The sequence below is a fragment of the Chiloscyllium plagiosum genome, unplaced genomic scaffold (assembly GCF_037043375.1).
Source record: "Chiloscyllium plagiosum isolate Xiang-an unplaced genomic scaffold, Cpla_swu_hap1 HiC_scaffold_18, whole genome shotgun sequence".
In the NCBI taxonomy this organism is placed as follows: Eukaryota; Metazoa; Chordata; class Chondrichthyes; order Orectolobiformes; family Hemiscylliidae; genus Chiloscyllium; species Chiloscyllium plagiosum.
In genome coordinates, this window is record NW_028270156.1 from 30640305 (window position 1) to 30712393 (window position 72089).

The window sequence follows — 72089 nt, forward strand, 5'->3', positions numbered from 1 at the left end:
CTCCAATCTAATTTTCCTTGATCTCCTTAGATATCAAGCAAGGCTACACCTCAAGGTGCTGCAGAGATCCTGTGTGTTAATGTTTTTATGTCAATAGTGTCTCCTCCACACCTACAACCCAGTGGTGAAGGCCTCGTGATATTCCCGCTTGACCATTAATTCAGAAACTCAGGTAATGTTCTCAGGACCAGGTTTGAGTCTCATCACTAGAGGTGGTAGAATTTGAATTCAATAACTATCTGAAATTAAAATTGTAATGAAGACCATGAAACTGTTGCCGACGGTCAGGAAAAACCCATGTGTTACACAAATGTCCTTTATGGAAGGAAGCTGTCATTCTTACCTGGTGTGGCCCTTTGTAAGGATCAGGTTTTGTTAATGCACATTCTAGAGGCTGCATACCTAAGTCTTGCCATTAGCTAGCCAATGGGAAACCTCAATCCAGGAAATTCAGAGTACTTCCAAGCTCCTGGTCCACAGCAATGTGGCTGACTCTCATCTGCCCTCTGGGAAATTACAGATGAGCAATGAATGCTGGCCTAGCCAGAAACACTCACATCCTCTGAACATCTTTTTTTTTAAATCCTTACTTATACAAAACAGAAATTTCAGGAGCAACTCAGCAGGTCTAGCAGTATTTGTGGAGAGAAAGCAGAACCAATGTTTTGGGTCCACTGACTCTTCATCAAGCTGAGTTTCTCCAGCTAAATCTGTTTACATTTGAAATTTCCAGCGTCTATGGTTCTTGGTTTTATTTTAATGTCCTAATTAGATCAGATGCCTGCTGATGACCTCGCAGAAGGTCCACCTTCTTCAGGTTTCAGTGATGATATCTAAGAGCATGTGAATCCCTGGGATCGTCCACAATCTCCTACACTCCATAGTACTGGAGCTTCCTTGTCATACACAATACAGTGTTCGTGGTTGCATAGCGGCCCTTACATACACTATGGATCAGCCAATCCTTCATGAGGATCCGGTTTTGTTAATGCACGTTCTAGTGGATGCACGCCTAAGTCTTGCCAACGGGAAACCTACATCCAGGAACCACAGAGAATGGAGTACTTCCATGCTCCTGAACTTGGACAAACTATCCTCTTACCTACTGCAGCAGACATGTCCATACACTGGTTTGGGCCAATACAGAGTATCCTGTCCACCATCCTTCCTTGCTCCCATAAAGTTGTTATTTCCCCATGGTCATTCCTATGACAGAGAATGCGGGAAATTCAGACGCTCCATTTCACAAAGTGGGCATTGAAGTTTCTACTTACGATACAGAGACACGTGTGAAATGGACGCAAATTACACCCTATCCTCTTTTAGTTTTTCCATCTCTAGGTGCTGACAGTTTGTCTTCTCAGACTACCTTTCGTTGATCACTTTTCAATGCTGCTAATTCAAGTTGTTGTAAAGGATACATCACTGATAATAACACTATCCATCACCTTCCTGCTAAAAGGATACATCACTGATGTATCCTTTTAGCAGGAAGGTGATGGATAGTGTTATTATCACCAGACTATTAATTCAGAAACTCACATAATGTCCTGGGGTCCCAGATTCAAATCCTGCCACGGCGCATGGTGGAATTTCAATTCAATAAAAATCTGAAATTAAAAGTCCAATAATGACCATAAAACCACTGTCAGTTTTCAGGAAAAACCCATTCGGTCCACTAATGTCCTTTAGGGAAGGAAACTGCTGTCCTTAAATGGTCTGGCCTGAATATGACTCCAGACCCAGAATAATGTGGCTCACTCTCAACCTCACAAGCCACTCAGTTGTATAAATCTCAAGAAAGCAGCTCATCAGCAACTTATCAATGTAAACAATGGATGGATGATAATGGCTGACACAGCCCAGTGATGTCCATATTTCATGAGTGACTTGAAAAAAATGTTGTTGCAGATTTCATGTCCAGATGCTCATGATTCTGTCTTCCAACCAATAGAAAGTCAATTACTAATATCCCATCTTGTCCCAGGAATGGGCTGAGAACAGAATCAGAAAGAGATTTGGAGAATGGAAGTGAGGAAAATATTAATGGTCAAACATCAGGAAAAATGTTAGTCGTTGAATGACAATGATTTAAAAGGAGACTTTGGGGAGATGCATGGAGTAAATGTAATCCCCATTGTGCTAATGTTTGATATCAGTGATGTCTTCTGCTGTCGGGATTCACTGTGATTTGATTTGAATTGGTTTTATTATCACTTGTACTGAAGTACAGAAGTACATAGAAAAGTGTAGAATGTCACCAAACTAGGTGCTATCTTACGTACAAGTACCTAGGTATAGGAACTTAAGAACAAAGTAGAAAGAAAGAACAAAGTTAAATATGGTAGTAATTATAGTATAGTCTAAAACATACAAAATAAGTTAAAAGTTATGCATTGCAGACTTTCTTAATTTTAAGTAGAAAATAAAGAAATAAAGCTGAAAGTTCAAAAATTACAGTCCTTATTATGCACTTAGCCACAGTGGGACCGCACTTCAAGGAGTCACATTAAGACCGGAAATCTAAGGCCACATCGGGCTGAGAGACTGTCATGTACCACCGAAAGACCACCATGCTGGGCTCATGGACCAGCATACTGCACCACTGAGAGACTTGGAATTCGGACTGCAAGGTTCTATGAATGCATTCTCCTATTCACTCACGTAAATAGTGTAAATGGTTAATTAAAATTTCTGCTCACCAGTATGAAAACAAACATTCTTCAAATGAGCTGCATTACCTGGTGCCAATCTCCTGCTTTACCCCATACACTTACACTCCATGTCCATCCAAACAATCATCCAATACTCTCTTGAATGCCTCATTTGAACCTACTTGCACCAAACATCCAGGCATTGCAGATTATATCCTAGCTACTCGCTGTGTGAAAACGTTTTCTCATCACCCTTCATTTTTTTGCATATCATTTTAGATCTACTCATTCTTGTTCCTTCTCCAACTGGGAACAGCTTCTCCCTATCTATCCTATCCAGCCCACTCATGATTTTAAAATCCTCTGTCAAATCTCTTCTCACTCTTCTTCTCTTTAAGGAGGACTGTCCTAATTTCTTTCATCTATCCTCATAATTCAAGTTTCTCATTCCTGGAACCTATTCTTGTAAATCACTTCTTCATTCTCTCCAATACATTCACAAGTTTCCTCTAATGCTGCATCCACAACTGTATGCAATACTCCAGCTGAACTCTTAACATGTAGTTACATGATATATGTGAGACAATCATCTCCAGACTCATGAAGCAAGAAGCAAACAAGATAATTGATCAGTATTGTACATGATTGAGGCATCTAACAGTCAAATTAGACTTTCATGATGTGGGACAGATCATAGAGTCATGGAGTCATCGAGATGTACAGCACAGAAACAGATCTTTCAGTCCAACTTGAATATGCCAACCAGATATCATAAATTAATTCCAGTCCCATATCCCTCTAAACCCTTCCTATTCATATTCCTTTTCTTTTAAATGTTGTATTTGTACCAGCGTCCACCCCCGTCTCCACTGACAGCCCTTAGGTCCCTTTTATATCTATCCCTTTTCACCTCTAGTTCTGGACTCCCTCCGTCCCAGGAAAAAGAGCTTGTCTATTTACACCATCCATGCCCCTCATGATTTTGTGAACCTCTATAAGGTCACCCCTCAGTCTCTGATGCTCCAGGGAAATCAGCCCCAGACTATTCTGCCTCTGCCTATAGCTCAAATTCTCCAACCCTGGCAACATCCTTGTAAGTTTTTTCTGAACCTTTTCAAGTTTCACAACATCCTTCCTATAGCAGGGAGTCCAGAATTGCATAGTTCTAAAGGGAATTTAGAATACAGATAATCGAAACTTGTCTCTCTAGCGAATTATGCCAAAATGTGTCATGTTTATCTCACAATAGATATGTGATATGACTTTCACATTCATGATCACGATGTCATGACTATATCATTGTATGTAACCTAATGGTATAGAGAAGTCAGTCTCTGTCTTACTGGGGCTCTGTGCACTTACAGCATGAGATGCTGAGGGAAACATACAACAGTACATCTAATTGCTTCGCTTCAGCCCAGATATGTAAGTGCTTGAGATTAAAGTGTACATTTGTAAATACCAGAAGAAGCAATAAAAGTTAATTAAATTCATCAGTGCTATTTGACCCACATATCCTCCTATTGATATAGGAGTTAACTTCAGTATCACAGTGTGATGTTTACAGATCATCAGCTACCATGCCATTTCATTTCATGGTGACAATGCAGTGCTAAAGAAATACTTGTAAAAGAATCCTCACTAGAGATTAAAAGCCCTGGACAGTGAAATGTTCAGACGACCAACGACAATAAGTTTATGTGTGGACAGATATCTGACTTGATTAGCATGGAGGAAGACCAACTTTCTTTCTATTTAAAGTTCATGATTTATCACGTTGGAATCTCTCCCTCACTTTTAGGAATATTAAAAACTGATGCTTCAGCCTGTTTTCCAATTTAAACTATAAGAAATCTCTTAACTGCTGTACCTTAATTTTAAGAAGCAAAATACACAACGAAAGGTTTCTTACACACTTAAAATTAACGTTGACCATTAAACATTAGAAACCTGGACATAGAAACACAGAAAATAAGAGCAGGAGTAGGCCATTTGGCTCTTAAAGCCTGCTCCACCATTCTATATGATCATAGCTGATCATGCAATTTCAGTATCCCATTCCCATTTTCTTTCCATACCCCTTGATCCCTTTAGCTGCAAGGGCCATGTCCAGCTCCCTGCTGAATATATCTAATGAACTTTGCTTTTTGTGGGAGAGAATTCCACAGGTTCACAATTCTCGAAGTGAAGAAATTCTTCATCATCTCAGTCCTGAATGGCTTACCCATTATTCTTAGACTGTGAGCCCTAGTTCTGGATTTACCCAACATAGGGAACATTATTCCCGCATCTAGCCTGCCCAGGCTCACCTGGATTTTACATGCTGCTATGAGATCCCCCTCATTCTTCTAAATTCTAGTGAATATAAGTCAATTTCTTTATACGTCAGTACTGCCATCCTGAGAATCAGTCGGGTGAACCTTCATTGGAATCCTTCACTTGTCCTTCCTTAGACTAGTGGACCAAAACTGCACACAATACCCAAACTGCAATCTCACCAAGGTACTGTATGACTACAGTAAGAAAATGATCATTTTATTTAACTACACAGGCTTCCTGTTTGACAGAGCAATGCTTAGGCATTTAAAAAAAACGTATCAGTGTTTAATAATCAGTTGGTTCTGCCTTTTTGTATCCTTCAATTCGTACCAAAGCTGGTGTGACATTGTCACTCTGTAGAATTCTGCCTAATGCTTGAAACCTGCTATCACAAACCTTCATCTCTTAAAGGCACATGACCATGCTCAATAAAACTTCTTAAAGAGGCTGTAGCCATGAAAAATAAAGTAAAATAGAAACAAAAGCATGCTATGACCAGATCTTATGTGAGATTCCCATAATTCATTATGGTTCCATGTAGGATACTCTAAAGCTGTTAAGCTCCTAGGTAACGAGAGATGAACTGGCTCCCCTTCTTTATTCATCCAACTGGTTGGTTCATGGAAACATGGTTAATTTAGAAACCATCCCTTCCCTTACGGATACCTTTCTCCCATACACACAAATGAGCTTCTGTTATAAAAGGAGCCTATTAAACCAGGCTTTCTTGAATTAACCTAAAGGGAGTTTATTAATTATTAAACACAAGAACAATAAGTAATGTAACATGTGTGCACATAAATTAGAAATAAAAGGCGAGTCAAAAGGATAAATCTTTTTTTAAATGTTATATAGATCTGTTTCTGATTTGTTTACAAAGGGCAAATAGTTGAAAGTTGCAGCCATTGTGGTGGAGATTTCCAGTAGTATTGACGTGGATAGGCCAACATCAAGAACATGCTCAAACAGTTTAGCAGCATGTGCAGTGTGTACCATCAAATGCAATCAACTGCCATCAACTTTAAGGGCATAAAACAAGATTTTCAGATTGCACTGCTACATTTTTGGGCAACATTAATGGATACTATCTCCAGCATAAATTATCCAGGAAGGCAAGTGTGAATGACCTTCCCTCTCAATCAATTGTCTAACATTTTGAGACACAGGACATTCTTCTTCAATGACAGAGGAGAATGAAGGACACGTATGATCAGACAGCAAGTAAACAATGACCACAACTACCCACCAGTTGCAGAGTGCAAATCAGAAATTTATGGATACCAGAAAAGTCTTCTAAGATATCCAATTAGCCAGGTCACATGAAATCATTTGAGATCATGGTGCTACATTGCAAAAGCAGAGACGCCAGTCCAGAACAATGTACAACATGCCAACCATTTATGTAGTCATGACTTGGAGATGCTGGTGTTGGACTGGGGTGTACAAAATTAAAAATTACACAACATGAGGTTATCGTCCAACAGGTTTATTTGGAAGCACTAGCTTTCAGAGCACTGCTTCTTCATCAGGTGGTTTAAGTGCCTGGATTGTAATATATCTATGTAAATTCCAGGAGGTGTAATAAAAGTTCACTGAATTCTTCAGCACTCCATGACCATGTCTTGTCCTTATGTTATGGGAGTCAACACAACTATCACTGCATGATTTTTGCAGATCATCAGCTATTGCACCTTACTATCACATCAAAAAATAGTTGAGAAGGAAAGAAAACTTTTGAAACTACTGGAACTAGCAAGTCCACTATCATTTCCAGAGTCTAGAGCTACTAAGGTTGAGACTTCTAACAGTAACTTCCACAATCCAAGTTCAACCTCTGTGAACATCATTCATTGCTTGCTGACCAGAAGACCATCAGCAACAATCTCAAACTCTGACGTGTTCAAACAATGTTTCTACTGTTGTAGTACTTACCCAAAGCAGATAGAGTATGTGTGAGTAAGAAAAGGAAATCTTGAGAAAACTCAGCTATTTTTCTGGTCTTTATCCAATACCAGCATAATCAACTACTAAGACCAATGCTACATATGCCAGGAACATCAAAAAGGTGAGTGAATTCAACCAAAATGGAGACAGATAATCCGGATCTTTTCTTTTGCTCTCTTTTAGACATAGCACCCGGCCACATGACAGTGCCAATTTGTTGCTTGCACATAGATACATCATAGATACATCAACATCTTTCAGTGTTATGGTATACAAAATGTTCAAGAGGCTTCAGGTTTGCTTCATTCACCTTAAAGCAGTGAACACAGAAGTTTTCCATTGCAACAGTAATAAAGGACTGAACATTCTCAGGGCTGCCAAAATGCCAATCTCATTCAAAGGCATCAGAACAAATGGTGTATTTCAAGTTCCAGAGTCATAGAGATGTACAGCATGGAAACAGACCCTTCGGTCCAACTTGTCCATTCCGACCAGAAATCCCAACCAATCTAGTCCCATCTGCCAGCACCCGATCCATATCCCTCCAAACCCATCCTTTCATATACCCGTCCAAATGCCTTTTAAATGTTGCAATTGGACTAGCCTCCACCACTTCCTCTGGCAACTCATTCCATACGCGTACCACACTCTGCGTGAAAAAGTTGCCCCTTAGGTCTCTTTTATATCATTCCTGCTCACCCTAAACCTATGCTCTCTAGTTCTGGACTCCCCCACCCCAAGGAAAAGACTTTGTCTATTTATCCTATCCATACCCCTCATGATTTTATAAACCTCTATAAGGTCGCCCCTCAGCCTTCAACGCTCGAGGGAAAACACCCCTAGCCTATTCAATGTCTCCCCATAGCTCAAATCCTCCAACCTTGTCAACGTCCTTGTAAATCTTTTCTGAACACTTTCAAGCTGATCAGTTTGTGCCACATGCTGAGTGTCACATGCATGCCAATAACATTATCGAATAGCATGCTGACCTCTTACTGGAATCAGCAAACAGAAATGTGTCACATGTAAGTTATGTGTAGATCCTAAAAGAACATGAACAGTGTTGAATAATATTTAATGTCAGAAAGCAGATTGAGAAGGAACTTCCAAGTCTATTTGACCTTGACATGATTGAGAAACTGAAGGATGAGCTTTGCCTTTGCATCTCACCCATACAAGGAACACAAGAAACAATCCAATTATCCATTGATATGCAGTCACTGAACCAAGCCATATAACAAGAAAAAACACTCAATACTGCAAACTGATGATATCATAAAGTGCATGATTCTAAACACTTCATTGAACTTGACTTCGATATGGGCTCTAATCAAGTCAAGCAGAAGAACTGAAATATCTTGTAGTATTCTACATGCACAGTGGACTTTTTCTTAATGCAACAGCACCAACCTTGGCGTCAATTCAGCAGCTAAACTATTTCAGCACATGGTTCAGTCTGTACTTCAAGAACGTGAAGGCATTATGGACACCAGTGATTACATTCTCATCTACAGTCACACTGAAAGTGAGCTTGAGACCTGCCTACAATATTTTCGAGAATGTAACCTGACCTTGAACAAAGATAAATGTTTGTACAGTAAGAAGTAGAATCTAATTCTTCAATTGTATGTACAGTGGTGAAGAAGCATCGTCTGATCCATTTAAAGTTGAAGTCATTGCGAATGTTGCAAATCCAGCAAATATGCAGAAAGGCCAATGTCCACTCATAAGTTAATAAGAAATAGGAACAGAATTAGGCCAATCGGCCCATCGAGTCTACTCTGGCATTCGATCGTAACTAATATACTCCTGATACCTGTTTTCCTGCCTTCTCCCCATTACCCTTCAACCCAATATCACTCGGACTCAGCAAGTACTGTAATGATTTGTTACACTATCTGCTTCTGTATGCGATCTAATGAAAAGGACACCACATAGTGGGAGTGTATCACAGAACAGGATGTACAGCAGTTTAAATAAAGGTTGCTAGCAAGTTTTCCCAAATGCCTATAGCAATGCTGAGAAAATCATCCAACTAGTCGGGCGGCATGGTGGCACAGTGGTTAGCACTGCTGCCTCACAGTGCCAGAGACCCGAGTTCAATTCCCGCCTCAGGCAACTGACTGTGTGGAGTTTGCACGTTCTCCCCGTGTCTGCGTGGGTTTCCTCCGGGTGTTCCGGTTTCCTCCCACACTCCAAAGATGTGCAGGTCAGGTGAATTGGCCATGCTAAATTGCCCGTAGTGTTAGGTAAGGGGTAAATGTAGGGGTATGGGTGGGTTTCGCTTCGGCGGGTCGGTGTGGACTTGTTGGGCCGAAGGGCCTGTTTCCACACTGTAATGTAATCTAATCTAATCTAATCTAATCTAGTCATGGATGCACAACAAGGCAGAAAAACCTTCAATTGTTGCAATGGCAAGAAAATCACAATTATCTATGCAGCAAAGTTATTTACAAACAGAGATAGAAGTAGTCAGAATCATATGGGATCCCCTGCAGTTCCATTTCTATTTTTACAGAAACCAGTTAAAGTTTAAGTTTGATTATAAACCACTCATAGGCTTGTCCAATAATAACCCATCTACTTGAATAGTGCAGTGTGTTGTATATTCAACTTCAAAAGTATGAGATTGGTGATGAATATCAGCCAAAAAAGCTCAACCTTATGGATGGTCTTTCATGACATACATTGCCAACAGTCAGTCCTTGTGGTCAGAAAACTCGCTGCAAAACAACATCTTAACAATGTAAGCTGGTGTCAAAGTGGCCCAAACTAACTGGTTTCCAAGTGGCAACACAAGACGAAGTATTACACAATGTATAGTAGCTATGGAATCATAAGATGTGATTTAGAAAATAAGAACAGGTGTAGGCCATTCAGCCCCTGCTCTGCTGTTCAGTAAGATCATTGTTATTCTGTTGTCTAACTCCATATGTTAGCCTTGTTAATGGCAGATCTAAATTTAATAGTTGACTGAGTATAGACTTCCACTTGAGGAAGAGAGTTCCAACCCTCCAGTAGTCTTGTAGAGGTGCTTCTAAAATCTCTACTGAATAACCTGGCCTAAATTCTTATACTATGCAATCTGCTTCTAAAATCCCCAACCAGTGGAAATAATTTATCCAACCCTGTCTTTCCTTGTCAAATTTCTGAAGACCATGATTAATTCACCCCTTAATCTTCTAAATTCTACAGGATAAAGAACTAATTTATCTAAACTCACTTCATAACTTAATCGTTGAAATCCAAATCTCATCCTTGTAAAACGCTACATGAAGCTCGATCACATTATGATCGCTTTTTGACAAGTGCTCACAAACTATTAGATCACTCATTAAATCAGGCTCATTGAAAGAGCAATTTTTGACACAACAATGATTTGGATGCGAGCATAAGAGGTATAGTTAGTAAGTTTGCAGATGACACCAAAATTGGAGGTGTAGTGGACAGCGAAGAGGGTTACCTCAGATTACAACAGGATCTTGACCAGATGGGCGAATGGGCTGAGAAGTGGCAGATGGAGTTTAATTCAGATAAATGTGAGGTGCTGCATTTTGGGAAAGCAAATTTTAGCAGGACTTTTACACTTAATGGTAAGGTCCTAGGGAGTGTTGCTGAACAAAGAGACCTTGGAGTGCAGGTTCAAAGCTCCTTGAAAGTGGAGTCGCAGGTAGATAGGTTAGTGAAGAAGGCGTTTGGTATGCTTTCCTTTATTGTTCAGAGTATTGAGTACAGGAGTTGGGAGGTCATGTTGCAGCTGTACAGGACATTGGTTAGGCCACTGTTGGATTATTGCATGCAATTCTGGTCTCCTTCCTATTGGAAAGACGTTGTGAAACTTGAAAGGGTTCAGAAAAGATTTACAAGGATGTTGCCAGGGTTGGAGGATCTGAGCTACAGGGAGAAGCTGAACAGGCTGGGGCTGTTTTCCCTGGAGCGTTGGAGGCTGAGGGGTGACCTTATAGAGATTTACAAAATTATGAGGGGTATGGATAGGATAAATAGGCAAAGTCTTTTCCCTGGGGTCGGGGAGTCCAGAACTAGAGGGCATAGGTTTAGGGTGAGAGGGGAAAGATATAAAAGAGACCTAAGGGGCAACTTTTTCACGCAGAGGGTGTTACGTGTATGGAATGAGCTGCCAGAGGATGTGGTGGAGACTGGTACAATTGCAACATTTAAGAGGCATTTGGATGGGTATATGAATAGGAAGGGTTTGGAGGGATATGGGCCGGGTGCTGGCAGGTGGGACTAGATTGGGTTGGGATATCTGGTCGGCTTGGACATATTGGACCGAAGGGTCTGTTCCCATGCTGTACATCTCTATGACTCTATGAAAATAAGCAAATCGTTACAACTACATCTGATCTATATTATGTAAAAACTGCCTTGTCGTACCACAATTACTGAAGCAAAATGGTGTTCATTTAGTATGTCCACAGTACCTGGAAGTTTCTAAAGTAAACCATCCCTTAGAGAAAGGTTATGAAAATCAAATGTATGGTACAGCACAAAGTCAATCAGTGTGTGTCATGTCAAACAACCACAACGTTAAATTTTCATGATCCTGTCAAGATGTCTGAACAGGAAACCAGGACCATGGACTGGAGTTAGCACTTATTTAGTAGATTTGCACAGTCATGAATACTTGTTTGCTTTTACTGATGACAACAATCTTGGAAATAATTGTGTCTACTTCAATGAAGATCATCATTCCAAAATTTGACCAGAGCTTTGCTTTTTGGGGTGAAAAGTGACAATAGACACCAATCAACAGCAGTTGGTTCAACAAATGTGTGAACTAACCATGTTGCACTTGCCAAAAAAAACACACCTCCTTAAACTAGAACTAATTGAGAAGTCAAAAAGATTTATGGATACTTTGGACAAGTGTTATGTACAACTCTACAGTTGAGATCAAGTCATGGAAGCAAGAGTTGTATTATTTTCTTCACTACTACAGAGCAAGCAAATTTCCAGCTACATTCATCAGGAACATCCTGTGCATACACAGTTTTCTGAGCTGCCCACCAGAGCTAAGTATCAGCAAATACAATTGAGGACAGAATGACTAAATTAGAGTGAATGCAAAGCAAGCAATTAAATTTAAAGGTAGACCATCAAAATGATGAAATAATTAATTGTGGAATGTGATGGTCATATTAGAAAGCAAACAACCCCTTATAACATATAACTTGTTGTGACCGCCAAAAAGAATCAATGATCAATCTTGAACTCTGAAAACAATTATTATGTCGAAGTCTCAGTGAAAAGCATGAATTAAATGAGACCAGACCTGATGTTAAATGATGTGCAATTTGAGAGTGAATTATCCATCACACTTAAATGAGTATGGTTCAGACTTTCTGATGGCTAGATCAGGGTGGCACACTGGCCAGTAGCTAATACTACTGCCTCACAGTGCCAAGGACCCAGGTTCCATTCCAACCTTGGGTGACTGTATGAATCAATAGCTAATCTAATTTCTGAGTAGCTATACATCTTACCTCACACATCTGCAACTACAGCACCTCCAGATCACTTATACCACACAAACCCTAGCCTGACAACCTCCAGAAGCTGACTCACGTATTAGTGCCAGATATGACACAATACACTCTCCCATCTGACATCCCCTCCTCACTGAAGCTGATTCAAGCCCAAACTTTGCCACACCTGACTCAATCATCTCCCATTCCAGAATCAACAACCTCCCCGCTCTGCTGTCAGGTCCGACTCACCCCCAAACAAACCTGATATCTCCACTAAACCAGGTCTACCCTAAACACTCCATCATTTGACTGGGCCCCTTGAGCCCTTGCATTCTATATCCTGATACCCTAGTATCCTACCCACCTGGCATTCTATTTACCTGGCACCTTGTGTAACCAACTCCCTACCACCCTTTCCACCTGGCAACCCACTCTGCTGGCATCCCAACCTCACACTTCTCTTATGTGCTTACCCATTCACAAGAGCTCTCATAGTCACTGTCTGTGAACTGGACTTTTTAATTGTAGCAACTGACTACAGTGATAGAATGGGCATGATTTGCCTTTCCCTGACTGTTTTACACTGTTAGGGATCTGTCAGATTAGAAGGATGGGTCCACGTGTCTGAATGAGCCTTGAGCAGTGTCTCTTGTCAGAAATGTGGAACTTACTGATTTCATAAAACATAAGGAGCAGAGTGGTAATCTGAGTGCGATTGACACTCGTCCGGAAATCCGGCCCTCTTTTGCAAAGTGAACTGTTTTTGGTCGGTGAAGAAATATTTCACTTCATTGTAAATAACAGAGTGCAATGTTAAAAAATACGAAAGTTAAAAATGTGATAAATTGAATATTAGACCATAAGACCATAAGATATAGGAGCAGAAATTAAGCCATTCAGCCCATTGAGTCTGCTCCATTATTCAATCATGGCTGATAATACTTTCAAGGAGAAAGTGAGGACTGCAGATGCTGGAGATCAGAGCTGAAAATGTGTTGCTGGAAAAGCACAGCAGGTCAGGAAGCATCCAAGGAGCAGGAGAATCGACATTTCAGGCATGAGCCTGAAGAAAGGCTCATGCCCGAAACATCGATTCTCCTGCTCCTTGGATGCTGCCTGACCTGCTGCACTTTTCTAGCAACACATTTTCAGCTCTGATAATACTTTCAACCCCATTGTCCCACTTTCTCCCCATAACCTTTGATCCCCTTGATAATCAAGAAATTATCTATTCCCGTTTTAACCAATGACCTCGACTCCACAGCCTTCTGTGGCAATGAATTCCATAGATTCACACTCTCCGGCTGAAGAAGTTTCTCTTTACCTCCGTTCTAAAGGATCTTCCCTTTGTTCTAAGGCTGTGCCCTGGGGTCCTAGTCTCTCCTGCCAAAGGCAACATCTTCCCAACATCCATGTCTGTTCAGGCGTTCTGTATTCCAGTGATGCTGAAGTTTATTATTTGCCGTTTAGAAACATATCAATTAAACATGCTATATTCTTTTACAGAGGAGAAATGGAGAGTATAATTTTTTGAGCAGTGTCACATTATTCATTTTATTCACTTGAAGCTGCCACACAGAATTGTACCAGCAGAGGGAAGCAGAAGAGAGAATGTTTGAATAAAGAAACCATTTTGAATACTTTAATTCTGGTCAGTGTCTAACTGTTGCTATTCCCAAGGACCTCATAGGTTTGCTGGATTGAATAGTCTGTTTCTGTGCCATATGTCCTATGTTTTTCCACAAGCAGCAAGCTCATCAGTATTGTCACAGTTCACTCGCTCAGACACTGACTGAGAAACACCAAGAGAAATTAAAGAAAAATGAAATGCATACGGCACAGCATTGATATTCTGCTCAATGTAAATGTTCAGTTCAGTGACATTCAGACTGAAGTCATCATATAATCCCTGCTGTGTGGTAACAGACCATTCAGCCTAACAAGTCCACACCAGCCCTCCAAAGAGCATCTCAACCTACCCTATCACCCCACATTTCCCATAACCCGACAAACCTCCACATCCCTGGACAATTTAGCATGGCCAATCCAACTAATCTGCACATATTTAGACTGTGGGAGGAAACCGGAGGAAACCCACGCAGACACAGGGAGGACATGCAATCAAACCCAGCTCCCTGGCGTTATAAGGCAGCAGTGCTAACCACTGAGCCACTGCCACCCAAACATCGCTTGATAAGGAAAAGAAATGTCATAGACGAGCCCCTTGGCCAATAATTGAGTGTAGCCTTCAATCCCATCAGTCAACAATAGGAACACAAGAGGAGGCCATTCATCTCCTCCAGCCTGTTCCACCATTCAATTAAAACATAACTAAAAGCTGCACCTAAAATCCATTTATTCACTTCAGTTTTCAATACTCCTGTCTAACAAAGACCTATCAACTCCAGTTTTGAAATTTTTCACTTACATCTAACAGTTAACAGCTATGAGGAGACAGTTCCAAATTGCCACCACAATTCATATGTAGAAATTCTTCCTGATATCACCCTGAACTGCCTTGCTCTGATTTCAAGGTTCTTGACACAAACTGTACTACTCCCAGACAAATTGTTCCTAACTATCCCATCAAGTCCTTAAATTAGATTGCATTAGATTAGATTAAATTAATCTTTGCTAGTTAAGGGAATACAAACATTGAGCATACTATAAGATTAAATACACCTTATTTTGGTATCCCAGAAAATGACCGAAAGCAGGACTGATTTTCAAAGCAATTACCTACCATTGATTGCTGACTCCATTTTGAGATTTACTTTGTGCCATGTTTAATAATTTTGCCAACAGTTTCCTCACTATGTAATAATAGGTTTGCAGTCTAATTAAAATAGCTCTATTTCTTTCCATTGCTTTTTGCTGTTTTATTTGGCTGGATCTGAGTCTGCATGAGTCATTTCAATGCACATGGAAACAATTAGGATCTGGGAAAAAATATCCTGACTCCACAGACAAATGCACCCTTCAGACACAGCCGGAGACTTCTCTCCGTGTAAGCTATCAAGTACTGACCTACCAGCTCTTGGCATAGTTTTAATTGCATGCTTTTTCTTAACGTCTTCATAGAAATTTCAAACGATTGCTTGCTATTACCTGTTTTCAGGACAAGTGAAACTGAAAACCTCAAACAAAAATTACAAGCGGGGCTTGGTATTTCATTCTGTTCCATTGAACCTCTGGAATAAAACTCCCAATCATGGTCGATCGGATCCAGTTACCAAGGCTGTTGATGTTTCTCTTTTTAACCCAAAGCTTTGGAGAAGCCCAACGGATGACTCAAGATGCTTTACTCATGCAATATATTGAGAGACGAATCATGTTGCTTGAGGTAAGTGATATAGTCAACACCATGTCTTTCTCATTTACCCTCAAAATTAGACTGAAAGAAAAGCTATCTAATTGCGAACATCAACAGCTTGCATCTATATTGTACTGTGCCTGAAACATTTCTTTATGAGTTATTTAATTGTGATATTCAATACTGTTTGAGCGATGACATTGATTATAGTCTACCAAGCAGGACAATAGCCTTTTTAAAAAATACAAGTTAAATTGATAGAAGAAGTAGGGTGAATTTGGCATTCCAGTAGTCAGAGTGTCAACAACCAGAGAGCAAAGATTTCAGGTGATTGGAGAAATAACTGCAGCCTGGAAAATGAGAAATAACTTTATTCAGTACAATGTTATGCCCTGAATTCCTGAAAAGGTGGTAGAAGCAGATTGAATAATAATTTTGAAAGTAATTTTTTTAAAACGTCTGTAGAGAAAGAATTGGAGATCTGGGATTAATTGTATAACTCTAACCTGCACAGTAACAATGGACTGAATGGTCTTCTGCTATGAAAATTTAATTCAGTCTTTCTATTCCTCCACATTTGGTCTTTTACTATTCATTGTGTGTTTCTTCATTATGTTTGTCCTCTCCAAATGCAACACTTCTCACTACTCTGGACTGTGTTCCATTTGCCACTTCTCTGCCCACTTGACCAGTCCACCACAAGACCACATTGTATCATTTGAGAACTTGTCAATCACACCTTATAATTGAGTATATGAATGGATTCAGGTTGCAGTAATTAGAAACATAGAAAGATTTATGGCACAGAAAGAGTCCATTTGGTCCATTATATCTATGCTGGTTGATAGAGTTATCCAGCTTACCCCTATTTTCCAGCTCCTTGCCTGAAGCTATATACATCATGACATCGCAACTGCATTTCTACACGTGATTAGGGCTTCCAATAAACCGTGAGATCCAGACCACTACCTCTAGGTGGTTAAAAAAACTGTTCTAAGAAGGCCACCTCCTTCTTAGGGCAACAGTAGATAAGCAATAACTGCAACATTCTGAGAATGGACAATGATTAGAAAATAAATTTATCCTCAGTAGACATTCAGTGTAACAGATCCAGGTTGGGTGTTTCTTCTTCATGTGAGTTTCCTCCAACTCTGGATGGGTGAGAGTACATAAATCTTGCTGCTTCATGTGGGACTCTGTGCAATAGAAGGAGTGATGTGGTTTCTCTGTTAGTGAAAATAAATGTTTTCACCAAAGCCTTTGTTCATTCTTCTTTTGTAATCAGCTTTTGGCTAGACTGATGATGCAAATATCGTTTCCAACTTTGTTGCTGGCACAGGAACAATGGACTGAATGGTCTTCCGCTATGAAAATTTAATTCAGTCTTTCTATTCCTCCACATTTGATCTTTTACTATTCATTGTGTGTTTCTTCACTATGTTTGTCCTCTCCAAATGCAACACTTCTCACTACTCTGTACTATGTTCCATTTGCCACTTCTCTGCCCACTTGACCAGTCCACCACAAGACCACAAGACCACAAAACAAGCCAAAATAATACAATTCCCAAAAGTGGATTTAGCACCATTATCAGGGACCATTGTGAATACACCCACAATGAAAACTTTCTGCAACACCTAAAGAAATGAGTTTAGATAGAAAAAGAGTCAAAACTACAGGGGATGCATTAACACATGGTCACAGCAATTAAAAAATGTTGTACTCTTGCAAATTCTGCAAAAAACTAAATGTTTCCCGTTATTTATTCAAGCAATACTCAACTGCCCAAACACACTCACCAGTAAGCTTTATTTATTAACTCGTTTTTTATTGTTGTATCAAATTTGGAGCAGTAAAGCAATTAGAAAATACTTTAGCAAACTATTGTTAAGCATTACCAAGTTTTGAAGTGTTGAACATTGCACAATGATTTGTTTCTTAATATCCAGCACTTGGCCTTTCAAAGTCTTTAGCTGAGCAAGAGTCAAATGATGAGAACAGGCTTCATAGATTACGCCTAAATTCCCTTGCATATAGAAGATTTGGGAGAGATTTAATTGGGGGTTAATGATACGAAAGATAGTTTTTTTTTAATTCAGAGGGTTGTGCACTTTGGGAATTCTCTACCATAGAAGGCTGTGGAAGCTCAATGTCTGAATATGCTCAAGGAAGAGATTGATAGATTTCTGATCACCAGTGTTGTGTAGGGTAATGGGGATGGGGTGAGTAAAAGGCATTGAAGACTTTTATCAGCCATGATTGTATTGAATGGTCAGGCAAGCTAGCAGGCTGAATGACCATCTCCTATTCTGAAGTTCCTAAACAATTTCCTTGAAGGAGGGAGCTCAGAACATCAGGAGGGGGCAGCACGGCAGCTAAGTGGTTAGCATGGCTGCCTCACAGTGCCAGGGTCCCGGGTTCAGTTCCAGCCTTGGGCAACTGTCTGTGTGGAACTTGTGCATTCTCCTCATGTTAGCTTAGGTTTCCTCTGGATGCTCCAGTTTCCTCCCATAATCCAAAGATGTGCTGGTTAGATGAATTGGCCATGCCAAATTGCCCATAGTGTTCAGGGCTGTGTAGGTCAGGAGTAAATGTTGAGTAATAGGTTAGGGGAATGGGTCTGGACGAGTTGCTCTTTGGAGGGTTGGTATGGACTTGTTGGGCCAAAGGGCCTGTTTCCACACTGTAGGCATTCTGTAGTAATGAGACCAAACTTCAAAGTACAAATTAGTTTATTCAGGGCTGATGCAAGGAGGCACTTCTTTGCACAAAGAGTCATGAAATTCAAAATTTTACTTCCCCTAGAAATGTATTGAGGGTAGGTGGAGGAGGGTTGACAACCAATTGTGAAATTGATGCATTTTCATGAGTCAAGGTTCTTAAGGGTTACAGAACAAAGGAGGGTCAGTGGAGTTAAGATACAAATCGGCTGTAGTCTAATTGAATAGTGGAATTGGCTCAAGGGGATGAATGACCTACTCCTGTTCCCATTTCTTATAAAATTTCCAGATGTGCAGACATCTGCTAAAAATAGCATGGGTGGAATACAAATAACAAATGTATGTGCATGCAGTTATATAATTGTTAACATTATGATTGTAAGCAAAGCTTACATCAATAGTGTCTCTTCACAATACACAGAGATACAGAGTCCTACAGCACATATTCTGCTGTCACGTCTGTCTTTGAAAGAGCAGTCAAATTAGTGTCACTCCCCCACTCTTTCAGCCCTGTAATTTCCTCTCATTTAACCAATTAAACAATTACTTAAATGAGTTGCTGTTGAAGTTGTTATTGAAGCTGCTTCCTCCGAATTTTCAGTCAGTGCATTCAAAGCAACCAGCTGCATAAGAAAATTCTTCTAATGTGGTTTACTTGCCAATTCATTTAAATCCACAGTCTCTTTACTGACCCTCCAACCACTGGAAGCATTTTCAAACCACATATTACTTATTTTGTTTCAGGTAATGTTTTAATTAATGACATGTTTCCTTCAATAGTAATATTGAATTCACACACAAAATGTCATTTGTATGTTAACAATGTCATCTAACCACTTAGACAGGAAATCAACTGCTTAATGTTAAGATTATATCTTCACGAATTCATCTTAATAACAGGACCGGCTAGAGAAATGTAACCAAGACATGAACAAATATGTCAGGGAGTTTAGAGACTTCCGGAAAGAAATCACAGTCCGCCTGGATAGGTTGAATATTTATAAAACTGAGTTCAAGAATGAGATGGAGGTTGCTGGATCCAGAATTGACAGGATTGAAAAAGATATTGATTATTTGGAGTCGCTGCAGCCAACTCAGCCATGTGTGGAGGTCGACGAAAGGTTAATTGAAGAGCAGATCCAGCAAGCAGAGGAGAAGAGAAAAGCCAAGCTTCGGATGGCTGCAGGTGAGTGTCCTTCATTTACTTCTACCAAGGCAATAATCTCATGCTTTAAGTCAATCCTGTTCTCTGCAATGTGAGATATCAGCCTGTTCTATCTCAGGCTGTGTGTATCTGCATGTATATTGCCCTTGAGGTTGCTAGCTTCTTATCGCTAAGTAAGGCTCTTCATCACTTTCTATATCACATCACTAGATTATCAATATAGTTCTCCTTTTTGTTCACATGCTCATTTTAGACTAGAATCTTCTCTCTTCCTGATATCAGAATCATGTAAGCAGTTGCAGCATCATGATTAACAAGAATCTCAATATAACACATCTCTCAAAGTTTTCTTCCCACTTTGTTTACAATATTTTAGTAATTTGCTTTTGAAAAAAACAATTTATTGAAGCCTTCATTTTGCACTCATCAGGACAATTCACAAGAATACCATTTCAAAGAGAAAATGAACATTTATACCACCCAGTTTACACATTCTCCCCGTGTCTGTGTGGGTTTCCTCTGGACACTTTGGTTTCCTCCCACAGCCCAAAGATGTACAGGTTAGGTGAATTGACCATGCTAAGTTGCCCATAGTGTTCAGAGATGTGGAAGTTGGTGCATTAGTCAGGGAAAATGTAGAGTAATAGGATAGGGGAATGGGTCTGGGTGGGTTACTTTTTGGAGGGTCAGTGTGGACTTGTTGGCCAAATGGCTGGCTTCCACACTGTAGGGATTCTCTGATTCTATGAATTCACTAATTAATGATTAGTGACAGTTAACTGTCAGACTTCATTTAAACTTTAAACTGGGCAGGTTCCAATTAGTCAGGGCATTGTTCTGGGAACTTAACCAGCAAAAGACTGTTACCTATTTTGTTGAGTTGAGTGCACTGTTTCTACATGTTCCCTTATGAAGTCTATGTCTTAATACATGTATAATCTAATACAGACAAATGCACCACACTGTGAGCCTGACTGACATCGATGCTTCAAGTAATGTATTGACTATATCCTGCTAGCCATGTGTTAACAAAGCTTGCAATACAGTATCCAATATTAGATATGACTCTGTAATTGGACAACATTTGCTAGATAATCTTGAGTGTACAAAACCTTTCTCTCACAACCATTTCAGAATTGTCATTAATTGGTGCATTCTTCATGACAATGCCTTTACTAATCAGATAAAAATCACACAACACCAGATTATAGTCCAACAGGCATTGGACTGGTGTTGTGTGATTTTTAACTTTGTACACCCCAGTCCAACACTGGCACCTCCAAAACTTTACTATTCAGAATCCACTTGCTAACTATTCAACACTTTCCTCTCATGTACATTATGTTAAATTGGAAACTTTGTTAATTGTTGAGAAGTGTGCAAGACAAAACGCTTCAACAAAATGTATCTTTATTTCACCAGTATCTGTGTTCTACATAATCCAATTAACTATTAGTTACTTTTATTTACTTACATAGTCTTCTTAATAATTGATACCATTATTACCATCATTTCTATCATTATCATTATTATGGTTTTCTCCCTCATAACTCCCACCCCATCAAAGTCTGAATCACAAACATTGAGACAATCTGAAACTTTGATTGGACATCCCAGTTTGATTCACTTGAGTTCACGCCAAGGTAATGGTGTTGCACAACTTGACGTATTATAGGTATAGCTACTTCACATCCTATGATAATCATGCTTGGTCTCATTTCTTGGCTGAAGTTAGATTAATTCTGACCTTTTACTGCTGAAAGTCCCTTTAGGCATTCTGACAATATTAATTCTTAGTTGAGCTGTTTCTCTGATACTGTAGCTTCTGACTTCCTGTCCCTTAAACAGACTTTCTGGTCCAACTTTCAAGTTGACAGCTTTTGTCCTGTGTCTAGAGTTACATCACTTCTGCTGATTTTCACAATGGTCTTTCTCTAGCTGCTTTACCTTCTGGTGCTCTTGTGAGATTATATTTGGCCTAAGGATACATTCTAAAATTGATATGTCTGTTTTTAGCATTCTCCCCATTAACAATTCCACTGGTGAATACAGAATCATGTTGTTCACTGAGTAGAGTGATTCCTGGTCTTGATTCTTCTTGCTATCAATGATTTCATAGTCTTGACTGCTGTTTCTACCTCATATCTGACTAAGGATGAAGTAGAGAACTATTCATTTCGTTGATACCTGCTGCCAAAGTGGCCTTCATAAAACATTCGTTGCCGAACCGAAGATTATTGTCCAATTATAATTCTTTCAGGAAACATTGTGAACAAACATCCTTTTCAATGTCCGGATCACTGAGTCTACTGTGATTGAATGACATCTTGCCATTTATCTATCTTAAGTAATAGTTGACTGTACCAAATATTTCTTCCCTCCAAAATCAAACAAATCTGTTGCTAATATTTCCCATGGCTTTGTTAAAATGTTGATAAAATAATTGGCTGGCTAGGCTCTTGACTGTGCATGACACAAGTTTAACACATCACAGTATAACCCGATGTATTTCGAAATGCCTGATTACCACACTAATTGTTCCGATCTTGCTCTGTGTCTTTTGATACCAAGATATCCCTCATGGAGTTTCTGTAGGATTTCTCTTTGCATTTTTGGTGTGATTATTCTATAGTCATATACCGATGTATCTTATACTATTCTGAAACATTGTTTCTGCCTGTTTTTAGCCCTTGGTCTGGTGGATTATATTTTGACTACCATTTTTAGCTGCACAAATTTGACTGAGGTTTCTGGTAGAGTATTGGTTATGATGGTAGAATAATCTACTTCTTTTCAAGAATAAAATCTTACTGCTTAATCCACCATTGTTTCCAAGATTGTATCTGCCCTTACTTGCATCTTGCCTGGAAGATAGATGATACAATAGTCATATCTTATCAGCCAAATCCTGATGCGTAACAACATTTTTGAGATTTCTTCTGGTCTCAATAATGTTACCAGAGGCTTGGGATCTGTCTTGACTGGAAATTTCAGTGTCAAGAGGAGATCTGTGAGCCTTTCACATTCTCATTCAATTGCAAATGAATCCTTCTCTGTTCAGCCTCTATCAAAGCTCTCAATATAAAACATACCTGCTTTTGTGTTGCATAAATTTGCACCTGAATAATGACTGCTACTAGTCCATTGGGCAAAGTATCTGTGGCTACTATAGTGAATTTGAATGGATGTAATGTGTTAAAACATCAGTAGAAGGTAACTTCTAATTAATTTTATCAAATGTTGCATCTTGAGTCTGATACCATTTTTGGTATTTTTCAAAAATTCTCTTATGAGTTAAGTAAGTCTGGGTAAATCAGAGATTAACTTTCCAAAATGATTTACCACACCTAAGAAACACAGTACATCATTTACATACTTAAATGTGGAAATTCACTAATAGTTCTTGTCTTCCTTGGATCCATTACGAAGAATGTTTATTCTTGAAGAGAGTTTCTTAGAAAAGTAATTGTGAATGTGAGAATTAGCATTTCCTGTTCACTGTTAAAGGCACTACGGAACATTGTGTCTACATGTCTGGTCTGGTCGTGTTTGTTTTTTTGTCTTACCATGCAATAAGATATAATTTATCTAGCAAATGGATCACTGTTTTCTGTTTAGGATTCTAACCATTGCCCTCTGGAAAATCTCTGGTGCAGAGGAGATCCCAAACAATAGACTATTGAAACAATATCACCTGGAAAGTGTATTAATGTAGTCCTAAATCTTGACTCTTCATCTAAGATTATCTGCCATAACTAATTGTTGGCACCCAGTTTCGTTATACATTTGTTTGTTGTCAATTTTCTTAACTTACCAGCAACAGGTGAAAGAGCAAGGATTTCTTTCTTAATTCCTGTGTTTAACATTGTGAAAGTCACACACAAAGTTTAGATTCCCTCCCTTTCAGATGAGTTTCTAGCCCTGTGCACCATCATGTCAGGTCTGTCACTGGTGATATATCTTGCTTTCAATCATGCCGTCTAACTGGATTTTTTCATTTCTCATCAAAGCATGAGGAATTTCCCTGGGAATGTACAACCAAATGTGTTTAACATTGTCTGGCAGAGTAATGCAGCTTTCTTGCTACAATTTGCCTCCGCCTTTGAAAGACTTGAAATTCTTGCCAAACTCTCTCCTGTCTTCACTCTAAATTATTGTATCCATTCTCTTGAAGAGGCCTAGACAAATAAATATTTCTACTGAACAATTATGTATTCTGATTCCCTGGTATACTGTATATAATGTTCTCATTGAGTTTTTTTTCTGCTCTCTGACTAATCTTCATAGAGATTTACCCACACACCTGAAGTTGTGTGCATCCTGAACTTTGAACTTTTACATTTCTCCAATTCCACAGACTTTGAGCATGGCAAGCTATCTGCCAGAATGGAGACAAATTCTCCCTTGTTGAGTTTAAAAGCTGTTTCAAACTCATTTGTATTCAGTGTAATGTTTTAGGTTCGAGTACCTACAGTGTGGAAACAGGCTCTTCGGCACAACAAGTCCACACTGACCGTCTGAAGAGTATTCACACAGACCCATTTCCCTTTGACTAATGCACCTAACACTTTGGGCAATTTAACAAGGCCAATTCACCTAACCTGCACATCTTTGGAACTTGGGAGGAAATCAGAGCATCCGAAAGAAACCCACACAGACACTGGGAGAATGTGCAAACTCCACACAGACAATCGCCTGAGGCTGGAATCGAACCTGGGTCCCTGGTGCTGTGAAACAGCAGTGCTAACCACTAAGCCACCATGCCACCCCTTGAGCCACTGTGCCACCCCTAAACGTTTTTGACCATCTTTGTCCTCTCATCGGGATGTTGCCTTCACTCTTTGTTCTGTATTCCTAACTTTTTGATTTTTTTTGTTGCATGATTTCCATTTTTCTAGATACTTTCTTTTTTTAGAGACTTTTCTTTCTTTTTTGAAGTGTGGAAGATGCTATTAAGTTATAATATTTTCAATGTGTCATGACTTCTCACATTCAACTTCTAATTGAACATTTCAGCACTCGTGATTCTTTTCGGAGACATCTTCAATAACCAAATGTGATTGATGTTGGTTATTGCTCTTTTGGCATTTTGGCACACTTTCAGGCTGTTGACAATGCCATTTTAGACTCATTCATCAGACTGCACCAGAAGAACTCTCAATGTTTTCTCACAGCACCCAATTGATTGGGACCATGATTACACCTTGAGCAGGGAAATGGATTGCATGTTCCAATGTTAAATTCTCACTGGATTAAAAGGAATCTGATACTTTCTCATTCATCCCATCAACAACTATACAGGTTCTAACTAATTCATTCTGCAAAGCTCTGTATGCTGCTGGATTACATAAATCTGTTAAAACAAAAAGACTTCAATGGTTTCCCAAATGCTGAGATCACTAATTGAATCTGTCTAGTTTTATCACCAAATTTCTCTGGGGCTAAGGTACATATCAAATGCTGTAATGAAAGTTTCATACTCTGCAATACTTTGTACCATGCTCTGTCTTACAAGAACCTCATTAGACATTAAACCTATAACATATATAAATATGTTGACTTGAATAACTTACTTCTTCATATATCAGCCCAAAACCATTCTATATTGTTGAAACTGCCACTTCCAAATCTTTCTGACATTATTGTGGGCAGTCCACATTATCAAATGATTGGAGTAATGGCAATGTCTCTGTCAAAGCTGTCAATCTCTATGGATTCTTGTCGATGACCACCCTGGGTGAGTACATGGCTTTTTCTATTTTACTGTCAAAGAGTTCCAGTCCTGTGCTTTCACTCGCTGAAGGAGTTGTACAAGCTCATAGCTAGGCCTCAAGGTTTTCCAAGGTTCTTTTTTCTACCTTAAGAAGCTTCTCCTTTTTTACCTTATTTTTCTCAAGTCTTCATGTCTTGGCCTGCCTGCAGAGTGTTCCTGCTTTTTATTCAACTTCAAAATTTTCCAAGGTCCTGTCCTATCTTCAAATTCTTCCTTTTTAGTGACAACATTTGGACTCTCTTTTAAGTTCAGATCTTGGCTCTGGAAGTTTATTTTCCCTTTACTGCTAGCATGCTTTAAATTATTGGTTTAAAGTATACTACAAATGCACATTGAACCAGCAGTTTGTACTATCCCAAGCCGTGGGTGTCTACACATACACTGTCCCTGAGGCTATTTTCTCCTTATCGCTAAGTAAGGCTCTTCCACTCCATATGTCCTGTAAACATCCTTTATTAAAATCTGTATGCAATAAGATCTCCAATACAGTTCTTTATTGGTCAGTGCATTGAGTACAGGAGCTGAGAGGCCATGTTGCAGCTGTACAGGACACTGGTTAGGCTTTTGGAATATTGTGTGCAATTCTGCTACAGGAAGGATGTTGTGAAACTGAAAGGGTTCAGGAAAGATTTAGAAGGACATTGCCAAGGTTGAAGGGTTTAAGCTGTAGGGAGAGACTGAATAGGCTAGGGCTAATTTCCCTGGAGCATTGGAGGCTGAGGACTGACCTTATACAGATTTTTTTTTAAATCATCAGGGGCATGGATAGGGTAAATAGACAAGATCTTTTCCCTTGGATGGGGGAGTCCAAAACTAGAGTGCATAGGTTTAAGGTGAGAGGGTAAACATTAAAAGGGACCTGAGGGATGGTGCGTGTATGGAATGAGCTGCCAGAGGAAGTGGTGGAGGCTGGTACAATTGCAACATTTAAAAGGTATCTGGATGGGTATACGAATAGGAAAGGATAGAGGAATATGAACCAAATGCTGGCAAATGGGACTAGATTAATTTAGGATAGCTGATCGGCATGGACGATTTCGACTGAAGGATCTGTTTCCATGCTGTACATCTCTATGGCTCTATGACTCCACACATTAGCATTTTCCCTCTTACTGATATCAGAATCATGCAAGATGTTATATCATGATTTGTGTATGCCTCAGTATTTAAGGAGGGTATTCCAGAGTTTTGGGTCTGGCAGGTGAACAAACCAACACTTATTAGTAGTGTGATTAAAATTGGCTAATCTCAAGAGACCAAAATTAGAGGAGTGCACTTTTGTCAGAGGGTTGTCAAGCTGGGGTAGGCTACAGAGATTGGCAGACCACAGAGAGTAGACTATGGAAAGTCAGTCAGGATTGTTCTAAAAAATAAACAAATTCTCAAGGTAAAATGCATTGTTTCATCGGTTTTCACACTAGAAAAAGACAATGTTGTCGAGGAGAATACGGAGATACAGGATATCACTCTAGACGAGATTGAGGCTCACAAAGAGGAGGTGTTAACAATTCTGGAAAGTGTAAAAATAGAGAAACCCCCTGGGCCGGATGGGATTTATCCTAGGATTCTCTGGGAAGCCAGGGAGGAGATTGCCGAGCCTTTGGCTTTGATCTTTATGTCAGCATTGTCTACAGGATTGGTACCATAAGACTGGAGGATAGCAAATGTTGTTCCCTTGTTCAAGAAGGGGAGAAGAGACAACCCTCATAATTATAGACCAGTGAGCCTTACTTCAGTTGTGGGTAAAGTGTTGAAAAAGGTTATAAGAGAGAGGATTTATAATCATCTAGAAAGGACTAAGTTGATTAGGGGTAGTCAACACAGTTTTGTGAAAGGTAGGTCTTGCCTCACAAACCTTATTGAGTTCTTTGAAAAGGCGACTGAACAGGTGGATGAGGGTAAAGCGGTTAATGTGGTGTATATGGATTTCCGTAAGACATTTGATAAGGTTCCCCACGGTAGGCTATTGCACAAAATACGGAGGCATGGGATTGAGGGTGATTTAGCCATTTGGATCAGAAATTGGCTAGTTTTGTCATTTTTATAAACAACCTGGATGAGAATGTAGAAGGATGGGTTAGTAAATATGCAGATGACACTAAGGGTGGTAGATTTGTGGATAGTGCAGAAGGATGTTTTAGATTGCAGAGGGACATAAAATAAGCTACAGAGCTGGGCTGAGAGGAGGCAAATGGAGTTTAATGCGGAAAAATGTGAGGTGATTCACTTTGGAAGGAGTAACAGGAATGCAGAGTAGTGCACTAATGGTAAAATTCTTGGTAATGTAGATGAGCAGAGAGATCTTACTGTCCATGTGCATAGGTCCCTGAAAGTTGCCACCCAGGTTGATAGGGTTGTTAAGAAGGCATACGGTGTGTTAGCTTTTATTGGTAGAGGGATCAAGTTTCGGAACCATGAGATCATGCTGCAGCTGTACAAAACTCTAGTGCTGCCACACTTAGAATGTTGCATATAGTTCTGGTTACCACATTATTGGAAGAATGTGAAAGCTTTGGAAAAGGTTCAGAGGAGATTTACTAGGATGTTACTTGATATGGAAGGAAGGCCTTTCAAGGAAAGGCCGAGGGACATGAGGCTGTTTTCGTTGGAGAGAAAAATGTTGAGAGGTGACTTAATTGAGACATATAAATCAGATAGTTAGATAGCATGAAGGGACATAGCTTTAAATTGAGGGGCGATAGATAAAGGACAGATGTCAGAGGAAGTTTCTTTACTCTGAGAGTAGTAGGAGTATGGAATGTACTGCCTGCGACAGTAGTAGACTTGCCAACTTTAAGGGCATTTGAATGGTCATATGGATGAAAATGGAGTAGTGTAGGTTAGATGGGCTTCAGATTGGTTTCACAGGTCGGTGCAACATCGAGGGCAGAAGGGTCTGTACTGCGCTGTAATATTCTATGGTCTATGCTCTAAAGGGCATGGATGAGTCCAGTATGATGGGAATGGAAGGTTTGAGTTATAGGGATAGGCTGGAACAAATTTCACTGAAACATAGGAGGTTGAGAGGTGACCTTATCGAGGTTTACAAAATCGTGAGGGGGATAGATAAGGTGAGTGTAGGTGTCTTTTCCCTAGAGTGAGGGATTTTAAAAATTACTGGGCATATTTTTAAGGTGAGAGGAGAAAGATTTTTTAAAAAGACATGAAGAGCAACTTTTTTACACAGCAAGTGGTGGGTGTGGGTACAACTACAATGTTTAAAAAATGTTTGGATAAGTACTTGCGTAAGAAATGTTTGGAGGGATATGGGCCAAAGGCAGAGAAGTGGGACTAGTTTTTTCTAGGATTCTGGTCAGCATGGACTGATTGGACCGAAGAGTCTGTTTCCATGCCGTTAGACTCTATAAATGTGCCAATATTATGCCGGTGGAATTAGCATTGTTGGAGATGGCAGATATAAGAGACTATATGCTCACACCAGGGTCAAATGACATAAGATTGCCATGTCTGGTTCAGCCTGGAAAGGAATTGAATCCGGAGATAGGGATCAGATTTTCTAATAGGAGTGGAAAGCAATGTCTTCACTTTTCTTGGTACTTTATTGGAAGACATTTCTGCTTATCCAATTATTGGACAACAGGATGATAATTTAGTGACAGTGGAGGTCTCAAGAGTGATGGTGGTGATATGTCATTAGAGTGCTTCTGGAAGCTGACATTGTGTTTGCAGTTGTGGCCGAGGGACAATAAGTCAATAAGAAAATAGAATGAAGAGTGAGGGTTAACTCACTATTCATTGAGAGTTCTGCTTTAAACCAAGATCTACCATATACATACTGTTTGAGATAGAGTTATTTAGGTACTAGTGAATTTAAACACTTACGATGTATGAGGACTTTATAGTGTTGAGTTTAAGGGGCAGATGATTGGAGATTACCACTGGTCAAAATTGACCTCTTTGCCAAATACTCCTTGACTGACGGAAGTAAAATTTTTGCAGCAGCATACACTGCAATGGGTTGTATTAAATGCATCCCTCTGCCATTTTAGCAGAGATGTTAATTTGTTTGTTCAAGACGGGTTAACTTCTCTTAGTCACTCATACCTGATATCAATAATATTGTTTTCCAAATATGTTCTATCTTCTCCATTCTACCTTTATATTTTCCTAACAAATCAAACCCTCATCTTCTCTATTATCCCCCCCACACACCACATGTAGTGCAAATTCAGTCAGGTTTAGCAAAAGAACTAGATGGGAAATGAGAATTCTGGATGATTAATGTTTGGAACATAATAGTTGAAAGGGTAGTAAAAGAAAATTTCAAAGGAACATTCAAAAGTGATCATTTACTTTGGGAAAAGTTAGTTGCACAGCTATGGGGGAAAAGCTCACATGTAGGATTGAATTGGCTTCCTCTTTGACAGAGCTAGCAAATGGCAGAATAGCCTGTTAATTTGGTGCAAGACTCTATGATTGACAGATCTAATTTGGAGCTTTTTCTCCCTTTGTGTTGCTCTTTTGCAGGGCATTAAGAAGTGCAAAACAGCTGTTAACAAATTGATGGGAGTAGGTGGTATATTGCACACACTCTGGTTTAATCCATCTGTATGTTGGAAAACAGTCAAAACAGTATATAAATCTTCCCAAAATCTCCTGAAAGCAGAGATAAAATCCTTGTCACACAGATACAGTACTGATTATGGTTTGATTAGATTAGACTATTTACAGTGTGGAAACAGGCCCTTCGGCCCAACAAGTCCCACCAACCCTCCAAAGAGCAACCCACCCAGACCCATTCCCCTACATTTACCCCTTCACTTAACACTACAGGCAACTTAGCATAGCTAATTCACCTAACCTGCACATTTTTGGACTGAGAGGAAACTGGATCACCCGGAGGAAACTGGGTCACACAGACACTGGGAGAATGTGCAAACTCCACATAGACAGTTGCCTGAGGTGGGAATTGAACCCAGGTCTCTGGCACTGTGAAGTAGCAGTGCTAACCACTGTGCCACCATGCTGCCCACATGGTGACGGATTGGTAACATTGAAAGCTATGGTTTGACTCTTCTCGTGCCAAGTTATGAAACCAAATTCAATAAAATTGGTAATTTGTGCGTTCTTAAAATAACTAAAGAAAGCTACTATACAAATCCAGCTGGTATGCCATTATCTCCAGGCAATGTTTTTGCTCAACATGTCCAGCTGACATGAGATTCCACTAGGTGATTCAAGGAGAAAGAGCTTGCATTTATAGAATCCCAAAGCACTTTGCAGACAAATTATGTATTTTTTGAAGTGTAGTTACTGTAGTAATGTGGGAAATATAGCTGTTAATTCATGCTCAGTAAGATCCAATAAGCTGTAATATGACAATACTAAGATAAATATTCTTTCATAATGGTTCTTAAGGAATAAAGTTTGGTTAATCTTAATCCTCAATTAAACTCATCAACCACTCACATCTACCTGAAAAGATAGACCAGTGACATTCCTCATCTGAAAGATGGCATCAATCAGTCCAGCACCCCTGCACTGGGAGAGTCAGTGTAGATTTGTACTCAAGATTCTGTGAAAAAGACTTGAACCCACAACCTTGTAACTCAGAGATATAAGTGAAACTCTTGATATTAGATTAAGTGACTTAATCAGTAGCTAATTGTCAGGGCTCCTAGTGATAAGGATTAAATTAATATTTTTTGCACAACATAACACAAACAGGCATGTATCCTACCACTTCCTGATATACTATCTTGGTGCACTGACATTGTTAGCCACAGCTCAGTGTATTGCACTTTGCATTTAAAGCTTTTGATTCTTACTCTGGAGAGATTTGAAAACAAAATGGTTCCTGACAATCCCAGCACAGGGAGTGCTTCACTGTTGTTGGTGCTGTCATTTGGAAGGCACATCAAACTGAGTCCAGCTTACTCCTTTCAGGATGATCTAAAGTTCCCGTGACACTTTTTTTCAAAGAGTAGTGAAGAGATAAAAGCTGAAAGTGTCAGAAATAATAGCAGCTCAGGCAGCAGCTGTGTAGAGAGAAAAACAGAGTTTATATTACAGGTCAATGAGCTTTCATCAGAACTGAGAAATGTTAGAGATCAACTGGGGACTCAGCGAGTATAGATAAGGAGGGAGGAAAGGAAAGAACACAATGGAAAGTCTTAAGGGAAAAAGGCAAAAGAGATTTAATAAAAACGAGTGGTGGCTCAAAGCAGACGTTCTCCCTATAGCCTTTGGCAATATTTATAACCAACCAAAGTCATTATATTTATTGGTTATTACCTCATGTCTGTTTCTGGAAGCTTGCTAGGCTCAGTTTGGCTGCTGCATTTCTAGCATTACAACAGTGTTTAAACTTCAAAAGCATTTCATTGTTTGGAAAGTGCTTTGGAGCTTCATAACATTGTGAAATCTGTTATATCTTTCTTTCTTCCATTATTTTATTCTGATTTTGCTTCAAAATGTAAAGATTTGCCAAAGCATCTTTAACTGGTGGCATTATGATGTACTAAATTACCAGGACCACTTCCACATACCTCTGTGAATCCAGATACATTACCAACCCACAGTCTCTTTTTTTAAATGTCTTTAGTCAGCAGGCACTGTGTGCCCACGCAGAGAGAACTAGGCCAGATTGTCTAGCTTCAGCAGAATTAATGAGACATGTCGACATTTACTTCACCAATGCCAGCTTTAAAACTAGACCCCTGTCTTGTTTCCAAGTTTAACTCCAGCAACACTTTGAGTACACATCACAATATTCTGATTTCGCAAGTCTTCAACAAAGTCAAAATGGTGCGGAACAAGTGAAGAGGTGCACTTTCCTCATTTAGATGTGTGACCTCCTGTTAAACAATTAATCAACATTGTCATCAGAAATGCTGATCTCGTTCTTTTGACTTTGTCATCCTGTTTGCAATAAAATAACACTTGTATTTAGGTGCTAGTTGTGGATCTGTGAGTAACGTTCTAGTCACTGAGTCAGAGGGTTAGGGTTCAAGCAGGTATTTGAGTGCATAGTCTAAGCTGACAATCCAAAGGTAGTACTGAGGAAGTCTTATACTGTTGGATGAGAACAACTATACTCTGTTGGTGTCATTTCTTAATGAAATTTGAACTCAAGCTCTGCCTGCTCTTTTAGGTTGATGTAAAAAATCCTAAGGCAATTCTGTAAGGTTAACAGCAGAGCGATGTATTTCTCCTGCTGTTCTGAATATTTGGCTACTTGTGTTTCCCAGATGTGTCATTACACTTCAAAAGTACTTTGCTCGCTGCAAAGCACCTTAGGACATCGTTGGATCACAAATGGATCTATAGAAATGCAAATTGTGCTTCTAACTCCAAATTCACACTGCTACTGGACATTCACAATACTGATCCATCACAGCTCATCACCATTCCTTTGTTACCTCTAGACTTGACAACTACAATACGCTGCTGCTTCATCTTACACATTCCACCCTCCATAAACTTGGGGTCAACAAAAACTTGCAAGTATGTGTCTGCTTATCTGTCATTTCCAATAACTCCTCATCAAGCAAAATGCTGCTTTTAAAATTCTTACCTCTTTACAAATGCCTCCACATGCTCCCCGTTTCTGTGATTTCCTCCAGTCCCATAATACTTCAAGATATCAACTCCTGTAATTTTGGCTTCTTCAGCATTCTGTATTTTAAATTTTTTCACCATTGATTGCTACACGTTTAATTGTCTCAATGCAAAGCTCTAGAATTCCCTCGCTACACATTTCCACCTCCCTACCACAATCTACCCCTTTGAGATACTCCTCATTCCTCCTTTTGAGATAATCCTTAAAATGTACTTCTTTGACAAAACTGTTGCTCACTTGATCTATTTTCATCTGATATATCTCAATAGTATATTTTAGAGACCTAGAGTAAGAGTTTTAAAGCAGGGACAAAAGCCCTTTGTCCTACCCTGTCCTCGACATTAAACATCTATCTATTCCAATCCCATTTTCCAGCACTTGGCCTATAGCCTTGCATACTATTGGCATTTCAAGTGCTCATCTGATACTTCTTAAATGTCTCCTGATTTTACCACCTTTTTAGTCAGTGAGTTGCAGGTACACACCTTCTCTGGGTGAAAATTCTTTTCCTCAAAGCTCCTCTAAACCTCCTGCTCCTTACATTAAAACCTGACCCCTCCCTACCCCAGTTCTTGACCCTGCTACTAAGGGGAAAAGTTTCTCCCTACCTATTTATGCCCCTCATAACTTTGTGCATCTCAACCAGGTCCTGCCGGAGCTTTCTTTGTTCATTTTATTTTATAATGCTCCGGTGATGCACCATGGGACATTTCTTCTGCTAAAGGTGTTATAGGAAAAAAGCTGTGTCTTTTGTTATATCATCTCGTTTTGATGAAGCATCACAAAGTGCTTTACACATGACGAATTGACCTGAATTTCTCATTTACTGTTCTTATGCAGGATAACAACAACAACTTAATAATTTACACCTATAAGAAAGCACATATTGTGATCTGTGTTGATCTGTTTCCACAAGGAGGATTTAGAAATAACAGCTGCATTTACGGATAGTGTTGCAAAGAAAAACCTTTCTGTCAAGTTTAAAAGATAAACAATGCTGCAAGTATGACTAAAATGTTATCAATTTGAAAATGTTCTCATGTAACTAAAATTGATTCCTTAGCCTCAGTCTACAAAGTATAACTCATGCCCAGTGAGTTAGTAGAACATTGGTTTTTGGATTTTGTTTCTGATTTATCAGCAAACCATTTGACATTGCAACCTATTGTTGAACTGTCAGCAAAACAAGATTTTAAAATAAAAGTGAATCTGAATCACAGTTATTGACTCCGTCTCTTTAAACAGAAGGCTGCATGGACAGATTGCAAAGGGCTCATAAGAAAAATGTAGTGAAGTGGTTCCATGTTTCTCCTGTTTAAGTCAAGCAAATCTGTCTACAGATACAAGGAAACATATCATAATGATTACTTCATTGTTTTCCGTTAATTTTTTTACTGGTTAATAAAGTGACCCTAATCATAATTGTTGCTCTGTCATTCACTTGCAGTGAAATAAAGTAATCAGCTCTTTTTTTTAATATCTGTTCTTGTCTTGCCAGATGGTTTATCAACCAACGTCCAAAACAGTTGAAGGCGCATGTGTAAAAGAGATAAATGTTCACTTCAGATTATATCCCTAGATTATGTTAATGAGCTTTTTAAACCTCTAGAATTCTACCACTAACTCTGTCTGACACTCTATCTCTCTCTTCTCCTTTACGATATTCCCTAAAATCTAACTCCAAGACCAAGTTTTCCGAACATCTTCCTCCTTATGCATAGAAACATGGACATAGAAACATAGAATATAAGTGAATGAGTAGGCCATTCAGCCCTTTGAGCCTGCACCACTTTTCAATGTGATCACGGCTGATCATGTAATCTCAGTATCCCATTCCCACTTTCTCTCCATACCTCTTGATCCTTTTAGCCACAAGGGCCACGTCCAGCTCCCTGTTGAATATGGTAAAAACAATGACTGCAGATGCTGGAAACCAGATTCTGGATCAGTGGTGCTGGAAGAGCACAGCAATTCAGGCAGCATCCGAGGACAGGCATCCCTGTTGAATATATCTAATTAACTGGCCCTAATACCTTCCTGTGGTAGAGAATTCCACAGGTTCATAACTCTGAGTGAAGAAGTTCTTCCTCCTCTCCGTCCTGAATGGCTTACCCCTTATTCTTAAACTGTGATCCCTAGTTCTGGGCTTCCATAACATCAGGAATATTCTTCCCGCATCTAGCCTGTCCAGTCCCATCAAGATTTTATGTTTCTATGAGATCCCTCCTCATTCTTCTAAATTTCAGTGAGTACAAGCCCAGTTGATCCAATCTTTCTTCATATGTCAGTCCTGCCAACCTGGAAATCAGTCTGGTGAACCTCTGCTGGATTCCCTCAGTGGTAAGAATGTCCCTCAAACTAGGAGACCAAAACTGCACACAATGCTCAGTGTCTGATAACCCTCATATGAGGCACTTTAGCTTTTTAATGAATTAAGTGCCATATAAATGCAAGAATGTAGACAATGGATTATGTAGATATTGTTCAGAATGAAAAAGCCACAGGACTCACTTGCAACCATGATTCATGCCATTGAAAGTCTAACAGTATGTACGGAAGACTTAAATTTGTAGCAAAACTTGATTCCCTGGATCCAATGTGAAAGGGAGCACACATAAAACATACTGTGCTGAAATTCTGCCTCCATCTGCTGCACCCCCTTTGACTGAAAAAGGCAGAGTGGCCAATAGCTGCTCAATGAAGCATGCACTTAGAAATCATTTGAAGAAGAGGTAGCAAGGGACAGTGACTTATTATACAAGATTAATGACTCCACCATAAAAGTGAAAAGGAGGCATCAAGTTAGGACTTCCAGTCTCTGAGCAGGGAGAATGAGCAGAACACATGGAATAAGTGAGGGACTTGAAGACAAGGGCTACAATTTTGAATGCAATCCACTGGGTGGGTAGGATCCAAAAAAGATTAGATTAGATTCCCCACAGTATGGAAATGGGCCCTTCAGCCCAACAAGTGCACATTGACCCTCCAAAGAGTAACCCACCCAGAGCCCTATCCTATATTTATCCCTGGCTAATACATCTTACACTCTGTGGGCAATTTAGCATGGCCAATTCACCTGACCTGCTCATCTTTGGAGTGTGGGAGGAAACCGGAGCACCTGGCTGAAACCTGCGCAAACACGGGGAGAATGTGCCAACTCCACACAGACAGTCGCCCGAGGTGGGACTCCAGCCTGGGTCCCTGGTGCTGTGAGGCAGCAGTGGTAACCACTGAGCCTCCGGGAAGGTTAGCAAGGATGTGACATATCGGTGCTGAAATACCAAATGTTGCTTTTGATCTTAACATTAGTAACCTGTAGAAGGTAGCTGACTTCCCAGATTATATTTGACCACGTTTGACAGATCTGATGAGAAACACATGCACACGTGATTCTATATACAGCTGCAGCTAGTGGGGGAACGTATTTTCAGTTCCTATTACAAATACGTACATAGAAATTTCTCATAGAATGATAAAAAGACAACTTAGACTGGAGTTTTGCCTTTAGAGACTGAATTAAGGCTGTGTGCCCTTCCGTAATCTTGTTCACTCGGGTCTTCCCTGTTTGTCAGAATAATTTTACTTTTAGGCATTGGCCTGTATTTTCATAATGACAAATAACTCTTTTGCCTAAGCCATAGCCAAGTCCCAATTCCAGAAGCAATATTCAGCACCCAACATTTTCACTGGGTAATCGAAGATGCATTGATCTTTACACTTGCATAACTCAGGGAGGCAGCCACTCATGTTGAAACGCAGCTTACTTCAAAAATATACAGTTTTCCCCAGTGGGAGATCCAAAACATGATTTTTAGGCTTCAGACTTTCCAGGTGAAATTCAAAGCTATTGGAGATGCAGACTGTCTTTTTGGAGAATGTAGTGCCATTTCAGTTAGGTCTAGGGCACCTTTGGGACAGGTAAGTTGTCCCTTGGTAGAAGACAATTGCCATTTTGCATTGCTAAAAGTAGATGTGAATTTGCGTTAAAAGAAAATAGACTCATTGGCACTGTCCACGTGTGAGGAGAATTGTCAGGTGATCATAATGGTTAAATGTCTTGGCATTTACATTTTTTGGGGAAAAGTTACTGCGATTATGAAAAAAACATGCTTGTCATTTAACTTTATTTAGTGATATATGCCTGAAGACTATAATTACTGGACATGTGTTGTAGGATCAGTTTCACAACTAGCACTATCTTGGTTGGGTGCCTATCCGTTCACCATCTGATTGACAGCTCCAAAATTGGGGGAAGGGTAATTACGATGCTGTAAGACAGGATCTGAGGAGCATAAGTTGGGAGCATAGGCTGTCAGGGAAGGATGTCGTGGAAATGTGGAACTTTTTCAAGGAACAGATACGACGTGTCCTTGATATGTATGTACCTGTCAGGCAGGAAAGAAATGGTCATGTGAGGGAACCTTGGTTGACGAGGGAGGTTGAATGTCTTGTAAAGAGGAAGAAGGAGGCTTACATCAGGTTGAGGAAACTGGGTTCAGACAGAGCAGTGGAGGGATACAGGATAGCCAGAAGGGACCTGAAGAAAGGGATTAGGAGAGCCAAGAGAGGGCATGAAAAATCTCTGGCGGATAGGATCAAGGATAACCCCAAGGCATTTTATGCGTATGTGAGAAACATGAGAATGACGAGAACGAGGGTAGGTCCGATCAAGGACAGTAGTGGGAGACTGTGTATTGAGTCGGAAGAGATAGGAGAGGTCTTGAATGGTACTTTTCTTCAGTATTTATGAACGGGAGGGACCGTATTGTTGAAGAGGAGAGTGTGAAACAGACTGGTAAGCTAGAGGAGATACTTGTTAGGAAGGAAGATGTGTTGGACATTTTGAACAATTTGAGGATAGACAAGTCCCCCGGGCCTGACGGGATATATCCTAGAATTATGTGGGAAGCAAGAGGAAATTGCAGAGCCGTTGGCAATTATCTTTTCGTCTTCACTGTCAACGGGGGTGGTACCAGGGGACTGGAGAGTGGCGAATGTTGTGCCCCTGTTCAAAAAAGGGAATAGGGATAACCCCGGGAATTACAGGCCAGTTAGTCTTACTTCGGTGGTAGGCAAAGTAATGGAAAGGGTACTGAGGGATAGGATTTATGAGTATCTGGAAAGACACTGCTCGATTAGGGATAGCCAGCACGGATTTGTGAAGGGTAGGTCTTGCCTTACAAGTCTGATTGAATTCTTTGAGGAGGTGACCAAGCATGTGGATGAGGGTAGAGCAGTGGATGTAGTATACATGGATTTTAGTAAGGCATTTGATAAGGTTCCCCATGGTAGGCTTATGCGGAAAGTTAGGAGGCATGGGATAGAGGGAAATTTGGCCAATTGGATAGAAAACCGGCTAACCGGTCAAAGTCAGAGAGTGGTGGTAGATGGCAAATATTCAGCCTGGAGCCCAGTTACAAGTGGAGTTCTGCAGGGATCAGTTCTGGGTCCTCTGCTGTTTGTAATTTTTATTAATGACTTGGATGAGGGAGTCGAAGGGTGGGTCAGTAAATTTGCAGATGATACGAAGATTGGTGGAGTTGTGGATAGTGAGGAGGGCTGTTGTCGGCTGCAAAGAGACTTAGATATGATGCAGAGCTAGGCTGAGGAGTGGCAGATGGAGTTCAACCCTGCCAAGTGTGAGGTTGTCCATTTTGGAAAGACAAATAAGAATGCGGTATACAGGGTTAACGGTAGGGTTCTTAGTGAGGTGGAGGAACAGAGGGATCTTGGGGTCTATGTTCATAGATCTTTGAAAGTTGCCACTCAGGTGGATAGAGCTTGTAAGAAGGCCTATGGTGTATTAGCGTTCATTAGCAGAGGGATTGAATTCAAGAGTCGTGAAGTGATGTTGCAACTGTACAGGACTTTGGTTAGGCCACACTTGGAGTACTGTGTGCAGTTCTGGTCGCCTCACTTTAGGAAAGATGTGGAAGCTTTGGAGAGGGTGCAGAGAAGATTTACCAGGATGTTGCCTGGAATGGAGAATAGGTCGTACAATGATAGGTTGAGAGTGCTAGGCCTTTTCTCGTTGGAACAGCGAAGGATGAGGGGTGACTTGATAGAGGTTTATAAGATGATCAGAGGAATAGATAGAGTAGACAGTCAGAAACTTTTTCCCCGAGTGCAACAGAGTGTTACAAGAGGACATAAATTTAAGGTGAAGGGTGAAAGGTATAGGGGAAATGTCAGGGGTGGGTTCTTTACCCAGAGAGTGGTGGGGGCATGGAATGTGGGAGTGGTAGAGTCAGAATCTTTGGTGACCTTTAAGTGGCAATTGGATAGGTACATGGATGGGTGCTTAAGCTAGGACAAATGTTCGGCACAACATCGTGGGCCAAAGGGCCTGTTCTGTGCTGTATTGTTCTATGTTCTATGTTCTATGTTCTAAATGGTAATCGTCTTTGTGGACCTGTGAATACCAATGTTTGTATTTGTAAGAATTAGTTAGTTCAAAGAACTTCAATGTAGTGTTTTTTTAAAATCAAAGAGTTTAAAAAACATTATGAATTCATCATCAACAGGCACTTCATTTTTTTTTTGTCCCAGCATGGGTCCTGAGGTCTTTCCATAGTAGGTTCTGGCTGAGTTGGCATGGATGGTATTAGGGAGAAAGGTGAATGGGTGGGGTGCCATGGGTTGGCATGAGTAGACATTAGGTTGAAATAGAATGTATTATGGGCCAAGGAGTATGTAGAGGGAGTAACATGGAGTGTTTGAGGGTCTATGGACAGTGTTTAGTGTAACATTGTTTGGCATGGAAGGTATGAAGGGCCATCAATGCAATGATTGGAGGTTATGTGGTACCTAGATAGCCAGATGATGTCTTGAGATGCCAAAAGTTGGCACAGATAGGGAATGGGATATATGTGGAGGATGCTGTGGTGAGAGTTAGAAGGGCGTTACTTACTTTCTTATTACTACAGCTGGAACAAAGTGCTGGAGCATCAAGGCGGAACTTTCTTCCTCTCCTTTGCACCTGGCTGCTTCCAGAATGTTCCCAGCGCAGAAAACCCATTGACTATAATATGCCCCATTCCACCCAGCCCCTCCTAACCCAGAATGGAAATTAGACTATTACGGAAACTTGTTCCCAAATCAGGTTTGTGGAATTGGCAATTTCCCAATCTGTGCACCTGACTTGGGAATGAAAATTCAGACCGTGGAACAGAAAGGAGAGTCCTGGATCAGCAGTTAGTTGCATGCTTTGCCTGATTTTCATTCAGGAAACTGTTGACAACCTCGATCGCAACTCGCCTAAAAAATAATCTCATGTGTAAGTCATCATCAATTGACATGTACCTCATGCCTCAAAAACAAACTTTAAAAATTTATGTGTACTTCATTATCATAAGATGACTGGAATATAAATGTTACAAAGTATTGCTTTGACCTCACTAGTGGGGGATGAAATTAGAGTGGTGCTCAAAAAGCACAGCAGGTCAGGCAGAATCCGAGGAGCAGGAATATCGCTGTTTCGGGCAAAAGCCCTTCATTTGCCCGAAACATCGATTTTCCTGCTCCTCGGATGCTGCCTGACCTGCTGTGCTTTTCCAGCACCACTCTAATCTTGACTCTGATCTCCAGCATCTGAAGTACTCACTTTCACCTCACTAAAGGGGAATCAGTTAATTCAGTTGGCTGGACAATTGGTTTGTAATGCAAAATGATGCCAAAATGAGGGTTGAATTCCCACACCAGCTGATATTACCACAAAGGACTCTCCCTCTCAACCTCACCCCTCGTCTGAGGCATGGTGATCCTCAGGGAAACCACCACCAGTTGTGTCTCTCCTAATGAGAGAGTAGCCTATGGTCTGGTAAGACTATAGCAACTTTGTTTAGATCTCATCTTACATATCTGATTCAACTCGGTGCACCCACGCCTCAAAAAATTAAATAGTTGTTTAAAATGGCATAATATTGATTCACCAAATTGGTGGCTAAAGAATTAAATTCTGAGTTTGTGTGAACTAAGCGTATATTCCGTTGAATTCAGAAGAGTAAAGGGTAACCTACCTGAACAAAGTGACATGGTAGGACTGATTAGGAGGTCATATTTCCTCTGGTGGGCAAAACCCAGAATAAAGAAATTGTGGCATTAAAATTAGAGCCAGGCCTTTCAGGGAGGTTGTCAGGAAGCACTTTTTCACAGAAGTAAAATCTCAAATTTGCTCTTCCAAAAAAAGCAGTTAAAGCTGGGGGTCAAATGAAAATTTCAAAATGGCGATCGATGGCTTCCTTTGTTGGCTAAATGTATTTAAGTCTCACAGAAGCAGGGTGGCTAGGTAGTGTTAAGGTAAAGATCAGCCATGATCTAATTAAAAAGTAGAACAGGGTTGAGAGGCTGAATGGCTTCTTCCTGCTTCTATGGAGAAAATCACCTCTAAATGTACAGAGCTGGGAACAGCTTCAACTCATACAGTTCAAGGTTAGCTACCCAACTGTAGTCCAAGTTGCAGTCTGTTTCCAATTTCAAGTCCGAGTCAAACATTCAGAGTATGGATCCAGCTATTACTAACAGCTGGAGTCCATGGCAGTTCCTGAACTGCTGAAATGAGGCATAAACTCATCCAACATTGTGTAAGCCAAAATAGATTTGCTTTTTAAAATGCTGTCACCAATTACTAGGATAAAAAAAATCTTTGTGAATACTGGTTTTAAAACATTGATATTATTTGTTAGGCTTTAGTGAAAAGTGAAAAAAGCATTGCAATGACAGAGAAGGAAATCAAGTGAATTAAAGTCAAATCATTCTGAAGAAAAAGAGATAAAGTGAGCAAAAGACAAAGGATGAAGAGGGAGAGAACATTAGACAAAATGGAAAAATGGGGTTTATTTTCTTCTTCAGATTAAAATGGACATTTTAAAACTCTCCAAACAACAACTGTATGAGACTTTACATTTTTAACCGTTCACTATTGGTAATCGTTAGCAATAAATCATTTGTTGCTTAAATAAGAATACTTATTTTGGATACTTAGATTGTTACTTGACTGATCTCTCATGGACAGCCTAATGGGACACTCACATGCAAATCCAGCAATTCTATGAAACTCAAAGGAAAGTTGAAGATGCCAACTCTATGAAGCAAACAGCAGGGTGATGCAAGTCATACAAACATATGAATTAGGAGCAGATTAGGCCACTTGGCTCGTCAAACCTAATGCCGCCTTTATTAAGATCATAATGGATCTGAGCAGGCTCAAGTCCACTTGCCAACCAATCAAATACTCTTTGACTCCCCTATTAGCCTGAATAATATTCAATTACCCTGCATCCACCATTCTCTAGAAAAGAAAATCCAAAGACTCATGAACCTTTGAAAAATAAAAACATAGAACATTACAGCACAATACAGGCCCTTCGGCCTTCGATGTTGCGCTACCCTGTGGAACCAATCTGAAGCCCATCTATCCTACACTATTCCATTTTCATCCGCATGTTTATCCAACGACCACTTAAATACCCTTAAAGTTGGTGAGTTTACTACTATTGCAGGCAGGGCGTTCCATGCTCCTACTACTCTGAGTAAAGAAACTATCTCTGACATCTATCCTATATCTATCACCCCTCAATTTAAAGCTATGTCCTCTCGTGCTAGCCGTCACCAACCAAGGAAAAAGGCTTTCACTATCAACCCTATCTAACCATCTGATTATCTTATATGACTCAATTAAGTCACCTCTCAACCTTCTTCGCTCTAACGAAAACAGCCTCAAGTGCCTCAGCCTTTCCTCATAAGTCCTTCCCTCCATACCAGACAACATCCTAGTAAATCTCCTCTGCACTCTTTCCAAAGCTTCCACATCCTTCCTATAATGCAGTGACCAGAACTGTACGCAATACTCTAAGTGTGGCCGCACCAGAGTTTTGTACAGCTGTAGCATGACCTCATGGTTCCGAAACCCAATCCCTCTACCAAGAAAAGCTAACATACTGTATGCCTTCTTAACAGCCCCATCAACCTGGATGGCAACTTTCAGGGATCTATGTACATAGACACCGAGATCTCTCTGCTCATCTACACGACCTCGAATCTTACCATTAGCCCAGTACTCTTTATTCCTGTTACTCCTTCCAAAGTGAATCAACTCATACTTTTCCACATTAAACTCCATTTTCTACCTCTCAGCCCAGCTCTGCAGCTTATCTATGTCCCTCTGTAACCTAAAACATTCTTCAGCACTATCCACAACTCCACAACCTTCATGTCATCCACAAATTTACTAACCCATCCTTCTACACCTTCATTTAGGTCATTATAAAAATGACAAACAACAGTGGGCCCAAAACAGATCATTATGGTACACCACCAGTAAATGACCTCCAGGATGAACATTTCCCATCAACCACCACCCTCTGTCTTCTTTCAGCTAGCCAATTTCTGATCCACACTGCTAAATCACCCTCAATCCCATGTCTCCATACTTTGTGCAATTGCCTACCGTGGGAAACCTTATCAAACGCCTTTCTGAAATCCACATACACCCACATCAACCACTTTACCCTCATCCACCTGTTTGGTCACCATCTCAAAGAGCTCAATAAGAATTGTGAGGCATGACATACCCTTCAGAAAACCATGTTGATTAGATTAGATTCTCTGCAGTATGGAAACAGGCTCTTCACCCCAGCAAGTCCACACCGACATTTCATAGAGTAACCCACCCAGACCTATTTCCCTCTGACTAATGCACCAAACACTATGGGCAATTTAGCATGGCCCATTCACCTGACTTGCACATCTTTGTACTATGGGAGGAAATCTGAGCACCCAGAGGAAACCCATGCAGACACTGAAAGAATGTGCAAACTCCACACAGACAGTCGGCCAAGGTGGGAATCGAACCCAGGTCCCTGGCACTGTGAGGCAGCAGTGCTAACCACTGAGCCACCCTGCTGCCCATATCCATAATAAATCTATTTCTCTCCAGATGGTTATAAATTCACTCTCTTACTAGCTTTTCCAACACTTTACCCACAACCGAAGTAAGCCTCACTGGTCTATAATTACCAGGGTTGTCTCTACTCCCCTTCTTGAACAAGGGAACAACATTTGCTATCCTCCAGTCTTCTGATACTATTCCTGTAGACAATGGCAACATAAAGATCAAAGCCAAAAGCTCTGCACTTCCCTGGTTTCCATGAGAGTCATATGATAAATCCCATCTGGTCCAGGGGATTTATCTATTTTCACACTTTCCAGAATTGCTAACACCTCCTCCTTGTGAACTTCAATGCTGTCTAGTCTAGTAACCTGTATCTCTATATTTTCCTGGACAAAAATGTCTTTTTCCAGTGGGAATACTGACAGAAAATATTCATTTAGCGCTTCCCCTATCTCCTTGGATTCCACGCACAACTTCCCACTACTATTCTTGATTGGCTCAACGTTTTTCTTTTATTCCTGATATACCTGTAGAAAGCTTCAGGGTTTTCCTTGATCCTATCTGCCAATGACTTCTCATGTCCCCTCCTCATTCTTTTTAGCTTTTTCTTTTGGTCTTTTCTGGCTAACTTGTAACTCTCAAGCACCCTAACTGAGCGTTCATGTCTCATCCTAACATAAGCCTTCTTCTTCCTCTTGACAAGAGATTCAACTTCTTTAGTAAACCATGGCTCCCTTGCTCAACTTCCTCCATGCCTGACCGGTACATACTTATCAAGGATATGCAGTGGCTGTTCCTCCAATAAGCTCCACATTTCAATTGTGCCCATCCCCTGCAGCTTCCTTCACCATACTATGATTCCTAAATTTTGCCAATTGCAACATAATTGCCTTTGCCCCAGCAATAACTCTTGCCTTGCGGTATATACATATCCCGTTCCATCGCTAAAGTAAACATAACCAAGTTGTGGTCACTATCACTAAAGTGCTCACCTACCTCCAAATCTAACACCTGGCTGGGTTCAGTACCCAATCCAATGTGGCCTCGCCCTTTGCTGGCTTATCTGCATACTCTGTCAGGAAACCATCCTGCACACATTGGACAAAAACTGACCCATCTAAAGTACTCGAACTATAGTTATTTCTAGTCAATATTTGGAAAGTTAAAGTTTCCCATTAAAAACTACCTTGTTTCTCTCGCTATTCTCCAGAACTATTTTTACTATCCTTTCCTTTATATTACTGGAACTATTTGGAGGTATCTAGAATACTCCCAACAGGGTGACCTGTCTTTTCCTGTTTCTAACCTCAGCCCATACTACCTCAGTAGATGAGTCTTCAAAGATCCTTTCTGCCACTGTAATACTGTCCTTGACTAACAATACCACACCTCTGCCTCTTTTACCATCTTCTCCATTCTTACTGAAACATCTAAATCCCAGAACCTGCAACAGCCATTCCTGTCCTACTCTATCATTCTCATCTCAGTCTTAAATGCATTATTCCTTATTTAAAATGTGCCTCTGAGTTTTAGTCTCTCCCACAAGGGAGAGACTAAATTGTGATCTTTACAGCATCCATATTGAACCGTACCCTCAGGATCTTAGATTTCAACAGGATGCTTTCATTTTTGTAAATTCTAATGAATACAGACCCAACCTTTCCTACAAGTGGCCTAATCTACTAATCTAATTTTGGCAAATTAAAATAAGTGCATCTTCTACCTTGCCAGCCCTTTCTTTCAAGATGCTCAGATGAGGATCTGAGGACTTGTCAGCCTTTAGTTAAAACAATTTTCTCAGTATCCTTTTTATGGTGATTGTAATTGTTGTAGGTTCTGCCCTTCCTTTCACCTCTTAATACAAAATTGTTTCTGGGATGTTAACCATATCTTATATAGTGATGGCAAATGCAAAATATCTGTCCACTTCATCTGCCATTTCTTTACTTTTCAGACCCATTCTGTCAAGGAACTAATGCTCGTTTAATTTTCTCTTTTCCTTTTTAAATGCCTCTCACTGTCTGTTTTTGTATTTATAGTTTGTTTTCTCCAGTATTTATTTGCTCCCTCATTACCATTTCCATCATCTTTTTCAAAATATTCTGTCCAATCTTCTGACCTGCCACTAATTTGTATGGAATTGCATCCTTTTGTTTTTTATTTGATAGGACCTTTAACTTCTTTTGCCATGAGTGGTGAATCCTTCCTCTGGAGTCTTTCTTTTTAATGTATCTTTACTGAAAGATATATAACATTCTCTTTAAATGTCTGCCAATGAATCTCTACCGAACTATCTCATAACCAAATTTCTCAGCTATTTTAGCCAGTACGTGCTTTATTCCTTCATTATTGCCTTATTTAATTTTAACACACTTGCCCTAGACACACTCTTCTCTCCCTCAAACTGAATGCAAATTTAAAATGTCTTACAATTATCGTTACCAGGAATGCCTTCACAATGCAGTCATGAATTAATCCTGTCTCATTGCACATTATCAGATTTGGAAGAGTCTGCTTTCTAGTTGTCTCTCCCACATTCTTCACTAAGAAACTGTCCCAAAACACACAGCTTCACAACTTATGGGATATCCCTTCCTTGTCACAAGTTTCTGGACAATGTACCTGTTAATAATTGGCAACATTGCTATTTTTAAAATAAATTCCGGTCAAAACTGTGATGATACCTTATTGTAGTAGGTAGCACTTCTGCCTTTAAATTAATAACTTGAGCATTCATGCTGCACTCCAGTGACTTTAACCAATAATCAGCCACGCATTCCCAGCGCAGTAAATAAATTCCCATAGTGGTAGTGCGAAGAACAACTGCAGTGCTCTCCAGGATCAATATTTATAATCTAATGAACACCAAAATTGATTAATCTGGTGTCACATCACATTGGGGTAGTATGCTGGAGATGAAAACCCAACTATTCCCAGAGATGTCCCAAAAGTTAAAGATTTTAACAAAGCATACAAAGTCGCCAATTTACTTGCCTTTGTAAATCCAGGTTGACAGAAAACGAGTTTTTGTACTTGAGAGAATTTCTATTTATTACAAGTAAATAGATTCTAGGTACAGGTAAACAGTCAACAAATAACTCTACTATCAAAACTTTAACCCTTTTGTAAAACTACATCAGACAGACATAGACATAGATAAACAAAAAATGATGTTAGCATTTTTTAAATGATGAGAAACTGCAGAAAGCACAACCAAAGGGACTTGGTACTTCGAGTCATGGTCATAGACACATAGAGATCTACGACACGGAAACAGACTCTTTGGTCTAACTTGTCCACACCGACCAGATATCCTAACCTAATCAAGTCCCATTTGCCAGCACTTGGCCCATATCCCTCTAAATCCTTCCTATTCATATATCCATCCAGATGCCTATTAAATGTTGTAATTATATCAGCCTCCACCACTTCCTCTGGCAGCTCATCCTCTGCATGAAAACGTTGCCCTTTAGGTCCCTTTTAAATCTTTCCCTCTCACCCTAAACCTATGCCCTCTAGTTCTGAACTCCCTCAACCCAGAGAAAAGACCTCGTCTATTTACCCTATCATGCCCCTCATGAGTTTATAAACCTTTATAAGGTCACCCCTCAGCCTCCGATGCTCCAGGGAAAACAACGTCAGTCTATTCAGCCTCTCCCTATAGCTCAAACTCTCCAGTCCAAGCAACATCCTTGTAAATCATTTCTGAACCCTTTCAAGTTTCACAACATCCTTCTGATAGGAGGGACACCAGGATTACACGCAATATTCCAAAAGTGGCCTAATCAATGTCCTGTACAGCCGCATGATGACCTCCCAACTCAATGGTCTGACCAATAAAGGAAAGCATACCAAATGCCTTCTTCTTTATCCTATCTACCTGCACCTCAGTTTGTGCATGAAACGCAGAAAGCTAACACACAGAGGTGCAGCAGGTAATCAGGAAGGATAATGGAATGTTGGCCCTTGTTTCAAGGGGGTTGGTGTGCAAGAGTAGGACTTCTTACTGCAATTGTATAAGGTTTTTAAATTCCTTGGTTTTCAAAAGTGTCGTTTTGCTATTTCCACAATCAAAAATACAGAACAATAAAAAATAAATGGGGTATTGGAGTGTGAGCGGAGAAGATGGCTTCAAGAGTGGTGGGGGGAGCAACATGTTACAAAGCGAGTTACGGGGGAGAAGGAGGTTGCAAGAGCAGTTATGGAGGAGGAGGCTGTAGGAGGGATGTGGCAGTGGGGAGAAGGAGACTACAAAAGGAGTTGCGGGGAAAAAGAGGCTGTAAGACAAGTGGGGTGAAGATGAAGGCAGCAAACGTGATGAGGGTTAACAAGAAACTGCAAGAGTAGGGAAAAGGGAGGGTGTAAAGGGTTGGGGAGAAGAAACCTGTAAGTGGTGAGGGAGAATTTAAATGGGGTGGGGAGAGGGAGAACAATTTTTAACATGGTAACAAATCATCACCAAAGTGGGAGCTAAGAAACCTTGAAATCACTGAGGCGATGAATTCCTTGCAAATGAAAATGGAATCTATTGTCTAAATCTACATAAGGTCAGGAGATTCTATATGGGGAGAAATATAGTGGATGCTTGTGTAATGACCACTGTGTGTCAATTAAAATTAAATCTGAGATTGAGATCCGAGATGCTATAAAAAGGGTAATAACTGCAATTAAGATGTTCCAGCTTTGTGCATATGTGACCTCACAACTCTCCGGAAGGAGTGTGATGGCTTTATTTTTGGTAGATGTATGTGTCAGTTATTTAATAAACTTTTGCTGATGCCTGTTGTCGTGTGTCAATTTAAATTGAGTGGTATCTCTGATATGAATGCTTTTCTTGTGTATTGTGGCTTTAACCTTAAAGAGGGTCAATAATTATTGCGGAGATTGATGAATTCTTCTGATTCTACTTAACGTGAGTTCCAAATACCCCTGAAATAACACGTATATAGAAATCATTGTTACCAGGATGCCACTGATTTAGATTAGATTAGATTAGATTAGATTAGACCACAGTGCGGAAACAGGCCCTTCGGCCCAACAAGTCCACACCGACCCGCCGAAGCGAAACCCACCCATACCCCCACATTTACCCCTTACCTAACACTACGGGCAATTTGAGCATGGCCAATTCACCTGACCCTGCACATCTTTTGGACTGTGGGAGGAAACCGGAGCACCCGGAGGAAACCCACGCAGACACGGGGAGAACGTGCAAACTCCACACAGTCAGTCGCCTGAGGCGGGAATTGAACCCGGGTCTCTGGCGCTGTGAGGCAGCAGTGCTAACCACTGTGCCACCGTGCCACCTCCTCCATCAGATTTAATTTTAATTGACACATACTGTTCATTACAAAAGCATCCATGACGTTTCTCCCCATATAGTATCTCCAGACCTTACGCAGCTTTAAACAAGAGATTCTGTATTCATACATCCAAGTTTGCTGTCATCTGCAATGTTTTAAATATTACTGTGTTCCAATTTTATGCCATTTATAAAAATACTTTATAAAGCAGCGGTCTTGGCACTGACCCTTTGGCAATGCCACTATCTACCATCAACTAGGCTGAAAAATATCCAGCTCCCATAACTTTCAGCTTGCAATCCTGTGGAGATGAGGCTTAATAGGTATTTAGATGAGCCTCTGAGATGTGCTGTGATGTAAAAGTGAGCTCAGTAGACATGTGGGTGAGACTCTGCTAGCAAGTTGGAACAACAGTTCTCCAGGGAGATATGGACCCAGAACAGGCAGGTTGGATTTGTTTAGTTTGGGAAACTTGGTCGGCATGGACAGGTTGGACTGAAGGGTCTGTTTCTGTGCTATATGGCTCTGTGTCTCCATAATTCTATACTCAAGTTAAACCTCTCCAAGTACCTGTTCATTTCTTCCCTGATTATTGTTTCTGAAAATTTACACACCATGCTGAGGCACAGAGAGTTTAAGAGAGGGAGGTTATATTGGAACTGTAGAAAACATTATTAAGGCTACAGCTGGAGTTCTGGGATCCACATTATAAGTGGGATCTGATTGCACTGGAGAGAATGTAGAGGAGATTCACCAGGATGTTGCCTGGGCTCGAGAGTTTTAGTTATGAAGAAAGATTGGATAGACTGGATTGTGTTCCTTTGAGCAGAAGAGACTGAGGAGCGACATTATTGAGTTGTATATAATTATGAAGGGCAAAGACAGGGTAGATGAGAAGGAAATGTTTGTCTTAGTAAAAGAATCGATGACCAGGGGTTTAGGTTTAAGGTAAGGGGCAGGAGGTTTAGAGGGGATGTGAGGAAAAACCTCTTCACTCAGAGGATGGTGGGATTCTGGAACTCACTACCTGTAAAGACGGTAGAGGCAGTGACCCTTAGAACATTTAAGAAGTATTTAGATGTGCACATGTGATGTCAAGGTATATAAAGTTACAGGCCAAGTTTGGAAAATGGGCTTAGAATGTTTAGGTGGTTGTTTTTAACTATCATAGACTTGATGGCCAAATGGTATTTTCTCTGCTGTGGACATCTATGACACATAAGAACAGTGAGGTTGAGCGGGAGCTGTTCGAAATTTTGCTTAGGCTGCAGGTGAAGTAGCGTGCACAGTTCTGGTCACCACACTACAGGAAGGATGTGACTGAAGAAGGTGCAGAGGAGATTCACCAGGGTATTGCCTGGGATGGAGCACTTCAGCTATGCAGAGAGTCTGGATCAGCACAAATTGTTTCTTTTGGGGCATAGAAGGCTGAGGGGGTTCTAACTGAGATGTATAAGATTGTAAGGGGCATGAATGAGGAAGATAGAAATCAACTTTTCCCTTTAGTTGCAGGACCAATAATGAGATGACAGAATTTTAAGATGAAGGGCAGGAGGTTTAGATGGGGAAATGTTTTCATCCAGAGGGTGATGAGAATCTGGAATGCACTGCCTGGGAGGAAACCTACCAAACTTTAAAATGTATGTAGATGAGCACTTGAAATGTAATAACAAGTGCTGAGGAGTGGGATTCATGTAAGTAGGTCTGCACAGACTTGATGGGCCAAAGGGCCTCCACTGTGCTGTATGCATGGATGTTGAAACTACTGATAAAAAGTCACTAATATCCTTTACACTCTTTCCTGATCAATAGTGTCACATTTTTGCCATATCTATGGAAGATTGGGAGATAATGTTGAGACATTTCCTCCTGCCACCCTTACTTCCCTTATCACGCTTTCCAAACCAGGTGATTCATCTACTGTAAGACAATTTTCATCCTATTCATTAACTACTATCTTAAGTTCTGGATTGATTGGCTTTTGTTAACTAAACACACTTGGGAATATATGGAAAAAGCAAGAATATGCAGATAGGTTGCAGATCAGCTGTGATCTCATCAAATCATAGAATGGGCTCAAGGGCTAAAGGCCTCCTTCGAACCTCTATTCCTATGTTGTCTAATTATGAAAAAGAGAGTTTGCATCAGTAATCTCTGCAAAATGAATTATATTCTTCTGACTTTTAATCTTGGTTTTACTAAAGAGCTATCTCTATTGTCTTTTACCTTTTCTGCCCCCACCCCTCTCTTGCAGATTGCGACCTCTTGCTCATTGGAATCAAGTCATTAAAAATTGTTAAGAAAATAGGTGAGAACCAAGGTTCTTGGATAAAGGACCCTTCCCGAGATTTTCAGAAGATTTATATCTTGAGTGGAATCAATGGTGATGTTTTCACTGAGTTTGCTGGCATCAAGGCTTTCGCGGAGAGCGCAGGGAGAAAACTAGCTAAGAGAGTCACCCTCCCTTTTGCCTGGCAGGGGACGGGTCATGTGGTATACAACGGCTACCTATACTTCCACCGCAACGGCACCCTCAACCAAATTGTCAAGTTTGACATCCGTAATGGGACAGTCAAAGACCGTATGCTTCTGCAGGGAGCAGGCCGAGTACCTGCCTACCAACTCTCACCTTACACCTTCATCGACTTGGCTGTGGATGAACAGGGCCTCTGGTCCATCCATGCCGAACCAGACGATAGAGGTGGCACCATCATTGTCACCAAGATTGACCACAACAACTTGGCAGTGGAACACTCCTGGGACACCTCCTGCTCCAGCAAGGGAGCTGAGGCGGCCTTCATGATCTGTGGCACCCTTTATGTTGTCTACAACACCCATCACGGTGGTCGCTCCCATGTCCAGTGCCTCTACGATGTCACTGATGTGGTCACCACCGCTGATGTGCCAAGCCTGTACTTCCCCAAGCGCTATGGCAAACACTCCATGATTCATTACAACCCCCGGGAACATCAACTGTATGCCTGGGATGAAGGCTATCAGACAATTTACAAACTCATCACAAAAAAGAAATTGGAAAGTCGACCCTCTTTCTAATAATTGCATCTTTTTATATTTACACGCTTTATTATAAAGTGGCCTAAACTGCTGACTAATGGTTATCATACCTGCAACTTGACCATATAATCCACTCAATCCCCAAACAGAATGACTGGCTTTTAATTTACTGAAAGCTTCTCCTCCGCTGATACAGCACAAGTCATGAAGGTGACAGAATTCTCTCCACTCTCCAAAGGGAGCAGCTCCAGTAGCACTCCGGAAAATTAACAGCATCCAGGACACAATACATTCATTTGTCATTCCAATAAATACCATGAACATTCAATCGCTCCACAACCAGAGCACAATGGCAGCAGTGTGGACCCATTACAAGATACAGTAACCTGCCAAGGTTCGTTTAGCAACACCTTCCTAACCTACATTTTCCACCACCTAGAAAGACAAGAGCTGCAGATATTTAGGAGCAACTCCTACTAGCAAGTTCCTCTCTCAGTCAGATTTCATTGGGACTTGGAAATATATCATTGTTCATTCATTATTCCTTCCTAACAGCTCTGTGGAGATATTTCCATCACAGGGACTCCAGTGGTTCAAGAGAGTAACTCACCTTCAAGGGTAATTTGGTAACAGGGCCAGTGTTTGCCAATTAGCACATTGCTAATTTATTCTGATGAAACAAAATAAAACAGGTAAAATGAAACTGAAAATGTGAATAATACACAGAAGCACTGACCATATCTGTATGGAGAGACTGGTGGGTATTGAAAAATGGGATCGGGAAACTGCTCAAATGAAGAGAAGAGTGTCCTTGCTGTTTATAGACATTGACAGATCTTCTGTGTATCACCTACATTTTTCAAGAGGCTGACCTAATCACCTCCTCTAACTATTAACTACTCTGTCCAGAAAGAAGGATCATCCATGAGGAGTCAAAGGGAGGAATATCTTTGCAACACAACTCATTAAATTCAAGTTATTTTGTCACTTTTATTGTGCATTTTTGACTCCAGAGTCAAGAGCAAGGTAGCTGCCACCTGTTGCAGAGAGGCAGCAAGTTTAGGTACTTGTATTAAAAGACTGCAAAGCGGTGATGACGAATAGGCAATGTTTAAGGTTGTGCCAAAGTGATAGAAAGAGGGAATGATAAGAGCAGATATTTGTTTGTGTCTTTTGCTCTTCCATCTTTCTACTCCATCACATCCTCCCAAAATCTTTTCATTCTATTAAGAGACATTGCTGACTTTCCGGTTCTCCATCCTGATAAAGGAGCAACAGACCAAAAGATTGGCTCATCTTTTCCTGTACAAACTGCTTTTCATCGTGTTTTATGCTGATTGATTTTGCTTTGAATCCATTTTTCCCTACTTTAAAATCTTGTGAAATTGTTTTTCATTTGTAAATGATGATGTCTCTATCATAGCTAATAAGAATGATGTGGAGGTGCCAGTGTTGGACTGGGGTGGACAAAGTTTAATAATCACACAGCACCAGGTTAAGGTCCAACAGGTTTATTTGGAAACTAGTACTTCCAAGTAAACCTGTTGGACTATAACCTGGTGTTGTGTGATTTCTAACTATGTCTAATAAGAGGTAACCTTTTATACTAGACAATTAACCATCACCTTTTTCCATCCCAACTGGATAAAATTACAAAGGTGTCGCTTTTAATGTGTTCAGTGCACTGGTTTTTCAGCTTTTTATAAGCTTTTAGCACTTAATTAAAACACAATTGATTTCATTGCTTGATCCTCTCCATTCCCTTTTTAAAAAGTTCATCTGATTTCAGGCAAATTGAAATCTCTATAAATCAGCGGTTATAGAGTCATAGAGATGGACAGGACAGAAACAGACCCTTCGGTCCAACCTGTCCATGCCGACAAGATATCCCAACCTAATCTAGTCCCACCTGCCAGCACCTGGCCCATATCCCTCCAAACCCTTCCTATTCATATACCCATCCAAATGCCTCTTAAATGTTGCAATTGTACCAGCCTCCACCACATCCTCTGGCAGCTCATTCCATACACGTACCATCCTCTGTGTGAAAAAGTTGCCCCTTAGGTCTCTTTTATATCTTTCCCCTCTCACCCTAAACCTATGCCCTCTAGTTCTGGACTCCCCAACCTCAGGGAAAAGACTTTGTCTATTTATCCTATCCATGCCCCTCATAATTTTGTAAATCTCTATAAGGTCACCCCTCAGCCTCCGCTCCAGGGAAAACAGCCCCAGCTGTTTAAAAGTTAGTTATACAATTAAATGTATATATTTGTCATTAAGTTTGTTTTATTTGCATCTTCCCTGCTATGTTCCAGTTTTTCCCCTATTTGTGATGACATTCTCTTTTTCCTCTCTGCACTCTGAAGATATTACATAGAATAATCTTTCCAATATGCAAGTTCTTTATGGCTTAAGCAAGCATTTTTTATTGCATATACTGTGTAAACATGGCACTGGATCGAATTCCACTTCCCAATGGTACAACAGACAGTGCAACATGTTTGTAACTTTCTCACTCGTAAATCAGTCCTGAATTACACAATCAAAATATGCATCAATAATGTTTGCATTAATGACTTAGTCTAAAACATTTTATTTTCAGAATCATTGTAAAAAACCTTTACTTGACCAGTGTTTTACACACAAGTGGTACATGCACCTCTAACTCCAAATATATATAAACAACCCACCTAAATATTGGATTTTGGACAATAAAGTAGTCATGTAACTGAACTAATAATGCAGAGGTCTAGACCAATGCTCTGGGAATACGGGTACAAATCCCATCCTGACAGCTGGTGAAAAGCAAATAAATCAGCCTTCTGGTCTACATGTGCCTCCAGATCCACAGCAATGTGGTTGATCCTTGACTGCCCGGTGAAATTGCCAAGTAAACTACTTGAGGGCAATTAAGGACAGTCAACAACTGCTATATTTGCCATATTCCAGACAGGAATTTTGGAAACTGCCAGCCATATAGCTCTGTCTCAGTGGATGGCACTCTTGCCTCTGACTCAGAATTTTCTGGATTTCAGCTTAATTCAGGACTTGATCCAGACTGACACTCCAGTGCAGTACTGCAGGCATGCTGTACTGTTGGAGATATTGTCTTTTGAAGAGTCACTAAATCAAGGTCCTTTCTGACTTCTGAAAAGGAGATGAATTGTCCTATGACATGTTCAATTGTCATCACAAAAACAGTTTATCTTGTCATTATCTGACTCTTATGAGTTTGCAGAGTGAAGAAGGGAAGCACAGTGGCTCAGTGGTTAGCACTGCTGCCTCACAGTGCTAGAGACCTGGATTGATTCCATTCTTAAACAACTGTCTGTGTGGAGTTTGCACATTCTCCCCATGTCTGCGTAGGTTTCCTCTGGGTGCTCCATTTTTCTTCCACAGTCCAAAAATAGCAGGTTAGGTAGATTGGCTATGCCAAATTGCCCAATAGTGTCAGGAATCTGCATACTAGGTGAATTACCTATGGTAACTGCAAGGTTACAGGGATAGGGTGGATCTGGGCAAGAAGCTCTTCAGAAGGTCGGTGCAGATTCGATGGGCCCAATGGCCCAATGATTCAATAATGTTCCCTAAGTTACCTGAGTGCCTTCACTCCATTGGTTTTGAAACACTATGACACATCTGGTGGTCATGAAACGTAGTACATAAATGCAAGTCTCTCTACTTCACAGATGTAATATCCACAACAGGCCCAGCTCTCGCCAGCAGCCATTTTCCTAAAGCATAATTTTTCAAATCAAAATTACGTGGATTAAATTTATTGAGTGCTCCAATGTGTTTCCTCACTTCGGATTCTCCCTTCATCTGTTGCATCCATCCACCAACCACACCACTGCTTCATTTACAGATCAGCTTGATTTCTCTCTTCCTCTTCCTTTCTCTCTCTCTCTCTATCTGTTGTCAAACACCAACCAATGCCTGTATATAAAGAAAGACAGGCAGACAGACAGACAGACACAGACACAGACACAGACACACACACACACTTTCATTGGATAGCATCCTTTTATTGGTAAGAAGTCTCAGATAACATTTCATCTGACTCCAATTTTAATTGGCTAATCATCACATCAGTCTTTTTTCTTTGTAGCCTACCTCGTGAAACCTTTGCCTGAAGCAAAAAGCAGGTGGCAGAGAACCCTTGCATTCAATGAATTTTAGTTTGTACCATCAAGTATTAAGCTCAGGAACTGAGTTTCTCAGTGCCACAGCATTGCTGACCATATTGGAGAATGTGCTAAAGGCTGAATGTTGGGGATATATTGCTTGAGTTGTAAGATGCCATTGTCTTCCCCACCTTTTTAGCAAAGATTTGCACCTTTTCCTCCTCAAGATGCTAATTATTCCTACATGACACTTTAGGCTAAATTGGCTACTGATACTTGAGGAGGGTTGAAATTGGATTTTAATTAGTATCTTAAATTAACTTTAAATTTGCAGTACAGTATTGCTCACCTACAAGTTACCCTGTTGTGTATTTCAGTATATTGGAATTATGGTTTACTGGTAAAAAGTTGTCTGGCTAGTGCCTCTGCTCAATTTCAATCTCAACTCACGCAGTTTTTTTTTGATGCTTTGGAGCTTTCTTGTCCACTACTCTAGAGAGAAAATTGAGTTAAAACAACACTTCTGATGTAAGTGGTAGAAACTGTACCACATACTGAGCTACAAAGCACACCACCCCCACAAACTGTACAGAATCTTATTCAGCAAGAATTTTCTTCTACCTGAAAATGAGCCAGGTCCAGTTTACACCCTTCAACCTTTCAACAGATGCCAAAACCAACTATATATTTCAAAAGCCGTCTATCTCTGCATGCTTTCACATTTTCAATCAAAATGCCTATGTAATTCTGTCACATTGTAATTATATCCTCCAACTAATGATGGCACAGTAGCACATCAATTGTACATCTTCCAGTTCATCAGCTTAAATTGTAAGCAAAATAATAACCTGTGACTGACTATTTTTCAGCTTTCTGTAAGATATGCTCAGTACAAATAAATAACAGAATGCCAAAATATATTCTCTCTCTTTCAATTTGTTCTCAGTTATTTATTATCATTCAATACTGATCTAAGCGGTTGCTTATCAAAATGAATGTCTTGCCAAACCAACCCAGAGGGTGTTAATTAAAACGCAAGGGAATAGTTGTGTTTTAATATTCTTTAATGGGATGTGGACAACTTTGGCTGTTTATTGCCATAACATACTTGTTCAAAGGACAGTTAAGAGCCAACCACATTGCTGTTGGTCTGAGTCAAATGTAGGCCAGACCAGGTCAGGATGACAGATTTCATTCTGTAAGGGGCATGAGTGAATCAGATGGGTTTTTGAGAGGATTGACAGTGGTGATATGGTCACTATTAGGCTAACTTTTTATTCCAGACGTTTCATAATGCTCGTTTCATAATCTGCCATGGTAGGATTCTGTCTCCAGAACTCTAGTTTGGGATTACTGGATTATTAGTGCAGAGACATTAACATCACACAGCTGCCTTCCAATTGCAGTGCTCTTCAAGAGACAACACTCCAGTGTACATTACAATGTGGAGCTTGCTCCTGCAGAAAGCTATAGATGTTACCTTAACTAATATCTTTAAATCAGTAATTAATAGATTCTTGCTTGATACATGGAGCTAAAGGGGTCAAGATACGATTAAATTTACAGATCATGCACAAACCCACTGAATGGGGAAACAGGTTTGATTGACTGAATGGCCTATTCCTTTTATTTTAGTGCAATTTGAGTAGCTAGGTAGTTGTAGATGAGACAAATTAAGAAAAAACTATTTCTTCTATTTGGGAAGCTTGTTATGAGTCCTGATCAATCTGAAGTTGTGTTAAGGAGTAAGGAAGGAGATTAGCGGAAATGTCTTTGCACATTGTATTGTTGGAGCATGGAATATTTTGCCAAAGGGAGTTGTGAAGGCAGTGACTGCTGCATCCTTTAAAGCAAAATTGAATAATTATTAAAGGTAGATGGCTGTGGGTGAGTGACAGTTCATTGGAATTAGATTTGAATTTCTCCAGTAACAAGCCAGTTCTGATAAACAGTGACTGGACCTGAACCATTGACTCTGCTTTCTTTCCATAGATTCTGCCAGACCTGCTGAGTTTCTCCAGCAATTTCCATTCCTGACTTAAATATCTGCTTTGGTTCTGTAAATCCCTATGGCTCTATGAAGAGATTCAAAGCAAACTCCATGCAGCAATCCATATAGGGTACATACATCATAGACCTGTTTGGGAGGGAGTTCCAGGATTTTGATGAATATTGTTACCCAGTTGGTGTACCATTCAGCTAGTTGGTGCCCCCATCAAGGGTTGCATGTGTAACAGAGAACGGGGAGAACTGCACTCCATCTTGGCTACTCTGATACAGGAGTGTTCTTCCAACAGAGCCAAGTTATGGAGGCTGCCTCAACAATGATGGATATGGATGGCTAGTATAATTGGCTAGTATAATTCACACGGCACAAGTGTCAGGCAGTAATCATCTCCAACAAGAGCAACTCAAACCATCCCTGCACCCTCGCTCCTCACTGGTCTCACTGGTTTTTTTCACTGAATCCTGCACATTAACATCCTTGTGTTTTTATTCACCAAAAAGTTTCACTGGACCAGCAACACAAATACAATGTCTTGAATAGCAAGACAGAGGCTGGGAATTCTGAGGCTGGTAACTCATCTCCTGTTTCTCCAAAGACCGTCTAACAACTTTAAGGCACAAGTCAAAAGTGCGATTGAAATCTCTCCAGTTACTTGAATGGTCACATTTCCAACAATACTCTCGAAGCTGAATGTACTGTACGACAAAACAGTATGTGGCACATGCTCTGGGAGCTCCAATTTTCTCCCACAGTCTAAAGATGTGCAGGTTAGGTGAATTGGCCACGCTAAATTATCTATTGTGTTCAGGGATAAGTTGGTTAAGTGCATTAGTCAGGGGTAAATGTAGAATAGTAGGGTAAGGGAATGGGTTTGGATGGGATACTCTTCGGAGATTCAATGTGGACTTGTTGGGCTGAAGGACCTGTTTCTACACTGAAGGGATTCTATGATTCTATAAAGTTAAACATTCACATCTTATACGCTACCACATAGTTGCAGCATTGTGCATTATATAAAAGGTACAATATAGCAACTCACTGATGCTCATTGACAACATTGTCCAAGCCTGTGACCTCCACCATCTGGAAAGACAAAGACAGAAGCTGCATGGGAATGCCACCACCTGCAACTTCCCCTTCAAACCGCATACGATCCTGATTTGGAATTATATCCCCATCCCTTCGCTTTTGTTGGGCTGAAATCCTAGAACTAGCTATGAGGAGACATTGAAGAGGTTGGGGTTATTTTCGTTGGAACTGAGAAGGCTGAGGGATGACATGATTGAGGTATACAAAATTGTGAGGTAAAGAGATAGAGTAGATGAGAGGAATTTGTTTTCATTGGCAGAGTGTTCAAAAGCCAGGAGTTATAGACTCAAAATAAATGGCAGAAGGAATAGAGGAGGCGTGAGGAAAAACCTTTGTAGGCCAAGGGTGATAGGTGTTTGGAATTCACTGCCTGAGTTGGTGGTGGAGGCAGAGACCCCAAACACTTTCAAAAAGTACCTGGATCTGCACTTTGAGCGCTGCAAGCTGCAGGACTATGGGCTATGTGCAGGAAGATGGGATTAGAAAGAGCATCTGGGTGTCTTTTGGTCAGCATGGACCAGTTGGGCCAAATAGCCCCCTTCTGTGCTCTATAATTTCTTTGGTTCTGTGGTTCAAGCTCCCTCACTAACAGTTATATCACTGCATCTACACCATAATGACTGCCATGTTTACCACCACCAAGGGAACCAGACATGGAGTAAAAACATTTTATTTTATGCAATGAACTGTGATCTGGAATGTATTCTTTGAAAGAGCAAAGAAGTAAATACAATATTCACTTTGAAAAGGGAATAAAAAGGCATAAAAGAAAATAAATTAAGGTTTTGGAAAAAGCATGGAGAAGCATATCTCATTGAATAGCCCAAGAGCCAGCTCATTTATGATATTTTTGATGTCTCTCTCTGCTGCGAGACCCTACGATTTTCTACTAGGTAACTCCACACTGTTTTTCCAAGGCTTCCAAGGTATCAGAAAAGGACGGCTTCCTAACGGAAATTCACCTTTCGCATCAGCCTCGAATTGAAAGATTTGCCTTGGGCATCTATAACACTGAATTTTCAATGGAGTCAAATCTGGAAGAGTTAAATACAAATCACATTCAAGCAAAAAGTTGTGATTAGTCACAAGACATATCTGATTGCTCATATATGTGTTTTGCAAAGCAAAAACTGAGCATTTGGAATAAAAATAAGCAAAGTCCTCATTTTTTATTTTCTTGAGAACAGTCATTTGCTAATAAATATCACTGAGCTGTTCGGCCATTCAATCTTGGCTGAGATGTTTCTCAATCCCATTCTCCTACCTTCTCCCCTTAACCCTTGATCCCCTTATCATCAAGAACATATCTTTTTCTGCTTTAAATATACTCAATGACCTGGCCTCCACAGGTTCTCTGCGGAAATGCGTTCCACAGATCAACGACTGTCTGGCTGAAGAAATTGCTCCTCATTTCAATCCCAAACGGTCATCCCTTCACTCTGAATCTGTGCCAGCAGGTACTGGTCTCTCCTACTAGTGGAAACATCTTTTCCACATCTTCTCTGACCAGGACTTGCAGTATTCCTTAAGCTTCAATCAAATAACCCCTCACCTTTCTAAACTTCCTTGAGTACAGGCCCCAAGTTCTCAACCGCTCCTCATGTGACAAGACCTTCATTTCCAGGATCATTCCTGTGAACCTCCACTGGACTCCCTTCAAGGCCAGTACATCCTTTCTTAGATACTGGGCCCAAAATGCTCACAATATTCTAAATGTGGTTTGGCCAGACTTAAAAAGCCTCAGCATTATATTTCCGCTCTTGTTTTCTAGCCCTCTTAAACTGAATACTAACATTGCATTTGCCTTTCTAACTGCCAAATGAGCCAGCACAATGGGTGGCACGGTGGCTCAGTGATTAGCACTGCTGCCTCACAGCACCAGGGTCCCAAGTTCAATCCCAGCCTCGGGCAACTGTCTGTGTGAAATTTGCACATTCTCCCCGTGTCTGCATGGGTTTCCTCCGGGTGCTCTGGTTTCCTCCCACAGTCCAAAGATGTGCAGGTCTGGTGAATTGGCCATGCTAAATTGCCCATATTGTTAGGTGCATTAGTCAGAGGGAAATGGGTCTGGGTGGGTTACCCTTCGGAGGGTCGCTGTGGACTTGTTGGGCCGAAGGGCCTGTTTCCACACAGTAGGGAATCTAACATTAACTCTGATAGAATCCTGAATTAGGACTCCCAAGTCCCTTTGTGTTTCAGATTTCTAAATTCTTTCCCCCTTTAAAAAATAGTCTACGCTACTGTCTTCCTACTAAAATGCATAATCTTACACTTTCCCCATTGAATTTTCCATTTTCCACTTCTTTGCCCACTCTCCTAGCCTATTCAGGTTCTTCTGCAGCTGCCTGCTCCTCAGCACTATCTATCCCTCCACTTATTTTTATGTCATCTACAAATTACCAACATTTCTCTCCGTTCATTGGTCCAGATTATTAAGGTATAACGTGAATAGTTGTGGTCCCAACACGGAAACTGCGACTTCCACTAGACAACAACTGCAGTCCTGAACCAGACCCCTTTATCCCTCTTCTCTGCCTTCTGCCAGTCAGCTAATCTTCTATCCATGTGTTGGGCTAGTAACTTGCTGAACACCATGGGCCCTTATCTTAATTAGCAGCCTGCTGTGCAGCACCTTGTCAAAGGCCTTCTGAAACTACAAATGGATCATGTCCACTGGATCTCCTTTATCTAACTTGCACATTACCACCACAAAGAATTCTAACAGAATTGTCAGGCATGACTTCACCTTAACGAAGCCAAGCTGACTCAACTCTATTTGACCTTGTACTTCCAGATAATCCACAATCTCATCCTCAATAATCAAGTATAAAATCTTATCAATGACTGAGGTCAGGCTAACCGGCCTATACTTTCCAGTCTTCTGACTCCCTCCCTTTTTAAAAATAATGTTACATTATTCATTTTCCAGTTCTTTGTGATCCAGTGATTCCTGAAAAATTACCACCAATGTCTCTACAATCTTCTCAGCTACCCTTCTGGGGTGTAGTCCATCTGGTCAGGATGATCTATCTATATTCAGATCTTTCAGCTTCCCCAGCAACTTTTCCTTTATGATGGCTATTACACTCACCTCCGCTCTCTTACTCTCTTAAAGTTCTGGTATGCTGCTAGTGTCTTCTAGTGTGAAAGCTGAAAGTAGGTATTCTTTTGTTCCCTATTACTACTTCTCCAACTTCATTTTCCAGTGGTCAAACGTCTCTTCTTGCCTCACTTTTACCTAGCACTGCTTTCTTTCCACAGCTGCTGCCAACTTGTTGAGTTTTTCCAGCATTTTCCAATTTTGTTTCTGATTTTCAGCATTTGCAGTTCTCTGTTATAATTGTTATAATACATCACCTATTTTAAATACTTAATTCTTCATATTATTTTTCAAACATTTTCTACTGGCCTTTTAGTTTGTAGCCTATAAATATTTTCCCTCTTTACCCTAATTCTAGAAGTAACCTATAATAGTAATCAAATTAGTAACTATCACCAATCAATAAATGTATGGGTTACTGTCATGTTACTCTTTTGTGCTGGGCCCCAATCTTGGACCTCAAGAATCGTGTTAAAAAAGTTTTACAAACTACGAGCCAAAAAAGGCAAGCAAAAGCATTCTCCCACTCTGCACTGAATTCTCATGTTGCCTCCAAATTCCCTGAACTATACACTCACTCAGGCTGTGTCTCAGCCTGGATGTGATCTCTCCTTCCTGACCTTGCAAAACTTCCTAGAAATACACAGCAGACTAGGCAGGGTCTGTGGAGAGAGGACCAAAGGTTAATGTTCCAGGCCAATGGTCTCTCATCAAACCTGGAAAGAACTACAGACTGAATTGGTTTTAACAGAGACAGGGAAAAGTAGAATGTAATGTCACAGCTGACAGCAAAACTGAACAAGTCAGGTCTCATTGTGAAACTTGGTTTTGTAGATTGTAACTTTTATTTTCACAACTTGGTGGTCAGTCACTGATAATATTCATACGAGGCTATCAAAGTATGTTTAACAAAAGAACAAAGCTTATTGCACACAAACTACTTTATATTTCATAAGAATATTCAAAATAGTATACAAACGACAAATATCAGGAAAGAAAATTCAACCTTTTAACAATTACGTAACAGATACTCAAATCTCAGTGAGGGTCAATCTACTTCCATTTTAAAGTTCCTGGTCAGTTGCTACAACTATTCATGGATTCCTCCTGGCAAACCTCTGCATTCATCTAATGCTATTTTATCTTGAGATATTTCTTCAAGATACCTTTAACCTCACATAACACAGCTCACTTGTGTCTCAATGTGGATTGCTTAAACTCCTCTTCCACAGTATTCTGTTTCTGGAGTTTACTTATCGACGTTAGACCAATCAGAGCTTCCTTTCTTTTGCCCTGACTGTTGTGGGGACTGCTAAACTGCACTGCTGTGATAAGGGTTTTTCTCCCTGAATGACTTGCTTCCATCTCAACTGAACCTGTACACTAACTGACTTCCTGGTTGGTTCAAATAACTGGACTGTTTGCATATCACTTTTATAGGACACAATGTTGCTAGACAACAGCCTAATTTCATTTCTCTCTTTTCTTGTTTTCCAAAGCATTGCATTATTTTCCTCAATGGCATTTTTTAAAAGAAATTGTCAGCTGACACCAAGCATTTTACGACAAATTCCAACTATGCAAACTCATCTCCAATGTGTTTAAAAGTGCATACACATATGCAATATAAAGCCATTTTTTTTAAGTTGACAGAAAATCTATTCATTTAAGTATATCTTCACCTATATATTTTCTTCACATTAAGGAGTTTGTTAAATTTTTTATTTCAATTTATTTCAGAGATTTTGCTGCTGTAGAAACATGTTTCTGGGTGTCAGCAAAAGCAGCATTTTATTTAAAATTGTCTCTTCAAATTGCATGTAAAAATATTTCGAGACACCCAGCACCCTGAAATTCTTGAGAAGATTTATAGCTCAGGTTGTGAATGAGTACCATTCACAGAACTCAAAAATTAAACTTAACACACACAATGTAGACATACACATCAAACTTAAAGCTACACGTTGTCATGTCTACTTGAGTGTCCAAGTTTCCAAATAATATTCACATTCAATTACAACAGGAAAGCACAATAGGAATAGCTATTGCATTCTCAAAATCCAGCATGTTTTATTTTATTTCAGATTTCCAGCAACAATAATGTTTTGTTTCTTAGACAGAAATCAATGTTAATGCTGAGGAATTTGGTTTTGGTTTGCTTGTAAACATATTTAAGTGAGACGATTCTTCTTTATTTCATTTGTGTTCTGTGTGTCGTAGACTGCAGCTGTGGACAGGACGTTAGCTAGAGCATCGTAACATTCAGGGAACATAGGGTTATAATGGGTTACAATCCCTGCCTAGGAATAAAGACAGGGCCTATTGTTAGGTTTTTAAATGTTATTGAACAGTCAGATAGTTGGAGATCATCAAAGCAGAAGGTTGTTACACTTAGACTGCTAGTCAGTCAGGTATTTATGAGACTGGATGACCCACAGTATCTGAGTGATCTGCCTTGATCACATTTGCTATTTGATACACTCTGTGAGATGTTTGGCAACAGTTCGTGTGTTAGTAATATTTCTCCCATATTAATTCTGAATATTACAGAAAAAGCTATCTATATAGTGGATCATATTGCTGTGTTGACTTTGTTTGGTAAAGTGTATTTTTGTTTGCTCAAAACCATGAATTTTTTTTTTCTCTGAATATCTGGGATTTCAAGTTCTGTCTATTTTTTTATTTAAAATTGATCCCTAGCCAGACTGTCACCTAAATTTGGTGATCTGGTCTGAGATAATAACAGGATCTAAAGCAAACCCAGTCAGATAGAATACTGAAGTTCCTTTACATTGATTTGGGAAAATAGCAATGTCGGAGCAGAAGTTCAATTCAGCCTCTCAAACCTATTCCGACAATTAGATCATGGCTTGTTTCCATGTTAACTCTGCCAACTGACTTTGATTCCATAACCCTTAAACTCTTGATCCAACAAAATATTTATCAATTTACGTTTTAAAATTTTGATTAAATCTCAGTCTCAATAGCTTTTAGGGTGAAATGTTCCAAATTTACTTTTTGTGTGTTTCCTGGCATCATGTCTGAACAGCAACTGTATAACTTTAAGGTTGTTTTACCATGATCTGGACCTTATCTGTTCTATGAACTTATTTTAATAATTTAAAACACCTCCATTAGATCAGGCTTTATATTTTAATCTGATCTTCTGCACTCAGGAGAATACAGGCTTCATGTCTGGTACAGAATAAAAAGAATTGGATGTGCAAGCGATGATGATTAAATGATGATTCCGTCTAATAGCAGTGCAGACAGACAGAATGGGAAACATGTGATTTTGGCTTGAAGAGGAGGAGAAAAGAAATACTAGTGGATAAGAACATGAATAAGAAATGTTTGGGGGGATATGGGCCAAGCGCAGGCAGGTGGGGCTAATTTAGTTTGGGATTATGGTCAGCATGGACTGGTTGGACTGAAGGATCTGTCTCCACACTGTATGACTCTATAATTCATTGGAGGCAATATTTAGTATGATGTATATCAGTTTAAAGGATTACTGGAAGAGAGAGAGACCAGACACAGAGACAGAGACTTCCTCCAAGTCAAGGATGTGCTAAAGATGTGAGGAACTCAGAGAATTAGCTTGCATACCAGATAGAGCAACTTCTAAGAGTGGGGTACAAACACCCAATGTCAAGAGAACCCAGGAAGTATAGAATTCATGGCATGAAGGCTATGAGAAAATCTCAATCCAGAGATGTTGAAAGATTATCAGCGGTATGCAGAAATGTAGAGTCTAAGCTAAAACCAGATCAACAATGTTTTTTATTGAATGGCAAAGTATGTTCAAAGGGCTGAGTGGCCTGCTCCTGTTCCTTGCTTGTGCATGCTGCAGCAGGCAGTTGCCTGGTTATCACACAGGTATCTGACAGGATATGGAACCTGTTCTCATAGTTTAACCTTTCTCGAAATGTGGGAACAGAAGGAGGCCATTCACGCCCTGGATTCTGTTCTGCTGTTCAGTGACATAATGAAGGAGTTATGATCTCACTCCACAGACCCACCAATTCCCCATGTCCCTTAACAACTTTGCTTAATAAAAACCTAGCAATTTTCAGATTGAAAACGATAACCATTTTTCTAACCCTCGTATCATTCCGGTGAATCTGGGTTTTACTGGCTCCAAAGGAAATGACATCTTTCCTGAGGTATCCAAAATTCAAAGCTGCATCTTCAGATGGAGTTTAACCGGAACTGAACCAGACCAATTCATTGAAGTGAAGGTAATCATGGCTTTGCATTTCATTTCTACTGCCTGTCTGGTAGGTTTTATGATACCAAAATTTAATGTGTTTTATCTTAAGTTAATCCCTTAGTGATGTATACATAACGATAGCTATTATGGGCAACTCACATGTGCATTTTATCAGTTTTCACGCCAGGTGGCAAAAGAACAGTAGACATTTTATTGTCAATTAAATATAGAAACGCTCTTCTGGAGAAGTTTCCACACGCCATAGTCTAGTCTACATGTGGAAAATTAAAAACACCCTTGTAAATTTTAATTAGTTTTCAAAATAAAATGTCTCTTTGAATTCTTACAGCATGACCAGGTGTTTTGTAACCATTTCATAGCTCCAGCCAGCATAACGCTTTTGCTGGCGTTTAGTCACTGAGTGGGGGGAATGGTAGATAGTTAGATTAGATTCCTTACAGTGTGGAAACAGGCCCTGCGGCTCAACAAGTCCACACCAACCCTCCGAAGAGTAACTCACCCAGACCTATTTCCCTCTGATTAATGCACCTAACACTATGGACAATTTAGCATGGCCAATTCACCTGACCTGCACATCTTTGGGTTGTGGGAGGAAACCGGAGCACCCAGAGGAAACCCACGCAGACAAGGGGAGAATGTGCAAACTCCACACAGACAGTCGCCCAAGGCTAGAATCGAACCTGGGACCCTGATGCTGTGAGGCAGCAGTGTTAACCACTGAGCCACCATGATACCTGGTTGAATGTCATGTCTGCTTTTTGTCTGAAGCCAATGAGTTCTACTACATTCAAGTCATTGAATACCATGAGTGACAATGTCTGTTCTTCTCCTCAGCCATGGAAACTAAAATCTTCTCATCTGGCTTGATGTAGGGATTTAATTGACAGTTAAACTAAACCGCTCTGGATTGGATGGGAAGGATAACAGGAATGAAAGTATACTCTTGCATTATTTCATTCAGACATTTGTTTATAAAAGAATCTTCCACTCTTCCAACATATCCATCACAACCTCAATTCTCACCCCTACATCTCCTTATCCTCTACAACCTTGGCATGTTACTCCACATCATCATTTTCATCCCTCACACACACCTCCACATGCCTCAAGGCCTCTGCCTCTTACTTCATACCCTCCTTCTCATCCCATACACACTCATCCTCATTCCCCACAATATCCTCCCCTTAGCTCACTTATTCCAAATACTGGCATTCCAGCCAGCTGTGCCCTCGTTCCTGTGTAATCATGCTTAATAATGTTTAGTAACATTGTTTCTCATTCAATTTCCTCTGTCTGAAACTGAACGCTAAATTCCATGTCATGGTCACTGTTTCCTAGGGGATCTTTTACTCTAACATAATCTATTAAACTTGCCTCCTTACACATCACCAGATTCAAAACGAGCTGACTCTTGGTTGGATCCACAATAGATTATTTGAGGAAACTGTACTGAATATACACTATGAATTCTTCCTTGTAGCTATCCCTGCCAAACTGACTAACCCATGACTAATGTACTGCCTTTAGTACACACTCTCGTTACTCCTTGATTTATTCCCTGTCTCACCATATAGCTACTGTTTTGGGATTTTATAGACGACTCTTTTCAGTGTCCTCTTCCCCTTTTTATTTCTTACCTCCATCCATATGGATACTCCATCTTCCGGTCCAATCTTCCAATTATTTCTTGCTATCATACTTATTCCATCTAGTACTAATAGTACAGCCCCAGCACACTTTTCTTCCTGCCTGTCCTTCCTAAAAGTCACATACCCCTGAATATTTAGTTCCCAGCTTTCCAGCTTTAACCTTCTTGCAACCATGTCTCCACAATGGCTATAAGATTATTTCCCCCTTTGTACTGTTGTTTTTCTATATTTGTACACTCTATTCCTTCCTGCCCCCCCACCCCCACCCCGGATATCATTGTCCAAAGAGCTGCCCTGTAATGCTGCTGCATTTTGCATTGTCAGCTAACATATCCCCTCTCCAAAACCCGCCCCCCTTCTAACCCTCTCCACAACCCTACTTATTCAATTCAAAAGAAGCCTGTCCCACCAGTTCAGCTTCTTTTTGCCCTAGTACTAGTGCCATTGCTCCATCAAAATGAAAGCCATTACACACACACCAATCTGTAAGCCTCAAACTTACCTATTTTATCTACCCTATGTCAGTTTAGCCATTGATAGCAATCCAGAGATTATTATCTTGGAGGTTCAACATCATTCAGCAGAACCTCCATTCTAGCCCAACCAGTGTTGTTGGATGACGACAACTGAGATTCCTCCACTCCGACTCCAAGCTCTTCTCAAGCCTTGGGGAGATGTCCTGTGTTCCCTTGTCTCACTGTGGTTTGTGATGTTTCTCTACCATTGGTCTCACTGCAGGTCAGTTTCTTGATTCACACCTTCTTGCTTACTTCACTTACTCCTAGCTCTTCTTGCAATAAACCTTAGTTTTTTTTGGAAATATTTTATTAGCAAATTATTTTTAACTTTACAAACATATAAAATTATTGAAGAATACAATCTGTAACAAATATCAGTATAATAAAAAGAAAAAAGAAACACAAATTACAATACAACTACTGTCTACTAACTACTAACCTACTTGATAATACAAAACAAACCCGAACACCGTGCAAAGCAACACCAATAAATAAGTAAATAACTAATAGATCAAACAACAAAGAAAGAAAAGCAAAAAACAAAACAAACCCACAAAATATAGAACAGCAATATTCAGTGCAAAGCTCCCAAACAAAGGAATGGGAGCATTGTATATATACCCGTATTAACTCAGGAGACCCCCTCCAGGGCCCAGGGTTTGACAAACCTAACCATCCTGGTTAAACAAACGCCCTAGTTAAGATAACTGACAAATCTATATCCAAATAACTCAAGTAGGGCTGCCATGTCTTACAAAAATGGTCTGTTGTGTGGTGCACCATGTTTGTAAAAAACGTCCAAGGGAATGTGCTCCATTCATCTACCTCTGTCCCACTTTGAACCAAATTTCCAACAAAAATATTCACTCGGCCTTTGTCTCACTCTGCTGAATTCTCGTTCATACTGACAATGTGGTGTAAGAATTCCCCTTCTTATATGGATCTGCTCAGAGACACTTTTTAGATGCACTGATCAACACTTCACTTAGACAAAGGAACTCAGGTGCTTTCACTCTAACTGCCATAATCAGGCAGCTCTCTCCTTTAATTAGACTATTTTAACTTACTTAAAGACTATTGTCTAAATCTGAATTTCACTCTAAAACTGAAGCTTGATTCCGATCTTGAACGGAATATCTATTTGACATTCATCACACTCTGCTGACCATGGCCCTGGAAGGGTGCAATGAGAAGAACAAAGTTCTGGAGTCCCAGATCATAGTAGCAAGCAAGAGCCACATATCCCAGCTGGAGCAAGCCGAAAACCTGGACTGGTAACCCTCAACATGCCAAAACAGATTTGAAACATATTGCAGGACACTAAACTACTGGCCATGCAACTGACCCTTGATAATTACAACTGTCTATTTATATGTTTGAGGTGCTTCCTGGAGAGTATCATCTCTACATTGATGAGAGCTTAAGCCCAAAGGACAAGATGGAAAAACTAAAAAAAAAGGGTTACAATCAAGAAAGTGACAACTCCTTCAAACAGATCAGCAGCATGGGGGTAGCAGAGAAACAACTCAGAAAGCCAAGAGTCACATTAGGTCATGACCAGATTGTCGTTGGTTGTTTATCTGGGTGATATTCCATCACAGGGAGTATTGTTCCTGTGTCATTTGTTGTTGTAGTTCTATTTGCATTGCTGGGTTGTCCTGGATATCTAGGTCAGATGCTTGTTCTGTGGGCTGTGCAGGCACTGAGCTCAAATTTACATGGGCCGTAGCCTAGACTTACCCCAAAAAATTGAAACAAAGCTCTGAAAAGAGCTTTCTACCCTGTTTCAATGATCAAAGCAATTTTGCTACTTGCATGGTAAAATACTTCAATATCCTAGATACAAATGACTGTTCTTGGCAAGTGACATTGCATGAAAGCAGCATTATCCTAATGATACAGTAAATGCCCTTTGGGAGATAGAGAAGGGTATGAATGCCATTTGGCTCCAGAGGCATATCAATGCTGGCAACATGAAATAATTTGTGATCTTTCTGGAGTAGCAGCTATCACAAAGACCTACTAATTATTGATGTGGAGAACCCCATTGCTAACCACGACCTAATGTGACTCCTAGGCAGAACTTGCCAGATGAACTTGAATCTGAGCAGGAAAAATACTTGCAATATAAATTCTCAAAGTTAAGTACATAGTCAATGTTCTGACAGCAAAAGGTCTTTGTCTAGGTCTCAAAAAGGTGAGAGCTGTAGCAGTGCTATGGTTACCAACAGATGTCAGAGTATTGCAATGATTTGATAGATTCCTCAACTGTTCAGCAAAATGCTTGTCTAATGTGTCATTGAAGTGTGAACCATTACCCTAACTCAGAAGTGGCATAGGAGATGTTTCAGAGTGCAAACCTTCAACATGCCCAACAAGAATCAACCAAGTGGCAACTTGGGATCTGCATAGGTCAGTTGTCACCTCAGTCATACCAAATTGAATTGAAAGACCAGGTATCATGTCATAACTTCATACATATACATATAACTGGAGACGCTATTCCTCATCTACCAGTGGTCGGCCCATGTAAATTTGAGCTCAGCGCCTGCACAGCCCACAGAACAAGCATCTGACCTAGATATCCAGGACAACCCAGCAATGCAAATAGAACTACAACAACAAATGACACAGGAACAATACTCCCTGTGATGGAATATCACCCAGATAAACAACCAATGACAATCTGGTCATGTACCTTATGCACCATATCGGCAGTTTAAAGGCTATGTGTGAAATACACAGAAACTGATGAGAAGAATGGACTGTTAATACATAAGAATTGCTATGTGTACAATGAGTAACTTGATTAACTCAAACTGTACATGATAATGCATGCAATGTTTTATATGTTCTTTATACCAATAGGGGAAAGTTTGAAATGGAAATACACTCTGTATCTGTGACTCGGTGCTTGCTGTTGTCAGGTGACATCCACCATGAGACACTGACTGAAGGATACCATTTTGCAGTTATTTTCAATAATGTCATAGTACAGGCCACACTCTTGTATTGAGTGCTCATAACACTCCCCTCCTCATGCCCCACATCTACTGTGCGTCAACTTGCACACCCTCCTCTCATTAACCCGACAGTTTTATGACAATACTATCTCCTGCACATTGAAATACCAGACTGGAGTATCTCAGGCTCTGGGTGTGTGTACTATACATTATCCCTAAGAAGGTTTTCTCCTTAA

The 72089-nt window shown here is 40.2% G+C and overlaps 1 protein-coding gene across 1 annotated transcript; it reads left to right on the forward strand.

Moving 5' to 3' along the window:
- Positions 1-15397: 15397 nt before the first annotated feature.
- olfml1 (olfactomedin-like 1) lies at positions 15398-57208 on the forward strand. The gene is made up of 4 exons (XM_087996376.1): positions 15398-15413; positions 15525-15749; positions 19340-19625; positions 51408-57208. Exons 2-4 carry the CDS (start codon positions 15618-15620, stop codon positions 52205-52207), a joined length of 1218 nt encoding a protein of 405 aa, XP_087852502.1. The 5' UTR covers positions 15398-15413; positions 15525-15617; the 3' UTR covers positions 52208-57208.
- Positions 57209-72089: the final 14881 nt, after the last annotated feature.

What these genes read in the sequence shown, in the direction of transcription:
- olfml1 (XM_087996376.1), top strand. Translation starts at nt 15,618, where the DNA reads ATGGTCGATCGGATCCAGTTACCAAGGCTGTTGATGTTTCTCTTTTTA. An exon ending in GACGAATCATGTTGCTTGAG is followed by an intron (nt 15,750 to 19,339) that starts GTAAGTGATATA and finishes TCTTAATAACAG; the next exon opens with GACCGGCTAGAGAAATGTAA. An exon ending in CAAGCTTCGGATGGCTGCAG is followed by an intron (nt 19,626 to 51,407) that starts GTGAGTGTCCTT and finishes CCTCTCTTGCAG; the next exon opens with ATTGCGACCTCTTGCTCATT.